Raw genomic sequence first — 70,840 nt, 5'->3', positions numbered from 1 at the left:
AGTCTTCCCAATTCCACGCCGGCTGGGCCGGCTTGGCTTTGGAGCCGCACCAGACGGCGGAGGTCAAGGTCACCGCCAGAGCGGCGGCGGATTTACCGCGCCCGTGCAACCCTAACTCGGCATATTTCTCCACCCCTGATGCTGACTATACATATATAGCATGGAGCCAATAATCATGTGGCATATATTAACGAAAGGACCCAGCCTGCGAGCACGCGCCGCGAGTGGTCCTTCAGGCCCAGTTACGCTCCTCTCACCCTGAGTGTGGCGATAAACCCGAGGTGTTCCCGCGGAGTCAGGTCATCCAGCAGAATGTCGTGCTGAGGGCAGAGGCCGATCATCCCCCACAGGTCGCGGAGGTCACCCGGGTCACTGTCAACAGAGGCGGGGTCAAAGGTCAGGCGGTGACACACAGCTCTGAGGCCTCCTGTTGGAAGCTGCTCGGATAAGCATGCGATGAATGAGCATACTTTGCACTAAATAAGCGACAAACAAATTAACATAACAGCTAGCGTGCGATTAATTTACCATTATTTTCCCAAACACAAAATAAAACAAACATTCATATTAAGTCAAGTCAAAAAGACTAAGATACACTTGCGTCAATTATTGCAGCTAATCTCATGTCTCTTCCACCACACCAGTCACACTATACCCCCCCCCCTCCCCGCCCCTCAGTGATTGTTTAGTGACCCCGCCCCTCCCCCGAGCCACTGACGTGATGTCCAGTCCATAGATGGAAGCCGTGCCGCTGGTGGGCGTCGTCAGGCCGGTCAACATGTTGAAGAATGTTGTCTTGCCGGCCCCGTTGTGCCCCAAGATGGCGGTGATCTGTCCTTCGTACATGTCCAGGCTCAGGTCTGCGGTAAAGGCGGGATTTATCAGTTGAATTATGAGGGAGAGTAGGTTGAACATAGGCGAGGGAAGATAAGACCATGACCGCGTCGATAAAGGCAATGAAACGGATGCTTATTTGCTTAATGTTTCCTCCCATTGGAATATTACGCGTCGCATTTAAATGTGCTCGCAAAGCAATTAGCAACCTATATTATCGTAATTTTGTTTACAGCCATATATTTCAAGGAAGGAGCTTATTCTCATTCACAAACCGTATACTATGGCGTCATTAAGAACACAAAGACATACACACAATAGTCACTCGTGACACGAAACAAAAACGTTCGTCAAATAAACTTTTTCCAGTTTGAAAGCCAGTGAGATTCCACCCCAAACTTGTTGCAGCCCACATCAATCAAACATACCCTCCGCTTCCCTACCATCATCCTTCCTCGCCTCAGTCACCAATCACACTCCCCTCACTCACCATTCACGGCCACCACCTTCTTCTTGTTGTTGGTGAACTCCTTCCGCAGGCCGAACACTCGCAGCGCCAGCTTCTGCTTCACCTCTCCGGAGACGGGCTCGACGTCGGGACTCGAGTCCTGACCGTCCAGCGCCGCGTGGTCGCCGTCCATGTCAGCCAGCAGCTGAGGGCGACCAGGCGGGGTCACGGAGGTCAAAGAGAGGGGTAAAGGAGGTCAAGGGCAGGGCAGAGAGGTCAGAGGAGGGTCAGAGAGGTCAAGGTGGGTCACTGATGTCAAGGGGTTATGAGTGTTTTAGATAGGTCAGGGGTGGGTCACGTGGGTCATGAAAGTAAAAAAAGGTAAAAAAACACGCTTAAAGATAGTGAAAAACAAAATGAAGAAGAAAACTTCATCAAAAACGTCCAGGGCCTCGTTTCATAAAACTCTGCCGTAACTTACACCTTTCCGTAATTCACACCCTTTCAAACTACGGAGCGCAAATAAATCCGTTTCACAAAGCCACAACTGGAATTGTTTACACCTCCGTAACTAAGCACATTTGCGTAGTTACCGTAATTTATCAAGCGTCCTACAAATTACAATTTCATGTCAACACTTATTTTTTTACGAGAATTTATAAAACAATTATGTTGAATTTAAATCTTAAAAATTATGTATGAAAAAACAAAATTGATATTGATGACCATCCTTTATTAAAACAATATATTAAAAACAGCAGAAAGCCAGCTAAGCAGAAGTGCCTGACTACGAAAGTGGCGCGGCGCGGCGAATAAACAAAATTCCGATAGTGGCCACAAAAAGCGACTGGTACAGAAGATTTGCAGTTTCTTTTTCTCATTTTGGCTTTTCTTTCTTCCTCACCGGGCTCAACATTATAAAATATATTAAAAATTAGCTTCGAATCTTCACATTAATTCAAAATCACGCAACATTTTTGTGCGTAGTTTACACCACTGATATCAAGAGCTTGATAAAATATTTGGCGTTGATTACGTCGTTTTATGAAACCCAAACGGCATCAATTGGTCCGGAATCGAGCATTTGCCGTAAATGAAGCTCCGTACTTTCGATGGCGTGAATTACTCCGGTCTCCGGCTTTATGAAACCGAATTGGCATCAAATACGCCAAATCTGGGCCCTGTTCAAGTGCTCTGCGGCCGCCGCGGCTCCCGCGGCCGGGAGGCGGAGCCTAATTTCGGTTAGGTTGAACACCCTCGCGGCTGCGGCCGCTGCGGCCGGCGACGAGAATGGCACGGTTGTTTTGAAAGGAGATACTGATTAAAATCTTGTGTGTAATGGATTTATAATGGCTTTATTACTTCAATTAGTACCTTGTTGTAGCGATTATTCCTTAACAACATAATAAAATCAACGGAAACAAAGAGCGAAATCCGCAATGTTTTGTCTCACGCGCGCAGTTTATGTCGAAGTTTCCTTGCGGTCGCTCCCGAGCGACCGCGGGAGCCGCAGGAAGAGCTACGCATTACCCAGAATGCTGCTCTCGCCTGATTGGCCGCCAGCTAAGCTCCGCCTTTTTGGCCGCGGGAGCCGCGGCGGCCGCAGACACTTGAACAGGGCCCTGGCATAATTGACGGAACGCCGTAAGTAATTCCTTTTATGAAACGAGGCCCTGGTACGCTCATGCACTTATCCTAATATAGCTTGTTGGCTACCAGTGATCAGCTTACCAGTGATTTGTTCGAACCGAACCAGTAAGACTTCTTGAAAATGAAAAACACCGACTCCCGACGGCCGTATTCATCTGAAAAATAGAACAGAAAAATGGCACATGTATAAACATTACCACTTCGAGTCAATTAACAATTGTCCTCCTTAATCACAATGAGTCATCAAAATGAACCTTGGAGCACTGTAATCAAGACAAGAAAGTCCACTTTTTGACTTAATTCATCTATCTGAAATGTTCTTTACAAGATCCTCCAAGGCAGCGTACGGATAGGATATCACCCATCATAACGCTAACTCTACTCACTACAGCGCTAACTCCACTCCTACATCACCAACTCCACTCACTGGGCAGGACGTTGTCCAAGTAGAAGGCCAGGAAGGCGTAGAGCACAATGTCCACGCACAACATGACGATGCAGCCGCCGAACGGCAGCCCGCCGCTGTCGTCCCACATGTTGAAGCTGTGCAGGCCGATCTTCCGATTGTCAAAGTCCACCGCCTGGGGGCGCGATGGCTCCGGTTAGAGAAATGTGGGCGGAATAGTGCCGTGGGCGGATTTATGTTGTTGGCTGATTGACCGCGCGGCGAGGCTGGCGGATTTGTTTTTACCGGATCGGGTGCACCTTTGAGAAAGATTACACAAAAAGTACATCCTAGACAAGGAGAAAGTGAAAGGTTAGCTATCCAACGAATTAAAAATAAACAACAGATAACAGCGAATCATAGGATGTGCCGATGGCGTGCCATTTATCTTCTAGCAGTCGCATATCCCCACTGCGTTCGTCCCCCTCCGACCATCCTCCTTATATTACTCCCCTAAAACCCTCACACCCACTGCAGCAGCCACCTCACATACACCACAGTCATATACGCCCCAGTTTCTCACCCTATCAATGCCCAGTGTAAAGGCCACCGGACTGATGAGAGACATGAGCCAGTACACGCCGTGAGGCATTCCTTCCAGGTAGACTTGGAGCAGGAACAGCAGCGAGACCACGGTCACGGCCAGGTTACCCACACCGCCGGCCACCTGAGAACACGGAGGTCACGAGGTCACGAAAGGTTACCTAAGCCGCCGGTTATCCCATGACGAAGGTCACGAGGTCACGACAGGTTACCCACATCGCCGGTTATCTAAGGGCGGAGGTCAAGAGGTCACGAATGGTTACCTACACCACCGGTTATCTAAGGGCAGAGGTCACAAGGTCATGGCCAAATTACCTAAGCCGCCGGTTATCTAAGGGCGTAGGTCACAAGGTCATGGCCAAGTTACCTAAACCGCCGGTTATCTAAGGGCGTAGGTCACAAGGTCATGGCAGGTTACCTAGAGCGTCGGTTGCCTGAGCGGAGCATGGTCATGGGGGGCACGAGATTACTCGCCCCGCTCGCTACCTATTAGACGAAGGACACAGCTGCTGGCAGCGAGGTGATAAGGACCAGCGAGTGGTGAAGGATGACAGCCAAGCATGGATATATGTCATTTTGGAATGAAATTCACTCCTAAAACAACTAAACAGATCGTAAGAGGAAAACCTATAAAAACGGTGTCGATAGTATGTTGCAAAACAAGGTACACAAACCTCAAACACAATGTAGACACCTTGTAACGCTTATCTGGTAACGGTCTGAGAATTCCCAGCCCAGCCCACACCTTGGCCTTGGTGAAGAACGGAGTGAGCATGAAGCCGAACATGACGAGCGACCAGCCGTACAGCACGTAGACCAGGTAGATGTAGGCGTTGTTTGAGTAGGGGAACACGTTGCTCAGCACCATTATGGCAATGCAGATGCTGGCCACGACGAACACATATACGGCGTACACCACGAACCAGGAGAACCTGACGGGCAGGGTGGGTGGAGCTGTCACACAGGGGCTCGTTTGGGCACTCAAAGATGGAGCAGGCTTTTAGCTAACTTTAAACAGAAACATACTTGGCAATCATATTACTTCATAACAGCAATAACAGTTTCTGCAAAGCCCATACGTCTCCTAACGGCTAACACAACGAACATGATTCAATGTCTTTTTAATATGGACATCACTTTTGGGAATTTTCACATTCAGTGGACAATGTTCAGCAATGAAATAATCAAAAACGTTTGAAAAAATGAATCACAACTAAAAAAAATATGAACAAATCACTGCATTTCCAGGCAAGGAAATACTTATGTAACGGCGCCTATCAGCTCGCCATGCAGTATGCATGGAGTAGCTTTCACTCATCAGCGGACAGCTGACATATATCATAAAACATGACCTCTCAACTACTGTTACTTTCAGGTATTCCTGTCCACTTTCGCACTGGGATTACATCCCGCGTGTCTCACCAATAGACTGAATCTCGGAGACCCATCAGCTTCAGACCGTCCTTGATCTTGGCCTCCTTTTCTCCGACGATCAAAGTCAACAGGTAGGTGATAAATTGAGACAGCGAGATCGCCATATACAGGGGCACGAAAATGCGCAGAAACTCCGAGCTGTCTGAAAGCAGAGACGTCAAACACATATTAGCTGCATCATCAGAGCTGTTATAACAGTACAATGAGATAAGCACTAAGCAGTGGTCGCTGAAAGTAAAAAAGACTTGGCTGCATTATTCCCCGCATTGCTCTAATAGTTCTTCAGTTGAATTCTAACAGTTGAACGTATTTTATCATTTTGTTTCGCTATTGCAGTCAGAGCTATGTAATAATAAAATAAAACCCAGTTTCTGGTGCACACAGTTACGCAATGTATGCAGTTAACTGTTACGAGCGCATTTGCCAGCCCCACTTTTCTTGGTAATTAAAGTGACTCCTCTACTTCCCGTTAAATCGGCATTTATCGTGACAGTGTGCCACGTAACAGGGCTTTCCGATGAGAGATATCGTCAGAGTAAACTCGCTTTGTATGCGTTCGTGCAACTACTAATAGCACGCATAATTTTTTCGTCGACTATGAGCCGGAAATTCAGGTCAGTTAGCTATGGGACATTCTAGGATCAAAGGAAGTCGTCAATGTTTTACGATCGGGCATCGAAAGCCTGGTCGAAATACCGTTTCATCATAGTATTACCCTTTATGGATGCTGAGCGTTCGATATCAGTCATGGCACGCCGCAATGATAAGAATATCGCCGTTTATAATGCATGCATCATGATAAGCGGTATCGCAACAGTCATACAAAATTACCAATTCCCAGGCAAAGCGGTGGCTAGTTGCGCCACTCATTACTTCCCCACAAAATTTAATGGCCGAATCATCTTAATTATTGCTGCGATCGATCCGGCGCAACTAAAATGCGGCACCGGTCTGATAACGGCCGCGGCTCGCTTTGAGACTGCAGTGGCAGGGGGCGACGCGCGGACGACACAGCTCCAGTGGCGCCCACTTCGAACATACTGAGAGACACTTAGCGGCGACGTGGGTCATGGTTCGGAACCTGGGTCTGCCAGCGCTTCCGCAGAGACAGTTCGCCAGATAAGGACCCACCGGCCGTCTGCACAGTGAAGAGGAGCTCTGAACTGCCACAGAGCCGCGGTGAAACGTTCCAGCACGCAGAGGTAAGTGAGAAAACAATGCTAAAATTGTATGAGAGTCGCGTTAGACGTCAAACGACGGGGCCGTGCAAAGTCGTTCCACAAGCTTGGAGCCAGAATGGGGGAGGAAAACTAAAATAAGAGTTTCATGTGATTATTGGAACGTGGAATTATGCTCACTTGTTTGCGTTTAGTTGTTTGTGTCGTTAAATTATTTCAAAGTTAAAAAAAAATCGTGATTGATTAGGTGATGCTCAAAGCTCATATCAATAGCTTTGTAAAAAAGGTATTCAGTGCCCAATTTAGTTTTAGGAAAAGTCAGAAAATTTCAGCATCGTAGCTTCAGCGGTTTCGGAGATATTCCCGAAAAACCTGAGGGGTGGATGAAAACAACCCCCCCCCCCCCTGCCACTAATAGGGTTAATCCGGTCAACGTTCATGACAAATGAGTTGAACATGTTGAACAGGACTGAAGAAGCAAGCCTTTAACATATTCAGTGACGGCATGTACCCACCTGTGGATTCCTCGTGTTTCGGCCCATTCAGCATCGTAAGGTTCGTCACTGGCACCATCTGCTTGGATTGGTCCTGTATCATCAACGGAAGCGTCAGCAATGTAGCGCCAGACATCAGAATAAACCCACGGCACGGCCAGAAAAGTCAATCGGAAATAGACAACGATTTACTGAATTATCTAAGAGCAGTATCGTTCAGAGTAATTGAACAATTTGTGGTTAAGCCTTGGCAAAATAATCGCCTTACAACCCGGACAGGACAAAGGATATGTCCTCGAGCAATTTATGTACTTCGGCAATAGTAAGCCGCAACAATCCTTTCCGAGCGATGAAGAGACATTTGCGATGCTAAGCTCGACATTTCCAATCATAAAGAAAGACTACGGTGGCATAAACGGAAGACACACGGTCCATACTCACCCAAACCTGATTATATGGAACCAAGAGTACATGTAGCTTCTTAGTGTGTATAACCCCCTATTATGCGTAATTATACTTGTGACGATATATTTAAATATATGGCGAACATTGAAATGCTCGGAGCCAACTCCATATTTCGAAGCGCTGTCGATCAAATGTGCTTACGCACACTTATTGCACACGACAACCGAGTTATAGATGCTGAGCGCATCACCATCACAACACATTGCTTTACAATGATTCATCTTCTACGACAAAAACCCAGCCCTTCCATATCCCACGCCATTCTCACCTCCATCATGAGTGCGTCGATGTGACTCTGCAGCTGCAGAAAGCCGCTGTAGAAGTAGTCGTTGGTCGGGCAGGTGGCCGGGTTCTCCAGGCCTTCCTCGGCGCCCTGGCCGCGGCACTGACCCACGCTGGCCCACCTGGCTACACTCAGCATCAGTCTCGGATCGGTGCGGATTGTATACTCGAGGTCCCTCGTGCCCGGCTCTGGGGGTAGCACCAGACCGGCCACTACCTGCTGGGCCGGCAGTGCAGCGCTCAGCTGCTCGAGCTCCGCCTCCGTGGCGTGGTACTCAACAGACGTGTTCAGTCGCGCCGCCAACCGGCGGCCAAACTCCCGCTGGGCCGTCCCGTCAGGGGTGACATGGAGTTGGAGAGTGGGTGCCGCCGAGAGGGGGCCGGTGACCACGGCGGACCCGTGCTCGGAGACGACCGCCTGGTAGGAGGTCTCCGGCTGCACAGCGCGCACAATAGCCAGGATCGCGAAGATGTAGATGGGCATGAACACCTCCTGTGAAAGTGAAAGGGGAGGGTGGTGAGAGGGGAAACTGATGAACCGAGAAAATGATACGGAGGAGAGGTTACAAAAATTTTGTATCGGCAAATGCATTAATTTGGTGTGACAGTTGAGATTACTAGTTTTGAAATTAAATACATTCTGTATGACATAGCCAGCACTTGCTGAAAACATGGAAAGCAATGCGGTTAACTTACTGGCATGAAATAACACAAAAAAACAACACATGCCAGCTTATACCGCTACGCCTATAAAATTAGCAAAGAACATCTTAGATAAATGTTAAGTACGTCATATCTTTGGTGGCAACTGGCAAAGTATTGCTTCTTGGTTTTACGTAGTGCGCAGTGACCTAGCTATGACGGCTAGCACAATGAGTACTGCATTTGAAGTGAGTTGAAGCTGGCTCCCAGCGTTTACTGTCTCGATTCGCGTGCATTACATAGATAATAGCCGCGATAGCTTGCAGCTTAGCCGACTCACAGGAAAATTAAATTGATCTCAACGTTAATCAATTCATACTCAATGGCAACAAAGCGAAATACTACTGGTTAACTCAAGAAAACGAGCAAAAGAATGTTCGGAGGCAAAAAAATAGACAAGGAAAATAGAGTAAAAAAAGAAGAGGGCAACATCGATTTTTTTTTTTTTTGCCTTTCACTCGCACAACTGAAATTATCAACAGGCAGCACAAGCAAGACAAATGACTGCATCAGTTCCCGCAAACCCAAAGGATTTACCATCACTTGAACGCATTAATAAAATTAGCTCGTGCGGCAAATAAGTGAACATTACTTTACGCCACTAAGCCTTCATAGTGGGAATAAGTGACGCATCAATCAGCATAGTATCAATTATCACAATGAAATACGACTGCTGTCGCTGCAAAATGCCGAGGACAGGCTCCACTGTGCCATCAACGGAAACACGCGACATTCACGGAAAGACGATAGCGGGTGAAATTTACATATTTACCACGGAGTAAGTAGTTATTGTTCACAAAATAGCCAACAGGCTAAAAACGGGGGAGAGGGAGTGCTACGCTTGATCTGGGCGGACCTTGTCGCAATCTACCATCTAGTTACACCATTAAATAGGTGTATATGTTACGGGCCAAGTGCGAAGGCTAGTCCGTTTGCGAACGGACTAGTCCATTCGCGAATGGACTAGGCCGTTTGCGAATGGCGGTCCGTTTGCAAACGGACTAGTCCGTTTGCGAATGGCCGGCCATTCGCGAATGGCCTAGGCCGTTTGCGAACGGACGGGTTTGTGGCGTTGCACTTAGCCGCCGGAAGCATGGATCCTCGGATTGGGGTACGATCATTCTTGAAAATATGGTGGTCCGACGCCCCCCCCCCCCTCCCCCCACACACACACTCTTGGCCACGAAAATAGATCAAGAATAAAATAAAATATTTTAAAAACGATTTTGGTGCATTCTCAAAATAAAATTGTCTAAATCCGAGGAGTTTTCAGTATTTGGTGGGGATTACTTTGACTGACCGTCCGACCAGATCCCCTAGTCGAAAATCCGTGGCGACGCCACTGCGTCTATATGTTTAGTTTGTTCTCCGGAGCAGATCTGCGAGCTGGCGCAACTCTGGGTTAAGGTCTCCACACACCTGGTCCATTCGGGATGCGACTTTCCGCTGAACCCTGCACAACGCGGAAATTATAGCAACGTGTTGCCGCTGGCCAGGCTTCGGCCACCGATCTGGATCTGGGGGAGGTCAAATATCCCCGTGACCTTCGAACAGCGGAGAGTCGCGTGGTGTGCGGAGACCATTAGTACCGTGCTCCGGGCTCCCCGCTGATGACCCGACCTGACCTTGGTCGAGTTTGTGGCGCTCGATTCATTCTGCTCTGGTGTGGTGTACCGGGACGGTGCGGCTTGTGTGTGGTGAGTGCGGTGCGGTGAGTGTTCGAAAAACTGTTGTGTTGCATTGCATTTAACAATACGCGCACTGCAGGGGGGGGGTTGCTTTCAACCCCCCTGTGGTTTTTCACAGATCACGAGAAAACGGCGGCGCGCAGCAAAGCCAAATTTTGTATACCTTTTCTCCCATATTCTGCGCACATTATGTGAAAATGCTGACTCCAGATGACCTCTTGCTGGATATTTCGCACTTGGCCTGACTTCGCACTTGGACTGGGAGCATAAACGCCCGTCCATTCGCAAACGGCCTAGGCCAACTGCAATAACGCACATGGACTAGTCCATTCGCAAACGGCCTAGTCCAAGTGCGTTATCGCACTTGGACTAGGCCATTCGCGAATGGACTAGCCTTCGCACTTGGCCCGCAACATATATACGGTAAACTTTTCAATACAACTATCTCCGGTGAAACGGGCGCGTGCAAGATCGGGTGGCAAGTCAGTGGTGTCATTCGCAATGAGCACCGCGGCGCTTAGCGTGGCACCGGGACCAAATCTCACCCATTCATCCATGATTCGGGCGACATTTTTTTTTTTTTGTAATGTCAGGCGAATAGCCGGCAACGCTAGAGCGATATAGTGGCGCTGTATTATTAGGTCGTTCAATAAGTAACGAACAATCGGTCATAACTTCTTTATTTCTTTATTTAACACTTTCAAACTTTCACAGATTATAGATCAAATGTTTCTGAATGTAGCCTTTGACTCAAACCAGTCGCCGCCCGCCTGCACACACTTCTACCAGCGTTCCGGCCAACGCCGGAATTCCGCCCGGAAAAACGCGTTTTCCGTCTTTTTCACCCAGTTCTTGACAGCGCACCTGACTTCAGCGTCGGTCTCGAAGTGTTCACCACGGAGGCCATCCTTCAGGGGACCAGAGGTGAAAATCTGAAGGAGCCAGGTTCGGACTGTAGGGCGGCTGGGGCATGATATTCAGCCCTGTCTCGCGATCTCCTCGCGTGTGGCGTGAGACATGTGCGGACGAGCGTTGTCATGGTGTCATCCTGGTGGGCTTTCTTGAACCTGGGCGGACTATGGACAGCGGGCCGCTACATCACAGTCCTGCAGGAGACTGAGAAAAACAATCCTGAAGAAGAGGCGCGGCTCGGATGTCAACAACATTACCATACACCATGACAACGCCCGACCGCACTTGTCTCACGCCACGCGCGAGGAGAACGCGTGACAGGGCTGAATATCATGCCCCAGCCGCCCTACAGTCCGAACCTGGCTCCTTCAGATTTTCACCTCTGGTCCCCTGAAGGATGGCCTCCGTGGTGAACACTTCGAGACCGACGCTGAAGTCATGTGCGCTGTCATGAACTGGGTGAAAAAGACGGAAAACGCGTTTTCCGGGCGGAATTCCGGCGTTGGCCGGAACGCTGGGAGAAGTGTGTGCAGGCGGGCGGCGGCTGGTTTGAGGCATAGGCTGCATTCAGAAATGTCTGATCTATAATCTGTGAAAGTTTGAAAGTGTTAAATAAAGAAATAAAGAAGTTATGACCGATTGTTCGTTACTTATTGAACGACCTAATATATACCATAACAGGACCAACAGCAAGTGATGTATGCCTGCATTACAGCAACAACTATGTATGCATGCCTGCATTAAGGTTGATGTTCCAAGATTGATAAAAAATAATTAACACTGTAAGGTTAGATGTTTGAAAGTGAAAGCTGAATTATTTCAAAGTTAAACGGAACGAACGTCAACATAGATAATTGATCCATGAACTATGTACTATCGCATAACGGCATCAAAAACAGTCTGTAATGACAAAACAGCATGCGTTATCATCAATGCAATATGCACCTATTCATTCCAACATCAAATACCACGATTCTAGCAAGTACGATTTATACAGCAACGCCGTTCCTCATAGGTTTGGAAGTAGGTTGGAAGTTGGTTAAACTCCTTATCTTGTGGACACAGTGCTAAAAGGAACTCTCCTTCAATCGGGCAGAAGGCGACTCATCCACGTGACGTGCCTAGCTCGGGAATCGAACAGGGATGGCTGTCGTAGAAGGCAATTGACTGAAGTCGCAGACCAACCCTGCATTATTCGGCCGTATCACAAACTACAACGCGCGATTTCCCTTCTCACTCACCACCGCACTATGGGTCCGATTCACGATTTAGCACGCCAAAAATCCCAACTGTTGTTAACTAGCAGCTAATGGGTCAAGCATGAGAGATATAGCATCCCAGATGGGTTTTCGACGATATTTACCATGAAACGTGTGACGTAAGAGGAGACAGGAGTGACGTATTAGTGACGTGATGTTGGACATCGATGCTCTAATGCTGACATGAGGCTCAAAACATGGCAAATGTTTATTTTCAACCGCATCTAATATGATAATAATTTGTTCACTGTTTCTGATAAAAACTCACCCCTGAGACCTCGGTCTCACTCTCACCCCATGACGTCAAGGATCAAGTAAAAAAAAAAAGATGAATATCCATCGCATCGCGTTGCTACAGAAAACCTTGTCCACGTATGGCATATCTTTGTGGCAACTACACATGTATCTCTCGGATAGAAACACGCACGTAGCCAGAATTCTGCCTAGTGTCATACCCCCTCCAAAAATGGAAGACTCCTCGGATTCGGCCCACTATTTTTGGAGGTGTTGCTCAGCTGTTTTTATATTTTTTGCCATCAGGGGGGCACGTCCTCCCCCTTGGCTACGTCCTTAGACAGAAAAGAATTCGTCAAAATTTGCATAGTGTTGTTGCAGTTTCTAGCTCAAGCTGCGCATGCACATCGCGAAAGACCTCAAAGCTGAAATATCCCTGTCCGGTTGCAAGACCCACCAAGATAGCATATCCATGTTGAGAAATTACATAAAAGACATGTTTCATCCCTTATTTCACATGCCCGATCGATGCATCAAAATAGGCGGCTTCTAGGTATTTTACCAATAACGTCAAAGATTGGGTAGGGTCAGGCAAATGTGAAACTAAAAAGGGTTAAATTTGCAATATTTTATATGCGCATAATATCGGTGTCTATCGGATTGCATTTTTCACGAGAAATCCAATGGTGTAATTTGCTTTTGTGTAGGTGCTTCAGAACGGTCATAAATCATTTTTAAAGATTTTTAACCAATACCTTTTGACATTTCGGTGTTATTCAGGTATCAAAAATTGAGCGAACTCTTTTAGATTTTGTGTGGAGGCTACTGAACAATTGTCTTCTAGCATATCAAAACATTTTTTTGATTTTTTTTTAACTATGCGGTTTATTTAATGCTTATATAAAACAAGTTCATTGTTTGGTTTAAATGGTCCAAGGCCAAAATTTTGAAAATCCAACATTTTCATTTGTAAGAACTGCTTATCCCAGGTCTTCGCGCATAATTGTTTGTTTCTGTCGCCAAAACTAAAGTTCTGACCACATTTTCCGAGAACACATTTCATTGATCGGCAGCGGAGAGCCAAGAAATCAGATGAGAAAAAAACCTATATAACTTGCTTCGTCGCGGGTGGTCGCAGCTAGACGACCTCGTTTCTTGTGCGGGAGGTGTTCCTGACTATTGTAATAGCTAAAACTCCGGGGGGCATTGGGGGGCATTTAGTATTGCTCTATGTTTGTAAGTCTGGATGAAATTTCTGTTGTATCTCAGAAGCTACTAATTTAGTACGGTAAAATTAGAGGAAAACGAAACGCAAAAGCAAGAAATCAGTTTTGTTGCATTGTTTAGGCTCCAAAGTATTAGGCTGGACCACCCATTCTTCCCACTTTCTCTTATTAAGTGTAGACTGGCATTATTCGACCACCACGGTTATCGCTATTTTAACCGGAGCTTTGGAGCCTCACCAAACATGTCAGTTTGCGGCGGTATAATGTGTAAATACGATTTCACAGGGCAAAATAACTGCCATAATATAAAAATACGAACATTTTTGCATCGTTTGCACCATATTTTACGTTACTTTGGGAAAGTCACCAAAACCATTTATGGCGTGCTAGCGACCGCATCCGACCCATTGTGCACCGGTCCAGATTCCGGTCTCTAAATGGTGCGCCGTGTCCCGTCTTACCATCCCAATACGCCGTGTCTCATCTAACTCACCACTGGACTTTCCTATCTCACTCAGCACCTCGGTGCGCCATTTCCCGCTTTCCTTACCGATGCGCCGACTCCCCTCTGGCCACATCAGTACGGTGTTTCCCGTCTTCTTGCCAGTGCGCGTTTCCCGTCTCACTCACCACTTAACTATAGTCTGACAAAGCTAAGAAAGAACGGATTTAAAGTGCAGCAGTTATTGATGCACGTACCTCTTTAGATATCCAAAGCGCCTGAGATTATTTCTGTCAAATTTCAGCGCCGGTAGGCTATCTCCAATGTCCAATGCACGTATTTTGGAGGCGCCTTAGCTCCGTTCTTTCTTACTATGGACGTCAAACCCCTTGAGACCCCACTTTTTTGCGATAATTTTTAAATGCGTCAAATCTCGTTGACAATATTCTGGCAACGTGTGTTTCAGAACCTGCCGAAACTTTTATTACTAAGGTATTTTGACCCCAAACGATTATGGAAGGTACTTCTCATTCACTCGTAATGCTAAGGTCAATTCAGGCCCGGGCAGAGGCTTGCGCTCGGCCACACTCGAGCCCCGCCACCAGCGCCATCTGCTCTAAATGCCATCTACCAGCGCCCGCTACCGCTACCAGCTACCGCGCACCATCAAGCCTGAATGGAGCGAGAGACGCGAGTGACCGGTCGCCGGGCAAGGAGCGCCGGAGGGGTAGGGTGGAGCTTAGCGCTGACGTCATTACGTGGCTCCGCCCCATGAGCGCGTAGCCTCTACCCAAACAGCAGATTCGTTCCGTGAAATTTAACATTACGAGTGAATGAGAAGTACCTTTCATAATCGTTCGGCGTTAAAATACCTTAGTAGTAAAAGTTTCGGCAGGTTTTGAAACACACATTGCCAGAATATTGTCAACGAGAGTTGACGCATTTAAAAAGTATCGCAAAAAAAGTGGGGTCTCAAGGGGTCTGACGTCCATAGTAGGTTTGTCAGACTATATAGCGCGCCGTTCCCCGTCTCACTCACTACTGTAGCGTGCCGTTTCCAGTCTCACTACGTGCGCCGTTACCCGTCTAGCTCACCACACTGTGGTGCGCCGTTTCCCGTATACTCACCACACTGTGGTGCGCTGTTTCCCATCTACTCACCACCGTAGTGCGTCGTTTCTGTCTCAGTTTGATGGTGACGTTGCGCCGGACGGTGGCCACCATTTGATCCCACCAGGTGCGCCGCCGGCGGCCGGTCGGAGCGGCCTCCATGGCTGACCGTCCCGGTGCCTCCGCCTCCTCCGCGTCCGAGTCTTGGGAGCACCCCAACAGACCTCGGCTCTCGCTTCCTGGGGAATAGGAACAGAGCAGTGAGATGGGGTACCAAGGCAGATGGGGCATAGATGACAGTCACAAAGCCGATACACGACATCGTGAATCGTCATCGTCTGGACACCACTGACACGATGTCACTGATGCGACACTGACGGTGAGGGTAGCAGCGGTTACGTCACTTTCCGGCTATCCCTTCCCCCGTTTGTCACTTCCCCGGCACCTATCGGACACAGACCAGCTCAAGTTACCCCTCCGTCCTGCCACATCCACATGAATACCCGGCAACGCTGCGCTGCACCACTTCTCGCTCCGCACCGGCTACGATTGCACCGTTCCGTTGTGTCAATACCGAGCTGCCCACATGCTCGGCATTACAAATCGCCAAACCTTTGTTAGCAGAGTGGAACAGGGTAAAACTATGACCCAGCACATTACTAAAAACAAAGCTGGCCCCCAGCGCACATTTCGGTCTAAAACGTAGCTTTGGACTTATCCCTTACCTCTCGATCTCACGACTAACTATTCGACGTCTGTCTCAGCGAATAAAGGGATGCACGTCCGTTCCAGACCGCCACAAACCCCGACACAGCCGCTTACACTGCCGCCGCCACTAGCCTACCCAAGTCGGCCGGCTCCCCTTCACCAGCGTCGCGGGAGCTACGTGGGAGGGCGAGACTGGAAGGGGAAGGGACTCCCGCAAAGGCGGTTGAAACGAAGACTCGATTTGCCCAGCGTGGGGGTAGTTTCAAAAGAGAAAATAATAAATGTACGGGATAGAAGAAAAAGAAGCAAAACCTTCGGCACAGAAGAGCACCATCTACTCAGAGAAAGTGCAGTAGAGATCAAAACGTTATTAGCACATTACACCCTACGGCGCCGTGCGTGTTGCCAACTCACGTGCGCGCCGCAGCGGTATCAGAGTCCGTGCCTGCACGAGCCCCGAGCCTCGACTGGAGAGCGACACGGCGACACGGGGCGATATGAAGGCCGGTGTTATCTCCCCTCCCGCCCATTCTGACGAGTCACCGGGTGCGATAACACATACGTGTCGGGATAACCCAGGGAGTGAGTGGCACGTGGTAACCGTCAATTGCAAGCTGAGGAGCCAGCGATAAAAGCAATTACGACTTTGGGACGAACATATCGCTTTGCAAGATAAAGTTCAATTTAATGGGTTACAATACATACTTTGATGAAGGGTACAAATTACCTAATGCAAAAATTAAAAGAACACACAAGGGCGTAGTTTACTCCTGGCTTTTGATGACCTTGACCATTGACCATGCCATGGATAAGGGAAAGGTCAGGTAAAAGGTCACGGCAGGAGCATTACGGTAGTAACTGTTCCTTCTCATCAGCATTATGTATGCTGGAGTCAATTTTGCTGCTTTCAGTAATCAAAGCCTTATCGTAATGCCTTCAATTTGTGCAATCAATTTTTATTTATGAACCACAAAGGTTCTTAACTAGCATGTGTAACGTGATACGGATAAATATTGTGTGTGGATATGTAAATATCGAAGGAATCGCGTAGCTATAAATATTCGGCATCTTCGACAACCTCTTAACATTTATCGTTGTGACGTTCATTTGATGTGACGATGCATTGACGTCACTGAGTGAGTACACTGTGGTTACACAATTTGAAGATAAGATGACGAATGACGATTGTTTGACATGTGTTGTGTGACGTTTGAAGTAAAGCACTTAGCACACTAAAGTGGATGAATTCATGCAGTTTCTATAAATGGCTTTGAAAATGAGTAACTATCGCGGGCATCATCAGCGATAAGTCGTGAGATGGTTGATAAAACAGATATCAACTATAAGCTTAGTAACCGAATACAGACACTCTCTACTCGAAAATAATGGAGAGGAATGCACGTACTGCTTTTGCATCTTTGGGACAAGTGGAGTTGGATGTGGTTCAGAGCGTTCCTCAGTCCTCACTGGTGACATGAAGATCGTCAGCACTCATTTACGTCGCGACGGTAGACAGAGCCAAACATAAGCATGCAAGTGGAATGAGATAAGCTGAGCGTTGCATTCTAAAATCACAAAGCATTTTAATGCATGACCTCATTGATACTTATTACCTATTTCCTTGACTTTTTCATGCATGTGAAAGTTCAGACCCAGCTCATACAAGGCCAGGTTACCAGGTCATGTCCTGACCCATTTCCTTAACCTCCATGAACATGAAGGTAGCATATGCACACCTTGCTCATCACTCACCAGCAGTTCTGCAGCCCATACCATAGCCCTCTGGCATCATCACAGGGCTCAGCACAGCATCCATGGCCAGACACACTACACAGAGATTGTCTATTGCCCGTTAGGTACAGACCGAGTCCTCGCAATCATCAATGGAGGGGAAACATTGCTGCTGTCTTCCTAAAACAACAATATCAACCACAAATATTTGCACATAACAGCATGCATCCCCCCCCCCGCGCGGTGGGGATGATCAAGGACGGTGTGACCCAGGTTCCGGATGCCAGAGAATTGGGCGTCAACTCTGCGACAATTAAACTTTGGATGGACCGCAAACGATCAGGAGAGACACTCAAGAACAGCACAGTTCGAGGGCGGAAGACTACCTTGAGCCGAGTGGCGAAAATCGAAATTGCAAAGTCGACCTTTAAAAAGCACCATTCAACATCGCTGACAAGAAAACTGAATGAGATGCATGTCCCAGCATCCAAATCGACCCCCCACCAGTATTTGAAGACTAGGTATCTTGAAGCTGAAGCTGCTCAGCTTCAAGATGCAGACTTGGCCTACCGTGGTCCAGAAGTGCAGGCAGCTGGATCTCGCCAAGACCCACAAAAACTGGATCATTCAGGACTGGAGATGCGTCCTTTTCAGTGACAAGGTGCCCTTTGTGGTCTCTAAGCCCCTAACTGCCAGAACGATCGAAATGTGGGCCAACGGCAGCTCTGAGGAGTCCGCTGTCGAGACGGTGAAACGTCTGCTGAAGAATCTCATTTGGAGCATGATGAGCTACAGAGGCGCTCTGAGCTTCACGAGGTGCCTCGGGTACAGACCGTGACTGCTTATTACTATGTCATCGAGGTGCTGAAGAAGACTGATGCCACAAAGATGCTGAGGGAAAAGGTAAACTCTTGACTCTTGACAACCTGAAACGTGACACGCTAGAGTGCAATAGGCCTTGTATGCAACTGAATGGGGACTATGATAACATATAATCCGTGAAATAAATTCGAGCACTTTATAAGTTATTGAGGATAAAACAACCGCGCATCAATTTTGGGGCACCCCTGTATGCATGTATTGAGATCCCCTGGTTCTCCCCCCCCCCCCTTGGACTCCGGAAGCCGGGTGCTGTCAGTGTCGTGGAACCTCGTCCTGGAGTGAGTGAGTGAGTGAGTGAGTGAGTGAGTGAGTGAGTCAGTCAGTCAGTCAGTCAGTGAATGAGTGAGTGAGTGAGTGTAACCTCGCATGTATGGTGAGGAACATAAAAACCATGCCTCTAAAAACTTTATGATCCTGTCATTCCTACATATTACAACCTAGAAGCTTGAGATTCAGCATAGGTATTATTTGGGGAGATCAGTTCCAATAATTGGCAGTTTGCACATCATATTTATATATCTGTGCCTGGGGTTAGGGCAGATTTGTGACTCAAGCATTACAAATCCATGGGTGAAAGCCAATTACTTATTTCACATTACCACAGGGTACATTTCGATGACACACTAGACACTACCACTCGTATACCGTTAGTGCTTTGGTTTTGCACCAAATATTTCGCCCCATGGAACCTCGAAGTCGCTTGGGGCTAGCTTTCTCCCATTCCCGATGAGCTGGCCAAATACGCTGGATTTTGATGAAGAAGCTAGTGGAGCTACTTCTGCGTCTACGGCTGAGTCCGACTCTTCTGCCGGGCCAGACGTGCGTCCTGCGACGCACCCTACGTGATGGGGACCAGCTTCAGGAGGGGCTGTGGCGAAGATAGCGGCGGCGGATGGGTGAAATGCAGTGTTCCAAAATTACAGTTTGGCTTAGGTGCCAAGTCCAGACACAACTTGAACAGTTAGGAGCCCAAAGACCAACCAGGCCAGTCTGCACCTTAGTCTCAATCATCCAAGCATTGTCACAAACGTCAACCCAGATGGCTTGGGGCTGGACTCGCAACCGGTCATCAGGCCAGTCTGGGCAGTCATTAACTCAGGTTTATGGTGCAAATGTAGAGTGAGGCTATTAAAGTTAGCTAAGGTCGTATCATCTTGCACCACTTTTTTCACCTGCACAAAAAATATAATTGTCACCTGGTGTTCTGGAATTTTCGTGCACAGTTATGCCGGATGGTGCGCCAGTTTTGGCGCCATATGTCTGTTATGCTGCACATATAAACTGTAACATATATTTATTTTACATGGGCGTCACCGCCACTAGGGACACTAGGAACATTGTATGTATGTATGTATGTATGTATGTATGTATGTATGTATGTATGTATGTATGTATGTATGTATTGTCCCTAGAAGTTTTGGATTCATCGAAAACTACTAGGGATTGTCCCTAGAAGTTTTTGGAGCTCCCTCTACTGGGGACACGCAAAGAACCCGGGACACGATAATGGCGCAACTTGTTCAGCTCTCCGAACACGTGTGTTTTGCCTTGCGAACGGTCGCGTCAACATCGCCACGGTAAATACCAGTATAACGCCTTTTGGGGCGACTAACGGAGCGAGCGAGAGGGTGGACCTTGCACGTGCGAAATTTCGAGGGGGTACCTCCAACTGACTTGTGCACGGCACCCTACTAACCGGTCTCTAGCGATGTGCCAAATTTGGGCACAATCGGCCCAGCCGTTCTCGAATCTCGAGATCTGGAAGCGGCACCCTGCACGTGCGCACGTGCAAAATGGGTCCCAACTGACTTGTGCACGGCACCCTGCTAACCGGTCCCTAACTGTGTACCGTAAAGTGGGGCTATTTGAGACAGTGGGGCTATTTGAGACAGTATTTAAAATCGCTATAAAATGAAGATCGTTTGATTTTTGTGTGATATTTTTGCTCAGGGAGGTGTGGAATCGAGCAGTAAATCGCCTGAGCAAAAAATTAAGCATAAATTTTAAGTGGTTTTTATTTTATAGCGATTTTAAATACTGTCTCAAATAGCCCCACTGTCTCAAATAAATAAAATAAACCGATTAATAATAAATAAATAAAAAACCGATTGCGCTCAAATTTGGTACCGTAAGGTGGGGCACCTTACGGTACCAAATTTGAGCGCAATCGGTCGAGCCGTTCTCGAGATCTGGAAACGACCCCTGCACGTGCGCACGTGCAGCAGCACCCCAACTCTGGCACATGGATATCCAGTGCCTAGTGGGTGCCTACCTACATGCCAACTTTCAGCGCGATCGGCCAAGTAGTTACCGAGATATTGCAACAATTACAAAACTGACACCTCTTCGTTTTGCACGTGGCACGTGCATAAGGGGTCACCCACATGCATCGGGAATAGTCCAATACTTGGTAGAAGGAATGAAGCTACCCTACAAAAATTACCGCATGTAAATCGGTCAAGTGGTTGCTGAGATATAAGCCTCGCAAAAGCGTCCGCACGGCCGGCCGCTCATACTCAGAAATTTCCGTTAATCTAAGGAAAGTCTCCGCTCGCTTCGCTCGCTCCGTAATAAAGGCCCGCGAGCGGTGTGCCTCCCCACAGATGTGACAGTGCCCTCCGGCCTCCAGGCACGTGCGTGTGTTCGCCGTAAAGCTGGATACGGCAGGCCGGCACTCGTCCGAGAAATTGGTCGAGTTTGTTTCCCAGTCACCCGAAGAGACACCTGAGCCGATTCTGGTGGTGCCCAGCATGATTGGCTTCTGAAGGATCGATGCCGGTCTCTGAGGACCCATACCAGTCTTTAACCTTCCAGGCGGTGGGGGGGGGGCATTTTTTGCCCCCCCCCCCTTTAGTATTTTCGATATATCTCGAGAACCGCTGTGCCGATCGTCACCAAACTTTCAGTACCCTCCCGTGAATAGCTATTGCACATTGTGACCAAAAATTGTTCCAAAGGCTATGATAGGTTGTACGCTAATGACGTCAGAGTGACGTCATTTCTGCCATTTTCGACCCAAAAAAAGCCAAGGTTTCGCGAGAAGAGCTGTCAGGAGAAGAGCCTACAGCTTTAGAGATACAGAAAAATGTTTCGGACATAAAAGGTGTAGAATTTAAAGGGCTACAAAACTGCTATCTCGGATTTTTGATATGTTTGGATTTTGACCCCCAAAAATAAAAAAAATAGATTATTTGAATAAAATAGCCGAAAAATCCAAAAAGTTTTATTGAATTTCAAAAAAACGGAATATACGTGATATTCCCTACCGCTTTCTATCTACATACCAAATTTGAGATCGATACCTCTTTTTAGCAAGTTATAGCGAAAAAACTGTTCAAAATTGATGACGTCAAATTTTCAAGCTCAATTTTTTGACCTTTTTTTGACCTGACCTTGACCTGACCTCCACCAGAAAGTGACCTAAACCGTACCTGATGGTCTTATAACCAACACCATTGAGTTGGAAATGAAAAACTGGCCATAAAACATGCATCGCACAACCTTAGTAAAGTTGGGTTAATGTGGTGACCCTTGGTGACCTTTGGTGACCTGACCTGTGACCTGACCTGGTATGACCAGTGACCTCTAATAGCAACATAGGTACTAGACAACTGACGCCCTATCGCTGATATTCGACAAAATGCATTTTACTCGGTGTTATAGCGCTTTCCCTAGAAGCCCGTGAACGGTGAAACATTTTATCTTTGACCTGACCTGTGACGTATCGGTGACCCCGAGGTCAATGAAATTTGGTTTCCTTCGACAAATTTGACAGGGCTATAGAGTGCCGTTTGAATTTTCCGGATCCGTCCAGTAGTTTCGGAGATACGAGGGGGCAAAAATGCCCCCCCCCCCCCCCCCACCGCGCGGAAGGTGGCCGGGAGGCCCACCGCCTGCCGGGTTAAGAGCCCCACACTGACATCTGAGGCCCCCCACTAGCCTCTGAGAGTCCCAAACTGGTCTCTATGGACCCCAACCAGACACATTGCTCCAACAGACGGTAAATAACTTTTGAAAATACCTATCTCCAATTTTAGTGTTTTCTGAACCAAAATTTTGCGAGGAATCCGATGGTGTGGTCCCTGAAATCTGAAAAATTTCCATTTTGGAGATAGCACCTATTTTTTGAAAAGTAAATATTCGTCATGCACAAAAGTCAAATAAATTGAAAATATAATGAGTGAATATTTATACTAACACTAGAATGTATCGAACATGAATTAGTGATATATTTTAGCTGAGATAATACTATATCTGCGCATACATGTACATGAACTAGTACATTAACCCTCGTCGGCCGAGAAGGGGTGGGGCGGATGCCGCCTCATAGGGTTTTTTCGCGATAGCTCAAAACACGCTGAGGGAAAACAGCTGAAACTTGGCATACCTAATATTTTATTCAAGCTGGATCTTTTGACACCAACTGCGTTTTCAGGTCAGGTCAGGTCACTGACCTATGACGTCATAAATGAACCTCTGCACGGTCCTCAGAAGTTGCAACTTTGCAACGCCCTCAGTGCCAGAGGAACCTTTCACAGGAAGATGAAACTTACAGGACGTAGTATCCTTTAGAGGTCTCACAAATTGTATATCTCAGATTTTTCCCAAATGTCACATGAGGTCATTTCGGTCACGTGACCTCACCATAATAAGTCAATGGAGGGAAATATGAAAACTGTTATTTTGACGCCGGAAATTGTCTAAAAACTGTCCCAAGCACATGAAATCGTGGTTTCATGCACTCTTTGTAAGGTCCGATCATGAAACCACGATTTCATGTGCTTGGGATAGTTTTAGATTATTTCCGGCGCCAAAATAACAGTTTCAATATTTCCCCCATTGACTTATAATGGTGAGGTCACGTGACCGACCTGACCTCATGTGACATTTAGGTTAAATCCGAGATAAACAAGTTGTGAGACCTCAGAAGGATACTACGTCCTGTAACTTTCATCTTCCTGTGAAAGTTCCTCTGGCACTGAGGGCGTTGCAAAGTTGCAACATCTGAGGACTTCGCAGAGGTTTATTTATGACGTCATAGGTCAGTGACCTGACCTGACCTGAAAACGCAGTTGAGGTCAAAAGATCCAGTTTGAATAAAAGATTAGGTATACCAAGTTTCAGCTGTCTAACCTAAGCGAGTTTTAAGCTATCGCGAAAAGCCCTATGAGGCGGCACCCGCCCCACCCCTTCTCGGCCGACGAGGGTTAATGTACAAGTTCATGTACATGTATGCGCAGATATAGTATCATCTCAGCTAAAATAAATCTCTAATTCATGTTCGACACATTCTAGTGATTGTTACAAAAATTAACTCATTATATTTTCAATTTATTTGACTATTATGCCTGACGAATATTTATTTTTTCAAAAAATAGGTGCTATCTCCAAAATGGAAATTTTTCGGATCTCGGGGACCACACCATCGGATTCCTTGCAAAATTTTGGTTCAGAAAACACTAAAATTGGAGATAGCTATCTCCAATTTTAGTGTTTTCTGAACCAAAATTTTGCGAGGAATCCGATGGTGTGGTCCCTGAAATCTGAAAAATTTCCATTTTGGAGATAGCACCTATTTTTTGAAAAGTAAATATTCGTCATGCACAAAAGTCAAATAAATTGAAAATATAATGAGTGAATATTTATACTAACACTAGAATGTATCGAACATGAATTAGTGATATATTTTAGCTGAGATAATACTATATCTGCGCATACATGTACATGAACTAGTACATTAACCCTCGTCGGCCGAGAAGGGGTGGGGCGGATGCCGCCTCATAGGGTTTTTTCGCGATAGCTCAAAACACGCTGAGGGAAAACAGCTGAAACTTGGCATACCTAATATTTTATTCAAGCTGGATCTTTTGACACCAACTGCGTTTTCAGGTCAGGTCAGGTCACTGACCTATGACGTCATAAATGAACCTCTGCACGGTCCTCAGAAGTTGCAACTTTGCAACGCCCTCAGTGCCAGAGGAACCTTTCACAGGAAGATGAAACTTACAGGACGTAGTATCCTTTAGAGGTCTCACAAATTGTATATCTCAGATTTTTCCCAAATGTCACATGAGGTCATTTCGGTCACGTGACCTCACCATAATAAGTCAATGGAGGGAAATATGAAAACTGTTATTTTGACGCCGGAAATTGTCTAAAAACTGTCCCAAGCACATGAAATCGTGGTTTCATGCACTCTTTGTAAGGTCCGATCATGAAACCACGATTTCATGTGCTTGGGATAGTTTTAGATTATTTCCGGCGCCAAAATAACAGTTTCAATATTTCCCCCATTGACTTATAATGGTGAGGTCACGTGACCGACCTGACCTCATGTGACATTTAGGTTAAATCCGAGATAAACAAGTTGTGAGACCTCAGAAGGATACTACGTCCTGTAACTTTCATCTTCCTGTGAAAGTTCCTCTGGCACTGAGGGCGTTGCAAACTTGCAACATCTGAGGACTTCGCAGAGGTTTATTTATGACGTCATAGGTCAGTGACCTGACCTGACCTGAAAACGCAGTTGAGGTCAAAAGATCCAGTTTGAATAAAAGATTAGGTATACCAAGTTTCAGCTGTCTAACCTAAGCGAGTTTTAAGCTATCGCGAAAAGCCCTATGAGGCGGCACCCGCCCCACCCCTTCTCGGCCGACGAGGGTTAATGTACAAGTTCATGTACATGTATGCGCAGATATAGTATCATCTCAGCTAAAATAAATCTCTAATTCATGTTCGACACATTCTAGTGATTGTTACAAAAATTAACTCATTATATTTTCAATTTATTTGACTATTATGCCTGACGAATATTTATTTTTTCAAAAAATAGGTGCTATCTCCAAAATGGAAATTTTTCGGATCTCGGGGACCACACCATCGGATTCCTTGCAAAATTTTGGTCCAGAAAACACTAAAATTGGAGATAGGTATTTTCAAAAGTTATTTACCGTCTTTTGGGGCAATGTGCAGAGTATGAATGAGGTCACTAAACCGGCCACTGCTGGCCCTATCTTGTTCTCTGGGGGCCCAAGACTTACCTTTGGGCGTCACGCACTGGCCTCTGAGGGCCCACACCGGCCTCTGGGCCCCATAGCGGCCTTTGAGGTCGGTATGGTTTAATGGGGCCCCTGCAAGCTAGCACCGGGCCCCACGAGGGTCGACAGGGCCCTTTTGCCAAGTTGCCCCCCCCCCCCCCCAAACGCCAAGTCTGCGACCGTCCCTGTCTGCCAGTCCTTCGTCAAGCTAAACCCGGTCACCGAAACCCTGAGTTACCCGCTCCCTAATATGCAGCGCATATTAGAAGAGTTGGGGCGAAACAGGGGCTTTGTGAGCTACATGGACATGACTAAGAGCTCCTGCCTTTACCAGATGCGGGTGCTGCCCGAGGGCGCCAAGCACGCTGGTTTCATAACACCCTTCGGGGGCTACAAGCCCAAGGTGCTGCTCATGGGTCTAAAGAATAACAGTGCTAGTCTCCAGCGGGTAGTGGACGCCGTGTACGCTCCAGTACTGGTCACGGGAAAGGTGGCCTGCCATCTTGATGATCTGAATTCTGATCTGCTCCACCACGACCGAAACTGAGCACCTATAGAGACGCTGGAGGAGAGGTTCCAGCTGGCTCAGAAGCACGGGGTGAAGTATACAATGAAACCGAGTAAGACCAGGCTTCTCTGTCGGTCAGTGAAATTGCTGGGTCATGTCATTTCTCACGAGGGCATTAGTGTCGATGACAGCAAAACACAGGCAATCGCCCAAATAGCCGAACCGGCCAAAGAGAGAGCTAAGAGCTTTCGTAGGCTTGGCCAGCCTCTACAAGCGTTTCGTACCGGGTTTGGCGGCCCTCTCACGACCCTTACTGAACTTACTGAAGAAGAACGTGCCCTATGTGTTCACCGAGGAGTGTAGGGAGTTTTTTGAGGCGCTGAAACGGTATTTATGCGAGAGTCCGGTGCTCCGGTACCCCGACTTATCGGGTTTACAAACAAACCCATTTCACGTCTACACCGACGCGAGCTGACGAGCACTGTGAGCGGCGCTGCATCAAGAGTTTGAGGATGGCTCTCACCATATAGGTTACGCTAGCCCGGTGTTGACGCCGTCCGAGCTGTCACAACCTATACTGGTAAAAGAGAGCCTGGTTGTCGTCTTTGCTCTTTGAGAAGTTCTTTTACTACTTCGGCATTTCATACTGACCACAGGCAACAGCGCTCTCGGATACCTGCTCCAGGCCACAACGGAACCCAAATGCTTCTCACGACGTGTGAGGGATGCCTTGAGGCTGCTCGTGCTCGATTCCGAGTTCGAGGTGCGGCATCGCCCGGGGCCCGAAATACTGCACGTGGATGGACTGAGCCGTTTGTCTTGGAGGGCAATGAATGAAGGGCAAAGCCAAAAAGTGACCGTGGCCATCGACCTCGACTCGTGCACTCGGTCGGTTTGTACGGTCATTGAGATGGGAATCAAACCGCTGAGTGCCGAGGAGCTGCGAGCAGAGCAGCTCAAGGATGAACAGTTGGAGCCGATTATACGATTTAATGCATACTTATGTGTCACATGCATAGGCAGAAGGATGTGGGCACGCGTTTCATGATCAAAGAATATGCGTACTACCGTGTAGGTAACTTCTTCGTTTTCCAAACTAAACATTAATTATTCTCCCTTGTTTTCAAATTACAGTGGCCGAAATCCAACAAGGAACAAACATTTGGGGGTAGGTGGGTATTGGCGACCAGACTCAAGCAAAGGTTTGTGGCGATGCCCTGGAAAAGTGTCCCTAGAAGTTCTTAAACCGTGGTGACGCCGCTGTTATTTTCCAATCTGGCTAGGCTAGATAAAAATATCAAGTTGAAGCAATCAAGAATTTGATTCACTGTGAATTGGCACACCAGTTGGTAACTTACCTGGGAAATAAGCTAAAATTAGAGCACTCTATTTAATGATCCTGCTTGAGCTCCATGTTGAAGACATAGGTACCCCTCAAAGTGTGATCTTTTTTTTTTTGGCCCTCACGCAGCAAGGTGACACTTCTCTGACCAGTGAATGGTATCAACAGAAAGAGAATTCGTTAAACATCATCATACACCAGAAAAAACAAAATCAAAATGTTTCCCAATCAAAGAAATCAGTCTTATACATAAGCTAAATATTGATCCTATTTTGCCACCACAGCGTTAAACATAACGTAGGTAGATAGAGGATTATCAATAGACAGATGTGACATATTATAGTGCATGTATGGCCTAAACTTTTGAATTCATTTTAAAAAGGGGAAAATACAATAAATTACCCAACGTTTCGCATTTATTGCTTAGTCATGGGTCTTAGAGTGCGATTGTGACACCTTTGAATACATCATGTGAAACTTGCATTGAAAATTGGGTAATTTCTTGCGTTTTTCCCCTTTTTAAAATGAATTCAAAAGTTTAGGCCATACATGCGTCGGTAGATAGGTTGGCATCAGAAAGTCAACACTCACCTAAGATATTGTTCTGCAGTGTTTATGATTTGATAACAGGGCTTTGATCCTTTCCTTCGCTCGCCCAAAGCAACATTATCCATATAATATATACCTATACTGCCGCCTTGGCTATATCCTCGTCGTCGTCGCCCGCCAAGGCCGTATAGTCGCCCGCGAGGCCAGAGTCAATCTGCCCGCTTATGCTGAAGAAGTGTTCATTACAATTTAAAGTTTCTGCTTTTGCAATGAATCCTGACCAATGAACACTGGGCTTCACAAGAGTGTCTTTTTTACTCGGATTCTTTCAGATAATTAGACCTATTTTGATAGAAGTGGGCAGCTATTTCGATAGCTCAGGTTCCTTTTAATGACAAAAATATCATGACTGTAAAGAAAAACATCTGTATATGAAAATCACATTCATCGGAACGCCACTGCTAACAATTGTACCTAGAGAAGAACACAGCAGTATTTGTCACACATGCGCAGATATAGGCATCAAACAAAGAAAAACAGACCACTAAATGAAAAATATTTTTTGTCATACTGTATAAATTTGCCATCCATTCACTTGTGTCAATGAGTCAATATCCGAGCACAATCATCTTCAATGGAGTAATTTCATAACCGAAATCAGCCTATGGGACTATGATAAATCTGAAACACACAATGACAATTCGAAGGCGTGACTGAACATGCGATTTTTATTTCATAATGCATTGCGCTGTGGTCACCTACCATCCTTGATGTCAACGTCCTCATACGACCTTCGCATGGGTCGTTTCCTTCCAGTCAGCGCCGACAGCCGCGGCGCTCCCATCACATGGACGCACAGGCGCTGCTCTCACACTTCTGTCCTCACTTTCCACCGCGAATTTTCCGCATCGATACACGTAGATACGCAAATAACACAGACGATCCTCCCCGCTCTCCCGGCAAGGCGGCCGTGACGTCACCGTACTGACGGCTGCAGCGCGACCCGCGAGCGGCCGGTCCACCGCCAGGCACCCCACTGTTCCGGCCCGGCGGTGCACGCCGTTGAACCTCAGCCGGAACAAAAACCGGCTGAGCGGACAGGCCGTAGCGGTCGACGGGCCACCGCGCCGGTACTCGGGTGGTGCGTCACCCTGCTCGCGGCCCGAGCGGGATGTGGAAGATAAAACCAACTTACTGGTGGGAGATAGGTTAGATCCCGGAGTAATGTAGGCAATGGGTTGAGCTATCTTTCTAAGGGATTGACTTTGCGAGCACAGTAAAACAATAAAGCTGCGATCATGACCGAAACTCCGAAAGTCGGGCCGAAACTTATCGCGTGCATGTCTAACGGCAAGAACTACCTGTGTCGCTGCCCGATGATTGCATTGCCGTCGGCGATTGATATTGATGGTATTATTGGTTCGTTACGTTTCGGGCACGGAATAATGTACTGTTGTATTACGTCGACCTGACCGTCCAGAGGCGTAACTAAACGCAGGCGGCGCATCGCCTGACCGCTCCCGCTCTCGATAAGCAATTATCAGCAACCAAACGATGCAATTGGGTACTTCATCAGGTGCACAGCAAGAAATGTGAAAGTGAAACCTGCAAGCAACTAGATGAGAAAACAGTTATATGATTCCACGTTGGATATTCCATTACGGTACAGCCCTAATAACATGACATTATTCTCCTTGTAAAAACGGACAAACACCACGCTCAAGAGCCAGACGAGGTCGGGCAAAAATCACGGATCACGAACTACCGCACGACCGGTGGTCCCGCAGACGTGGTAAAAACTCGGGCAAAATAACCTCTTACCAGCTACCTGTGGGAGGTTGGGGTGAACGCCGCCATGTGCTCCGTACAGCAGAGGTGCCAGCCCGTGACAATACTGCAAAGCGGTTACAGTTACAACCCTAAATACGGCCTTGGTTACAACGGTGCCGCGATGCGATATTGTTTCTGTTGTATAGCGCAAACGTTTCGCCCCTGCATGTATGTATTGTATGCCCATCACATCAGTGATCTGAAGATTGACTTGACTTCTGACCTAGCAGATAATTAAGGTACATATTTAGACTTAGGACGACAGGCGAATTGTGGATGATCAATTAACGGTTCTCTAGCTTAGGCAAGACAACCGCTCAAGTAGTCCAACGCACTCATCGAATAGCGAGTTACTGAAACATGGCCCTCAGCAAATAACACTAGCTCCGCTTTGAAACGTGAAAACATAATTTCGCTTTGGTCGGACCAGCCCTCGCCGTGTGGCAGTTGCGATACGGTGTGGGCGCTTTCTGTTGTTATTCCAATACCACATTTGTCACCCATGGGGGACGCATCACGCATGGCTTACGAGCGACGAAAACACGACCGGTGGATGAAGGCGATTCTGATGTCTATTCTCCTGTCACGCAACAAGTTTAATACTGTTTCGCCGAATCATTCCACTCCAACTCACTAATAGCTTCATGGGTATTGGGCCTTGGCCGTCTTTAGACTTATGCTTTTCGCGCTTAAAAAGCTCGTTAGAGACAGGAGCATGTCTTTAGCTACGATAAACCCTATATTGATAAGGTCAACAAACGTAATATTTTTTTTCAACCAACAGACATCGTGCATGACTTTGAGTCATCCTATGCAATGTCAGCTTCGATTACAAAGTCAGGGTTTGAGATTATGGTAACTATGACTCCGAGTAGAACTGCTGACTCCAGCCGACTCTGATTCCGCAGCCCCGTCTCTGACACCACACTGGCGTGGGAGACGGAATGGATGCCACTTCATCGAACTACTGCTTATGGCAACGCCCGCCAGAGGCGCTGAGGCCAACCAGCACATATAATTGAAATCCAACCGGACATACAGCACAATGCCACAGAAAAAGGCAACTATAAGCGATTCATATATTATAGGCGATATATGGGATTCAATAAGACTGATAATCAAAAACAATTCGAGAGTTTCTGATTGTAACAGCACCAGCCGTCGTTCTCTAGTGCGTAACTAAGGATGCATCGCATTGGGACAGCCTACAGTTTAAAGATGATTAACTCGTGAACAATACGTATAGAGAACATTGGGACCCATCCCGAACCTAAAAAGCCTACTGCCTACGTTGGCAACCAGTGCACACACACGCGCATACAAGTAGCATGACGTCACCAACTGGTCTAAATTTACTTCGTACGGTCTCGAGAGGATGCTAAGCCCACTACACATACACCAAAGCACGTATCAAAACCACGTCCAACCACGGATAACAAAATAACGTCACTTATCACATGATGAAAGGAGTAACTTTCGACCAAGCGCACATGGGACTTTTGATTGCCAACGATAAACGACTATTGGTCCCGAAGATATTTCTAAGCCAGGTGTTCCAGGTATGCACTAAGTGGCGCCCACAGTAACAAGGACCTTAGGTTCTCTTACAAAAGAAAAAAAAAACAGAGAACCGAGTACACTAGAACATTTCCCCTGCCTCTCCAGTGCGACTTGTATCACAGAAATGCACGCCAGCCACGATGCTATTTTTGAGGGTCGTGCTACCAACGATCTTTCACTACAGCATTAGGATAATAGAGCGACGGGCCAATGTTCGCTGCCATTGCCGTAGCCAGCCACGGGTCTCAGTCCGGGATGCACGTCAGCTTTGAAAAAGTAGTTGCCATGCCACCGGAGCCTTCGCGGGACCCACTACGATCGGCGACCGCAGCGGCAGCGGTTATAACTAGATCACCTCATGAAACGTCCTCCATTCGGCGCCGGGCCAGCAGGAGCTCTGTAACGCATAAATTATGCACATTAATGTTGGATGATCGACTGGATACTGGTTTGTTCTTCGAATATGAAAACTAAAAAAATAGACCCAATAATCATGATTTAAGCTTGTTATATTTTGCCAAATGAGTGAGTCATCACACATTATTTACATATTACATATTTCGCCAAAAGTGAGTCATTACACAATTAATACTGACCCCTGCGACAGATACATACTGAATCAGCTATCGACGGGCTACACTAACCTCTGACAGACACATACTGACTTTCGTGACAGACAAATACTGACCTCTGTGGCAGACGGCGGCCGTCTCCGGGCTGAACAGCAGCTGCAGCCGCTGCCGCTGCTGCTGCTGCTGCTGGCAGCTGCTCAGCTGCACCGTCAGGCTGAGCTGGGCAGCCCAGCTGTCTGGGTCGGACGAGTCGCGAACAGTGGCCACCTCCCACTGCACCTCACTGAAGCCCGGCTCTGTGAGAGGGGTCCGGCGCGAGGTCAGGGCGGAGAAGGGCACGGACCCGCGGCGGACGGTTAGAACAGTGGACCTCACTGAGGGAACTAAGGTGAGGTTTGCCGTGCAGGACGGACTGCCGAATGAGAGAGATCGACTTGTCTGGACGTAAAGCACATAGATTGCTGTAAATTTATGATGAAGAGATATTCAGTCACGAACATTACTTCCTCACCATGTTGTTTGTTATGTCCATGGTGACCTATCAATCTATCAGTGACCTATCAATATAAAAAAGTACATTGTTGATGATCAAGAGACTTCGCTTAACATCGCCTGGCGTTGGATAGCAGAAGTTCAGCGACACTTGCATAAAACTCGCAACAAGTGAGAAGTGAGATTTAGTCGAATGAGCATAGGGGAGATCCGTGTAAGACGCCCAGGGTCGGTAAGAGGCCCCATCGCTTTTTTTACCAAACCAATAATGTTATTTATTTTTTAATGTTCTTGTAAAGCAGAAGCCCTCTTGAAACAACAACTCACGAAACCTGAGGTATCAGGTGCGTCGCAGCGACTTTTGGTAAGCCTGTTTCTGTTTTTGCCCCTTTACTTGCTAGATATATGCATCTTTATCACCCTTATATATCTGAAAAAACAATGACTATCAAATGCAATCTTATCTCATCGAAATTGTCACATGTTAGCTTCAGAATAGACCATGTTCTGGTGCGCTGCAAATGTCTCATAAACCATAAATATTGTGACGTTAAAACACTGCATTTTTTTTAGAGGCCCTCCCTTCGAGGATTATAAAACGCCCCCCCGATAAAAAACGCCCCCGATGCTAAAACGCCTGCACCTGCGGCAGGCGTGGCATTCTTTTTTCAAGGAGTTTGTTTTTGTTTCTTTTTTTCTGTTTCTTTTTCTAGAGGTAATAGGTACAATTTTCGTTGGTCATCAGCGTTTGGTTGTGCTAGTTTTCGCATTGTTCGAGCGCTTTGGAAGTGTTATTGGTTTCGATAACACCGTATTTGCTTAGCTTTTCGAAATAAAAGGCCTTGCAGCTGTGTTCGCAAAACGTCTTTTACAAGTCGACTTGCCTTGTTAAACGCCTGAGGGGGGGGGGGGCGTCTTACCATACCCATAGTGTAAGAGGCCCTTTTGCAACTTTTTCCAAAATGTTAAAGTTTACGGTTTGTGTACCCCCTAGATTCATTTTGAATGCAAATATGTATGGGAAAATGATGCATGCTCACAGCGCATGCACACGTTAGCTCTTAAATATTATCAGTTGTCTAAAAATAGCAACTGAGCTTAAGGGGGGGCCTCCTGCACCACTCTCCCCTACATATCGAAGCATTCCCCAGCCTCGTTAAGGCCACCTATTTGTTGAGTTTGTAGACATTTAAGAGTCAGAGTGCTGAGCATCAGCTGAAATTTGACGTCACCTAACAGCTGCACATGATACTGCACGCTTCATGTCGCTAAGGGAACATATGTGTCTTATATCATAACGACTATATTCAGTATATTCAGCCACTTCTGGAGGGCTGCTCGGCGGGCTGCTGGCGGGGCCGTCGTGACCTGTTGCCAGGTGGTCTTATTTTGCACTTAACTTTCGCGTTAATATTTCATTTTTGTGAGTTTATTTGTGTTTATGATTTGTAGGAAAGGCGCTTTGGTTTAAGCATTTTGCTTTTGCGCCGATCCGCGATTATTTTCTCCGATGTTTCTTGTACTTTGTTACCAAAATTTACTGAACTGAACTGAACTTCTACGTGACACATTTCCCCTATTACCAGCAAAAAGTTGAACAAACTTCGCTGAATACACCTATAATGACGAGTAAAATAAACCTAACAAAAAGTATGAATACACTGAGAAGTTGAATATACTAGTTACACAGAAAAACCGATGCGATACCCAATGCATGTACATAAGCTGTTCTCTTTGAACCTTGTCCATCAATCTAGAACATATTTTTAGGTATCCACTTCGGATTCCAGCTCATTCCATTTTCGCGCGGCCACACTCTTTGCCAAAGAGCATCAGAGTAGATGCGCTGGAGACATGTATCATGGCCATTGCAAAGTTAGCAGCGCATGAGCTGTCTGTCTGCTGATCCTTCGCCGCGAGCAAGCCGAAAAAAAAAACTCTTCATAGACCACTCGTCAGCTGAGTAGTGCCTTTATCCACATGAGCCAGGAAAATACCAAGCTCCACCGGCACATGACCAAGAAAACAAAAACAAATAGGCGTTAACCCTCGCCGGGGGAGGGGAGCGGGTCCCGCCCCATGCGGTTTTTCGCGATAGCTCGGAACACGCCTGCGATAGAGAGCTGAAACTTGGCATACCTGACCTTCGCTTCAAGCCGGATCTAGTGACACCAACTGCATTTTCAGGTCAGGTCATCTCACTCACCTACGACGTCATAATGAACCTCTGCACGGTCCTCAGATACCGCAACTTCGCAACGCCCTTAGTGCCAGAGTTGAGAGCAGCTTTCACAGGGAGATGAAACTTACAGGATCTAGTATCCCCCAGAGGTCTCACAAATTGTATATCTCGGATTTTTCCTTTAGGTCACATGAGGTCAGCTCAGTCATGTGACCTCACCATTTTAAGTCAAAGGGGGAAAATCAGAACGGCTATTTTGGCGCCGGGAACGATCTCAGACTATCACGAGCACACGGAATCGTATTTTCATTCGCTTCTGGCAAGGTCCGACGCTTCATTTTTGCATTGTTGACCTTGCGTAACGTCAGTTATGACGTCACTAGGGTCATAAGTTTTTCGTCAATAACTCCCAATCAAATTGAGCTAGCGAGTCGGAAAAACCGCCAATGGACTCGGGAAGACCTGCAGAATCGAATGATATGCGATATGACCCCGGCCCATTCGACCAGCTTCGTGACCTGGGGGATCCTGGCCTGACCTTGACCCGAGGTCAACATCTGAACTTACCTCACCCAAAACAAAAAGTATACCAATCGACGCGCCTGAGCAAGGCGAACACGATGGTGCCAAAATCGCGGTTCTGTGGCCATTTTTGCGAAGTTATTTACCAAAACCAAACCCGCGCCTTGGTTCACTTGACCTGACCTAGTCAGAGGTCACCAGTTGACCTGAAACCTTAAAGCCGGAAATCATTCGCCGCGTCTCGTAACGGCGCACACGCACGTTTTTTCCACGATGCGCTAGCTCCATCAGGGACGAAGCGGCGAGGGGGTCGTACCCCCCCCCCTCTATATACAAAACCAATCCCCAACCAATCGGTCCGGCGAAGGCTAAACTTCGGTCTCACATGATCTTATGTAACGCCCGTCTGTTTCACTGTACACTTATCGACTAGTGGATGGACGGCGTGACGCACTGGAAAATGGAAATGGCTGACAGCATTACCTATTGAGAAAAAAAACTCCAAAGGACTCAAGATCATGACAAAACCCTATGAATAGGTAAATAAAATGTTAACGTAAAACGTAAAGAACAGGTGAATAAAGCATCTCTTCCACCAACGCATTCGCAATCAGGTTATTTTTGACGTGGTCATTTGAGAGCCCTGGAATGTGTTATACTTCGGTAACAAAATACCGAAATTGGAAAGTGTTAGACGTCGGATGAACGACTGTTCATGCTAAGAGATAAAGGCAGACATATAATGCGAGTTGCGCCACTTCCTATTCTCTCCATGATGTCGCGAGCCAGTCTTAGCTGGTAGGTATGTTTCATCATGCCTCACGTGTCACCTATCTTATGGACAAGCATTTTGGATGTCCTTCCGCATAGATACAATCTGTTCCAGTATTTATTGGCCGTTATGCTGGCTGCAGCGGTCTACCGACCAGACCAGAAGCGCATGCTGAAGAGACCACTAAGGACCTCGGATCGTGCTTAGAAGCTTGAGTGTTTCTTTTGACATCTCGCGGAAACTGCCTACTCACGTCCTCATTTGCGCAAACAGTCACGGCGCACACCGATTTCGTCAGTGACTTTGGTTGACATGTGAACGGTTCCTCATAAGATAATTAAGGACATATGATATGTAAGGACACATAAATGGACTCCGATTTCTGCAAGCCACCCTGAAGAATCATGAGCGAGACAATTACCTGTAGTAACGAAATACACTGACAGGAAAAGGTGGGGGAATGAGAGGCAAGAGGGAACTGTGGGTGCTGGTACAGGGTCAAGGTACAGGGAAAAGTCCATCCTGTCTCTCTGCCTAAAATTCCCGCCCACTAGGAGACAGAGCGCGACCTAAAGATTCGACGCGAGAATACCACATGAAAAGCAAACTAACAATTGACATGACAGGATATCGCCCATCGTTAAAGCCAACAACCCCAGATGCTGGTAACCGTGGATAAGCGGCAAATAAACAGCGATAAGCAGCATTCATGGAAGACTGTGATGAGTTATTACGCTAATGGTCTCCTACCTTTTCCCAAATCAGTATCCATCACTCATCAGACATAAAAGCGGCACGGAACGTACGTCACTGGACCGAGAAGCCCCATTTAGCAGGGACTGAGTGTACCTGTCCGGGCCATGTCCCTATCGTTACTGTGTGACTGAGCTATTAGAGGACCAGACCCCCATCTCAATCAGCTACCGAGAAACGACGAAACCTGAGAACCAGCGCACACCGCTGCGGTTTTCATGCAGCGCGGTGTTCTGTAAGTCGTATACCACGTACCCAAATTAAGGCTTTTTCGTCTAAAAGAACCCACATCGCCCAGCCCCACTGGACGCTACTTTTATCTAGACACGACATACCTACTTACGATGGCCTTTCAGCCGAGGTACACGATCCACGCTTACGATGCCTTTTGATCCTATCACATGTTTCACCCCACCCACCCTAATCCAGTCCAGATTCACTACGAACAGTCGCACCCTAACCCCATCCATCCCACGCGGCCCACCTTTGACGGTGCGCTCCAGCAGTGTGCGCCGCAGAGGGTGGCGCTGCTGGTCGAGCACGCGCCCCAGGCTGGCGGTGTGCTCGCGCGGCAGGCCGAGCTGCTGCAGCTCCTGCTCCAGTTGGTCGGTAGCCACCGAGTGGCGGACGGCCGACTCCAGAATATACTGGAGCACGGCCACGGCTGCCCGCTGCTCCTGCTCCGCTGTACCGAGGGAGGGGGGGGGGGTCAGGGCGGCGGGGCGGGCGCAAAGTTTCAATGAGGAAAGAGTAAACGGTCCAATGGCAGAATAAACTGAACATCGCTATGAAGGCATTATGCTAGCAGCTAGCTGATGTACAATTTTTCATGCAATTTTACCGATAAACTACGCACACAATTAACCCGCGCCCAGCTGGGAGTCCTGGATTTCCACGCCCTGCTGGGGGGGGGGGGGGGGTTTGAACACCCCCCCCCCCTTGTAACTCGGCTCCTGGGCCACGTAGCGTTACGCGGAAGGCGGCGTTCGGAGCGCCAAAAATAATGGCGAACATACTTAGGTAACTTTTTTGGTCAGGTCAAAGGTCAGGTCACCAGAGGTCATTGAAGGCAAAATTTCGCCGATGTTCAGGTCGAATGTGGACAATTTCCAAGAAGCCAACGCATAAATCGGGAACCAATAGAGCGCGAAAAAGCGCATTTGATAGCCCTGAACGCTCTTTCTGATTACTGTTCTCAGATTTGACCTAGCGTCAACGGTTTTGCCTGCAGGGGGCAAAAACTGCCAAAATAACCGATTTTTTCGGAAACAGTTTTCTCCAATAACTTTTGACTCAAGCCTTGCTTTTACCTGCATCGTGTTCCTCTCGTCAAGACGCATCGAATGAACTACAATTTAACCGTGAAATGTCAACTTGAAAATTTGACCTCAGGTCATGGTTATGACCTGACCTGAAAGGGTCATGTTGCATAGCAGTCGATCCGTATCGTCGACCTGAACACATCTAAGGCGTTTTCATCGCTCTAGCATGCCTCTATCAAAAGTTATTCGCGAAAAACTGTTAGTGATACCATTCGTGACCAGAGATGACCTCAGGCGCATGCAAAGGGGTCACGGATACCATTTTCATGTTCAGTGTGCCTAAGTTACTTCTATTTCAGTGTTTGAGTGTTTATAACCACTTTCGTCAAAAAAGGCGCCTTTCAATTTTCTCCCATTGACTTATAATGGTGAGGTCGCAAAATTGACCTGACCTTAGGTCACCAATATCAAAATTCCAAGACAAACATTTTGTACATACTTTTGCTCTTATCAATCGCTGAAAGTTTCAAAGCAATCGGTTACTCGGTGTAGCTATCGCGACATTGAAGCAATTTTATGAGGTGAGGTCACTTGTAGTGACCTAGTGACCTTGGTCTGAAATTTTCACAAAATGTGTAGAATTGATGTATGATAAGATGCTCCAAAAACGCTCCGCGCCGCCGTTTTTTTAGACATGTGCGAAAAACCACAGGGGGATTGGTGTTCAAACGCCCCCTCCCCCAGCAGGGCGCGGGTGAATGGTAGAGATATCATGTTAAGTCCATTGTCAGTTCTTCACTGTTACGTTGCATCTTTCAGCAAGTGCGATCTGGTGGGTGGAAAAGGAATGCTCGTAAGCATAAAACATACTTCTATATAGAAACACACTTACTCAGCTTAGCATCCGTCGAAACCTTCTGGACCTTGCCCATCTAAAAAAGAAGAAAAAAAACAGTTGGGTTAAGCAGCCTACGCGGTGTTCGGTTGGTGATAAGGCCAAGGGAGGGTCGGGGGTGTTCACATCATGTGTAGGTATAGTTGAATTTTTTTCCACTATCACAGTTTGCCCTGGTATAGGTAGACTAGACACGAAAGGATGAGTCCGCTTGAAATTTAGTGAGCAAATTCGACCATCACACCTGTATATTCTAGACAGTTTCTCAATTCCAAATTCAAAGTTTGGTCAACCGTCTGGTTCCAAGGCCGAAACAGCTACGCAAAATACGCATTTTTGTGTGACCAGACTTTGCAAAAGTTGCCGAAAAAATGGCCATAATAGCGAGGCAAATATCAATACCAGCAACATTCACACACCCCACGTAATTGCGAGCCCTTTTAACAGTGTCTGACCAATATATTCAAACAATAAGAATCAGGTGATCACATAACTTCATTCCAGTTATTCGTTACCATTCGTGCATGATGGTAAAAAAAAATATAGGAATGATATAATGATAGTATGTATCGAGTATCGACTTTGTCTTTCAGTGGGCATTCCGTCCCCTATCTTGAAAAAAAAAGAAATAAAAAGACATGTGCGTACTCACATCAAGCTCTTCACCGAGAAGACTCTTCATCACTAAGGAGCACATCGTCCTCAGCTTCAGGGAACTCTGAAATAATGTAAATAATATGTAGAACATGGCGCATACTTCCCGGACAGTCATCCGTTACAGCCTCTCAGGGTTGTCATGGAAAACGGTGCTGTCGCCTCCGCTGCTTCCTCATTCAGCCTAGTAGTTTCATATAAGGCGACCTAAGCTACAGGTACCGGGAAGGCTTACACTTAGAAGTGATTCATTTAACAAACGCTGACTATAGTGACCTCCATTGCAGTGTGAACTAATGAACCGTTGGCGTTTATATGAGGCGTCGTCGTCGTCTCACCATTCTGGAGAGCAGGTTGATACCGGCCAGTACCCAGTCCGGACAGTCCAGCTCGCCGCAAAACTGGAACCTCTGCGAACCACGGCACATGGAAACTTCTCAATTGGAAAAAATGGGCTCAGTTACACACACGACGCATGGATGCTTAGCGCGCCTCAGAAAACGACGACAGACAATATGAATGAAAAATGTCTCAACATGCATCGAAATACTTGATTGATAGGAAATTTAGTACAATACAAAACAAAATAAGAGTGGTCTATGGGCGAGCAAGCCACACGCGTGCCAATTCAATTTGCATGCCACGCGTGCCAATTCAATTTATTTGCAAAGTTTGCAGCACAACGGCATAACGAAAGAAAATGTGCATTGCAGCAATTACCAGAACCAATTGGGTTCTTATCACGGCGTAGTAACAACTATAGCCATAGTCATCGAAACCCTTATATAATCATACAAGGATTGATATTAATAGTGCAACTGCATATACTCGTGTCTCTACCAGCTACAAATAACTACGCATCTCAGCGGCTTCTCGGGCACTCTTGCAAATAATCATAAAAAGAACGCTGTAGCAATCCATCACGCATGGGCGTCTTAAATCGACAATTGTTCATGTTCATCAATGCTGCGCAGCAGCATGGTCGCCGAGCAAAAGCTCTTATCAAAATTCACATTTTCCGGCAGTCGAAGGCATTCTATACCACAGCTCACTCGTTTCACTAAACACACCAGCACCTCCGTTGAAGCGGCAGGCTTCAGCAGACCTGGCGCGCGTGAAACATTGAGATGCCACCAGGCGTGTAACGCCGTTAAGCTCTCGAAGAATGCCGCCGTTCACGTACCATTGCGTCGCGTTGGCGGAGCGGCGGTCAGCGCGGCCGATCCCGGAGATAACCTGCGAACGGAGCACCAGTCAATCGCCGCCGGTCGAACGGAAACCCAGCTCAGCCGCGTTCGGCGCTGTAAATATACCATATCGTCGTCCATCATCCGAGTCGTCCCATACCGCCAGCGGCGTGGCGCAGAAATACAGAGCCATCGCCGCAGAGTAGGGATCGGTCTCAGAGTTGAGCTCACGGAAGGCGATCGAGATGGATCAGAGCTGAATGAGCGGCACGCAAATCATCATGTATCGGCTAATGTAATGTGGATGGCCGCTGCGATGCAACTGCACATCGTAAGTCTCGTAACATCCGGAGCGTCCGATCTTCGAAAATATGGCTAAGTGCATACCTAACAGCCTGAAATGTTAGAAAATATCAGTTGCTACACTAAATAAATTGATTACCATGGCATCAGACCCAATGCCAGACATCAAGCATCAAGACCGATACATTTCAGCACTTCTCACTGGCTATACCTATCTAAATAACTATGAATAGCATACGTGCTCATTTCAACTCAATTCAGAAACAAATCTTTAGCATCCAATCGGTATGGTTCCAAGGCAAAGCGAAACGCTGGTCGGCAGCTGGCGAAGCTCCACCGCACTCCGGCACCTGTCCAGCCGAACGGCACCATTACCCTTTAAATCGGCCGTACCCAGATTAGTTCTAGCACCGATTGGCGACCATTAGCTGCGTGCGTGTGTTTGTGCAGGCACCGCTAACCGCATTACACCGCTGGTAATCTGATCTAACCGGCTGCCGCGCCGCCCCAGTGCCGGTAGATTACAATCGGCCAATGAGGTGGCCATCGGGCCGCCTGCGTGAGCAAGGGTCAACAGGTGGCCAGGGGTGTGCACAGGACGCCAGTGACGGAATGACGGACGGTGGGGGAGTGTCATGGTGACGGTGTGGTCGGCGACCTTCAGTGGGTCAACTCGGGGCAGGGGCGGCGGCAGGAGCCAGTTTTAGGTGAAGTGAGGACGTGACGATAAATGGATCCTGTGCCGGACCCTGCCCGGGGCCAAGACAGTCGCCCCGGGCGAGGTTTGATAAGGCGGGGTAGGAGGAGTCGCGGCGCACTGGAGCCCTGCACGACCTGACTTTTCCCGTGGAGCCTGTCCGGTGCCGCCGCTGCCGGCCGGCATGTCAGCAGTGGTCCCACCGGGCGCCTGAGGCAGGTAGGAGGTCACCGTCCACCGGTCACTCAGGTCACCAAGCACAACATGCGCTGTGGGGTCCAACCGTCCCCAGTTAGAGGTCACGTGTCACCCAGGTCATCCAGGTCACATGGCTCATGGCATAAACGGCGCTGCAATATCGACCTGAGGTATAACACGAAAATCAACAACACATGACCTCTTGTACTCTTCTGACAGCCCTTGTGAATGACATCCACCTCTAAAGGTCCCGTCATTCAAGAATGTTCCCTTTCGCGCCTCAACAACCGTCTTGGTGAGCAACATGTGGTGTTGATCTGCCTGGAGCCGGCGCCGTTCCCATTTCCCATTCCAGTCAGCAGCAAACTTCACTTCCCCTACTGCATGCCAAGAGACCTCAGCGCCCGAAGTTTTCGCCAATTTACGTTCGACAGTACTATTGTAAAGTGAGCGCTGGACACTGGGCACTGAGCGGTCGGCGGTGTTACGGGACTGTCGACGGCGATACGAAGGAGGGCTCACACCACAGGTCAGCCTGCACCAGCGCGGCGCAGAAAGGCCTAAAACCTTGCGCCCTTCCGCCGCACCACAAGCACACTTCATTGCCGGGAAAACATCGGAGAAGTACAATTATAAAAACTAGACCCTCGAAGATGTTACAAATATCAATGAAGCAAACCTTTCTAATCATTACTGCATAAACGAGTTCCAAGCATTTCACTTGAAATGCACCTATGTTAAATCAATTTTTGTTATCATCAAGAGCCAGGACCTTTATGCCCGCGTCTTTGATCGGGCATAAAGTCCTGCCTTATCCAGGCTGACTGTGAGTCCCACCCGATTCCCAAGAGGTGAGGGTATAATCTTAATTTAATATTGCGATTATACCATGTTTTCATTCAAAAGCATTTACGTTTTCCAGGAAGAAAAAAGCAATTACATGCAATAGTTTGCACTTAACAGCAGCGGCTAAAGCAACGTCACGGCTACAAGAGACGAGGAAGGAAGAACGTGCAAATCATGAGAATGCAGCATGAGAGTGTCTGTCTATTTCTTAGTATCCCTTCATTGAATTAGGGAGCACCATGGATCAACGCATCTATATTCAACGAAACCGGCCAGTGCCAAGGCATAGCCTGAATGCGTGATTCCGGAGGGCTACGCCTAAAGTACCTTAGGGTACGCATGATAAAATGGGTCTGTAGGTATAACGGTAGCAAAAGTAAAACACGAAAAAAACTACGTGATCACTGAATGCATGTATTTTAGGCAATACATGTACCATGCTGCGGACTAGTGCATTGCGCTGTCCGCTGTTTGAGACAGCTAATGAGTCGACTGACGTCTGGATGTGTAGGCGATCAGTCATGGACGGAAAGTGATCGGTATATCCAGTAGCTGCTCTTCATGTTTTATCTTTACTGTCGAGTGTCGACGGCACTAGCCATGCAATGACAACAATAACAGAAAGGCGGAAGAGAAATCGTCCACTAATAAGGCATAATTGGTTCAGGCTGAGAAACAAATACTACTAAGCAGAGAAGAAGAAACATATGCTGCGAGAGCAAAGTAATATATCAAACATAATTTACCCCATCAAAAAGCATCAAAGTATTAGGTGTCATCATTGACGAATCCCTCACATGGGAGAACCACGTGTCGCTGGTAGTTCACCGATGTACAGGCATTCTCGTCCCTCTGTATCGTTGTTTGTTTATCGGGGTGTTTGGGCGCGCCGACTGCAAAGGTCAATTTGCGCCCATCCTCTCTGGATCAGTTTAGACGTCTCACGTCACTTCACTACTGAAGCACGTCTGGCCATCATCCAAGCCCACGTATTCAGCCACATCTTGTACTGTCTGCCAGTTTGGGCTAGCCGCTGCATTTCGCAGCCCGTGTATTCACTAGCGCACGACGAACCAAGCACATGTCTCCCGTGCTCAGGTCTCTTGGCTGGGTGAACATTGAGGATGTGATTTCAGAGCGGGACTGTATGTACTCGTGTATATCGTGCGCTTCATGATTCGGACACCCCGATTGTGATGTGCCGATTATTTACTCTGAGACGGGACACCCGCCTCGCCCGGTCCGAGCAGACTGCCCAGAGTAAGACTCGCCGCTCTCCAACGTACTTTACCGCGCGCCTCCACCTCTTGGAGCACACTGTCACTGTCAAAGATTGTGTTGCAGAGCTTTTCGAGCGGGCATTTCAGAACAGACTCAGAAATCAGAATGATGTATGAAAGTGGGCGAAATTAATCACCTGAAAGTTCCGGTTGGGGAGGAGCCTATACATATGTGTCATGACTGAGATCCATGTACCTACAGTTTAAGTTCTCTTAGCTGTGTATGACTCGAACTTCTGAAAAAGCTGAGTTCGCACGGAAGAGGTTAATGAAAATATATATGCATATACAATATAAATACATAAATGCATGGCATACATACGTACATATAAACATGCATACATACATGCAAAAATGGATGGATTGTGGCGGGAGTTTGGTGATTGTAGTAGCAGATAGGCCCGCTGCGCCTGTTTCAGTCGTACCGCGCCCGGCACTATATCACCGTTGATCTGTTTGTGTTCCAGGTGAACAGACGCCGTTGCCAATGCTGACACAGCTGAGCCTGAAGGTGATTCTGTTCAGCATCAGCTTGGGCACCTGCAGCTCGGCCGATGATGCACAGGTAAACAAAACGCATGGTGCGACAGGACGGCAAATGGCCACACGCCTGCCGAGGAGTTAAACGAATTGGGTTTAGCTCGACAAAAAAAGATATGAGTGAGAGTTGGTCCATTCCTTGTTTAACTACATGAACAATAAATGACTTTCAGTATATTCACTGAAATTACAGTGCATTGAGCACATAAATGTGCTTGAAATCTGCTGAATATATGCTGTCCTTTCTGCGGCCATGGTGACGCAGCTAGCCAGCAGTCAGTTCGAGGTCGGTACCCATCAAGTATTATCTATGGGATTCAAAGTTGCATGATTATTTGTGTTGTCACGTACCACGTGACGTCAGTTCACGAGATTAGCACTAAACTACAAAGTACATAGGTACCCATCTATCTAAAAAATGTGTATTTTAACATCAGGTGTAAAGCTGCAAGATAAATAAACAATATCGGTTGACCGTGTTTCAAAGAAACAGTGGCGAAAGGTTAGATGGTGTCTTTCACAATACAGCGCAGGACAAAGCACATTCGGTCCACACTGCCATTAGCATTCGAACACAGCATTAGAGCCGACACTTGGCGGATGCTCTCTTATCACCGAAATCCGGCGGAGATTGTGAATTTTTCAGCAACCGACACTAAACCCACTTTGACTGGTCCTGTCAGGCGTAAGTTTTCAAAAGAGCAATCGCAGCGCCCGTGCCCTGACTGGCAAGTGGCCTTCGCCCCCTGGGAGTTGAAATAACATAAATTACTCGGTGTGCCACCCACGAGCACTTGCAACTTGCGGTGAAATTGTACAGGTGACATTTACAAAGACAGTCGAGACATAAGCTCCATCGTCTGCCTGTTCCGCAGAAAACGCTATAACCTGTCAGACTGCCGGCTGATTTCTAAAAGCCGGTCCGCCACCGATCAGACGTCAGTCAATTATTATCATTCCCTAAAGGCATTGAGTGTAGAGAACATTTCAATTTCATCACGAAGTTTTATGCTTTAGCATTACAATTAAACATTACCGGCCCTATTGAAGAACCGAAAATTAAGTGATTTTATGCAGAACTATCCACGCGCTCCTGAGCTATTCAAACCTCACTTACAAGTTCCAATGATCTTTCCACAATACCGGTACACAATAATCGCGCACGAGTACTACGGCGTCGCTCTTGTAAGCAGAATTAGACAGATGACTATTCCGACCACAATTCATATAATACTTCCGACCATGCCATCGCACTGTCCCTGGCGGCGCTGGCTCCACACCTGTGGGGTCGGTATACGGAGTGAGCACCCGCCCCTGCAGCCCAGCCAACTAATGACACATTCAACTGCATCCATGAATACTCGGATCGCTGAATGCAAATCGCTCCGCATGCATGATTTGTGGCCAATGCTGAGAAAAGTTTTCGCTTCTCAATTAGCGATGTTCATTTCAAGCTGAGCGATTGAAAACTGATGGCTGAAAATAAAGTGCAGGAAAAATAAGTATTTTGCTTTGAAGTCAACTGCTTGTAATATTTGCGGGTAGTGAAATATACACATACGAAATAAAAATAAATAAATCGAAATCAATAGGGCCCTTACAGCTTTTTAAATATCCTAAGATTAAAAATATGTCTGACGTACATTCTTTTAAGCGACTTCAATGGCAATTATCAATTCAACGAAGTGTAATCGAATTCTGCCCTTCGAGCAAACAGGAATTAGCAATTATTACTCGCATTTCGCAAAACATTTTAATTCAAATGATTTTAAAACCAACGATGCACTTCGGCCACGTGAATGTTTGGCCGCCACCAAGAAACAGAAATATTTGAGTTAAATATCTGTTTTGTGCTTAAAGCATAACTCACCTGATAACTTTCGCACTTTTCTATAACACATTCCAGGACCATCCAAAGACTAGAAAGAAAGTGACTAGCAAGTAGCACAGTACCTTGAGTGAGGCCTGGCAAGTGTGCCATCTTGTTCCAAAAGCAGCCACTTTTGACACACCGAGCCTTTCAACCATGCCGACGTTTTGTTCGAAATAGCAACGTTCAATGCCCGTTCTTATATTAGGAACCCCTCCTTTTGTCGCCAGGTTACCGCCGTGCAGCGGTCAGCCGCCGGCCCGGTCGGTTCGACCGTGACCGCTCCTCTGGAGCGGGCACCTCCTCCAGACCCGCTCCCTGGCGACCTGCGCTCGCTGCCGCTGCTACAGCGCCGGCGGCGCCAGGACGTGGTATTCTGGGCGGCGCGCGGGAAGCGGCCCGTGCCCGTCCACTACTGGGACGTGCCGGTGCGCCGCTGGCTGCCAGCACCGGCCGCCGGTATGACCTCGGCCACGGCGCGCCGTTTCTTCGGGCTGCCCCGCAAGAGGCAGCGAGAGTGGGAGGCGCGCATCGACAACGGCAACGGCAGCCGCCGCATGGCGAGAGAGGGCGTGCCGCAGAGGGAGGCGGCCGGGTCGAAACTCGACAGAGACGGGCCAGAGGGCGACGACCGCAGCAAGAAGGAGTTCTGGGCGTCACGGGGCAAGAAGAGAGGAGGCGGCGGCGGCGAAGGAGGCGGCGGAGACTTTTGGGCATCACGAGGGAAGAAAGACAACGGTAACGCCGACTTTTGGGCGACGCGGGGAAGACGCAGCGATCCAGATGAGACGGGCCGTTAACCCACACAGCTCCTGAGCAGGCCCGACCTGGGGTGGGTCCGCACAGGGTCCGCTACCGCAACCCGAGGAAGGTGGAGCGAATGATATCCGGCGGGCGAGGACGGCAGAAGAGGCGCGTGGGAGCGGGGGGGACGTCATTACCAAACAGAACATCAAACGACGCTGCCGAAGATCAAATCGAGCAAGACCATGGCGAAAAACGTCAGAAAAAAGAAAATACTGGTCCCGACAGAAAGTATCAACCCGTTTCTCGTTAGGCTTTAGGTACTCTAGCGAATACTGAGCATCCCAAGGACAAAACGAACACAAGACAGTTCAGGTGGAACGAGTTGAGCTCCCTGGCGGGCCACTGTGGTTGAGGCTGGCCCAGTGACCCGCCCCACACCCCTGCTCCGCTGATCTGTCGAGCCCACGTCCCCGGTCCACGTCGGAAGGCCAAAAAGCAGCCGCACAGTGGTCTGTGAACGCGCGCACGACGAAATATTTGGACGCAACAGTTGGCATGCAGTAATCCTACATTCCAATGAGTTGGGGTTTAGGTCGTATGCATTGCGGAGACCATTGCAACCCAAAGCTCCCGATGCTCCCTTTAAGTCGCAGACGCGCCTACACGATGAGTGTGATTAAGACAATAACGATACCCCTTCGTCCCGTGGTAGGCTGTTGAGTGATAGGCTAAAGTTAATAACAGCTCCCTTGTCCGGTAGGGTGTTATGTGCAAGGTATATGTTTTGAGATATCAATAAAAGCAATGAATATTGCGGGATATGATTATTGCCGGTGGTATTATGACAAAAGAACATAGTTTTATACCCTCCGTCATCTGTTCGCTAAGAACGTTCAAACCTAACTAAAAAGAAAAACACGCTTTTTGGTCAGTGTTGGATATAGGTATACTGTTCTCGGTTTTCTCATACATTAGCCGAGGACAATAAATAACCAATCCATAATAAGAAAAAAAACAAACATGCAAAGCGACCGAGGCGACACAACAACGGAGGGAACTACCGAACAGTCAATAAAGTCTCACTAACGTAAACCCATCGATAGATGGATCGGATAGCTGACATTGCATAACGCGTACATGGAAAGAGGAACAATCAAAAACCGTCGCAAAGCAAGGCTTCAGTTGATCCGAAGATGAACGAATAGATGCAAATGGACGCCATAGGTACATAAGGCCACAGAGCGAGCGACTGCTATCAATGGATTTAGTTGAACAGCTAGCTTATTTGAAGAAAACGCAATCAAGGGCACCAACAACAAGCGCAGTCTGGTCCAGAAGTGACCGGTTCAAGTCGGGATCAGCGGGGAAGGCAGCTTGTTCAGATTAATCACGAAGGCAAACCGCCGAACGTCACTGAAAAACAACACTGCAAATCAATAACATCTCACCAGAAACTATTTCACGACTGTTTCCCCAGGTTCAACAAGTGTTTTACTTAATGTTGGAAAGTGTTAAGCATACGAAGGGAACTAAGTACCTAAATGGCATTGTGCTCGTCCAGTGCATGCGAATGAACCGAACGCAGCTATTCTAACGTTAATTGGTTGCTAAACTCTGTCGTTCGGCATCATGCTAGTCCTCCAGATGCTCAAAAGATGGAAACACTTTAAGGAAAAATTTCCCTGTAACGATCGTCTCTTCAATCATAAGCGATTGTGAAGTGGAATAATTGTGCGCATTGCTCAAAGAGGCGGACTCGAGGAAACCAACCCCCGTCCCCACACACACACCTGAACCGAAAAGTGTCGCTAGCCGTGCAGGAAAGCCCGGGAGGCGATACGAACAACACCCGCCTGCACCTCCCTTGCAGTGAGCTCACCACTGACTATCTGTGTCGAGTGGGTGGGATGGGCTCTCCGCTCCATTGTCGCGGGGTGGAGATGCGGGGGGGGGGGGATAAATCGGCAATACGTCGGCGTCTGTCAGCGACGGTGGCCGCTCAGAGTCGGCGCCGACGGCCCGTTTAAAGGCGCGCCGCCGGCCGGCCAATCCGTCAGACGCCGGTCATCTCCGCTGCACGAGCCGACATGGTGTGCGCCTGACCACAGCACGGGGAGCACCGCGCCACCAACGCCGCCACACGCCGCCCAGACGACCGCAGGTGAGACGCGTGATCGACTCAACTCGGGAATTGAGAAAAACACACACATGCATCATGACAGATCGATCCATCAATCTTCATACACGATCTAAAAATAAAAAAATAAAAACTAAAAAATCAGGAACATGCACCATGACTGTGCACATGTTGCTTAACTTAACACAAGCCGAGCCGATATTTCAAGAGCATATCACCAAAATCATGGTCCCGACACTCGGCAGAAAATCATCGATGGGAGGGGGGGGGGCGAAAAATACTTACAGTTTCAAACTCGCTCCACTTGAGCTTCGGCCCCGCGTATATTTCAGCGGCTTCACTTCTTGAACAGTTTCGGTCCGATCAAAACATCAGCCTAGGTAAAATTAAGCAGCTCAGCAACTAAGTACAGACCGCATTTCTTCAGGACATTTCCTGCAAAAAAAAAAAAAACACAAAAGTAAGAATGTGGCCTTTTCACACTCAATTTCGGAGATGTCCAACAACTTTCGGCACATTTTCGTCAGGACATGGTCATGACACTGCATGCAACTATGCGTAAACGCGAGCGACACAGATCAGATCACGACAAAAATTTCCGTCCAAAGTTTACGCTTTAGTATATTAAAATGTAACAAAACGGAAAAGAATAAAAAGGACGGGAATTAAAACGCATCTTAATTCGGTATAACGCACTGTTCGGCTCCCGGTCTGTTCGGCTCTCAGAGCTTTGTCATTCGAGCCAAACTGGCAGTGCTCCCAGCTCAGTCTTTGAAAAAGTACACGTGACAATGCGAAGACAGATAATCGCGGTGTCACCATTTGATCAAACAAAAAAGAAGTGCATAAACTGTTAAACAGTTCACTTATATGCAGTTATCAGAGAGGTTAGAGACACACACTGATCGATCAGTACATGACCGCCCCTTGTAGTGGTAAGATAAAATATGTATGAATAATGAAAGAACGCTAAAAAAAGCTACGAAGCACCGTACCCTTGAAGTGATGATTCGTAGTGGTAACCTATATAAAGAAGCATCATGGGTATAGCATGAGCTGGACAAACAGGTTAGCTCGCAATTAACGTTTGTCAGAAATTATTATTGAATACCTCTATCTCGTCTTTCAAATCACATCGTTCCGGTGAATATCGTCTCTTGGGTTATCATTCTAGTCGTACAGGCAAATGGCATGACCTTATCATAAGCATTTAAACGGCAACATCAGCCATTAGACGATGAAGTCGAAGCATGCACTCCATAGCTCCAGAGACTAGACGGGAGACGCATGTGGCAAAAAAGTTGCGGGATCGAGATGCATCACATCGACCATGACATCCCCATAAGGGTTCAGTGATCCATTAACGTCGTAGGTGGTCCGCAGCTGGTACACTTCGGTTCGTATCCGTGACTGAACGCCAGACAGGCTAGCTTGCGTGGTAGGTAAACGTCCTGCAGATCATTTGCAGAGCAACAGAGCTGCCCGCTATCGGTGTAGCCAGGACAAACGGCGCTGTCACCGCAAAGCGCTCTCTTCAGTGGTTGCTAACCAACAAGTGCGCCCCAAGAAGCCGAAATGGCATGGAGTCAGTAGAGGTTAAAGCAGTCATTCGCACTGAAAGGGTGAACGAAAAGGATCTTTCCTACATGCAGTCGACTAAAGTTGATGACGATCACGTATCATATTCTCTAAAGTTGAAATGAACATTACAGGCACACGTCCATCAAGTTTTTCTCAAGAGCTTTGGCAGGCGCATGTGTGTGTGTGTGGGGGGGGGGAAGGCGGAAAAACATACATAGTTTATTTACTAAATGAATCGTGGGGCGACTCGGGTCAGCGCACGAGTTGCATAAATTCAGTGCGTTTTGCCAGAGCTCTTTCACAGAAATCACAGAGCTATCATAAGGTCAAACACCGATGGAATAATATTGCATTCAGCGCGTACCAAATGCATGGCATGTGCCGCATGGTGGAATACCAAGAAATAACGTGCAGAAAATATCAACGTCTGGCAAACACATCGCCAATGGTCCACTTAGCTGTGATTAATCCCCGAAAAGACTGACACCAATCAAATCGGAAACATGTAAAAGGTAGTAAGTCAGTTAAAGGTCAATTGGGTTACGCCTCTCCGTCTGATTAGAACAAATAAATGATACATATCTTCGAGAAATATGGGAGGCCTGATGGACAGCGAAGGCACAATGCACAACAAAATGTCGCTCCCTGCTCATCACTATTCAGCTTAAAGGGACCCTCCCACCTTCAAAAAAGTTAATGAATTGGCACGAAAGTGATGTCGCTCGGTTCAGAAAGAGCGAAAACGAATATCTACCAAATTTCATCGAAAAATATTCACCGGTTTTCAAGATATTAGACTTTTACTTTTGTTTACTTTTTGGGATCTCCGCTGTTCCTAGCGACTTTATTTGAAAGTGCGGCATTTGTTGCGCGCAAAGCAACATATACCACCGCGTGCTACCAAACGTTTTAGTAAAAGATTTAAAAATCGTTAGATCTCCGCTGACGTCACAAATTCTAAGGGGGCATACCAATGCACTAGCCCCTTAGAATCCGAAAACTGCAAGTTTGAAATTCCATATCTCCGAATCAAAGCATTTGTCGATGTTGTGAGTGCCCAAACCGGTATTAGCAGGCCATGGCCACCAATTTGGCTATCTCAACTCAAAACTAATTTTAAGGTGGGAGTGTCCCTTTAACGATTCACTATGCTAGTGACAGGTTAAGACTTGATTGCTTGAACGACATTCCAATAATCGTAAAAATAGACCTTTGTACACCGAGTTACACCGTGGGTCATGTCGCAATTCATTCCAAAGTTGCATTTAAATTGTGTAAAATGGAAGCATCACAAAATTAGCAGGTTAAAGTACCAATCGCAGGCGCAGGTACATATACTGTCCGCAAGTGACGTGCATAGTTCATTTTCCGTTCGCGTCCCAGCTGAATCACGCTAGTGCTTCAAGTGTCTTAGTTAAGGGCACAATATTCACTTCAGACCATCCCCAGTTGCTGACTGCAATATATCCAATGTGACGTGTCGCCCCACAGTTTCGGCCGTACATATCCATGCGCTGAGCACACATCGCCGACCATGTGGAGAAGGACGCGATATTCCGCGCTGTGCCAACGCCCACATGGGTGTTCAGACAGCCGTGTTTTCATTTGAGGCACAATCGATGTGTGGTGAGAACCCTTGAGCAGCCGGTTCCGGAAAGGCACGGACCGAATACCGACAGTGCATCACAGGGCGGGAGATTATCGATGCTGAAATCCCATGCCTGCTCTTTCGGACGGTCATTGATGATATGCGGTGAGAAAGTTGAGGGCTGAGCTATATGCAGTTTAGCATTTCAATAAAACTGGTTACAAATGAACCATGCAGTTGCGCAGCGAATGCGAATTTCTTCGAAAATTCTTCGAAACAATGGGTATGAATGATAAGGAAATTGGCATAAATTCTCAACGCAGATGCGACTCAATAAAGACCTGGTGAATCAGCAGGTAAGATCTAAGATCTTTCATTCAACAGGTAGGTACTATATCTCGTAAGGCCCGGTAAACCAACGGTAAACATTGCATGCCCAAATTGGAAGGCATTCACAATGCATGGTCACTGGCCAAAAACGATTCAAGAAAGCAAAAGGTGAAAGAAGCACGTGAGACAACACAAACGTCGATAGCCCGACCCAAGCAGTGTCCCAAAATTATATTTTTGCTTGGGTGTCAGAGGGGAAAATTGCTGACCAAAAAAGGATGAGAGTGAAAAATTGTCGGTCAGGTAAGGCCCAAAAAAGAGTGGGAAAATGATCAAAAACATTAATCTATCTACAATTGTGACAGATGCAAAACAACCATTCACGCAATTGCTCCTTCTCGGTGGAATTGGGTGGAAAATTGGGCTTGAAAACTGGAGGTGAGAGTGGAAAATGATTTTCATTTGGATGTCATTTCCCACCAACATCTACAAATTTTGGAACACTGGACCCAAGACCAGTTAATTGGCATCAGACTGGCGCATAACCATAGGGCTTGTGGAAAATACTAACGACGATAAGCACGTAGCGTTGAATTATGAAGTCGGGAAAATATGAGTTGCTAATATACTTATAAGTGCGCTCCTCTCATAAACTCCTGGCATTCAAGACATTTCTCATCTCACAAGCCTTTCTATAAAACGATCTCACGGCGAAAAATGGACAAAAATTGCGATGGTGAATAAAGCAGAGTAACAAGAAAGCAGGTGGATGAAGCATAAATAAGGTGGCACATCTCCTGGCTTACACGTCAGGAGATAAATCTGAGAGATGGCCAGTTAGGATATCTTCTTGGCGGCGCTCGGCCATTTATTTCAATGGAGCTGTCGGTTTCACCGTCCATGGAAGCGGGTGGTTGGAGTTTCAGCTGACGGACCAGCCGTCATGTGCCCTCGCATACTTCGACGAGCGATTTCGCGACACGTTTGGTCCAGGAGATATAATGCAATACATTGCTTACCTAGCAGCAGCGTGCGAGCGTGGCATTTTAAAAAGAAAGGAACGGAAGAGCTCAATAATGAAGAAACTGAAAAATTGTCCTTGAATTAGCGACATACTAATACCATCACCGGGAGCGCCGTGAGCGTTCACTGCAGGTCCGCAGCGGCCTTTGATTTTGATGTATAGCGGCAATCACACGTCCGGCCGGCAGGGGCTCTCCCGTGTCGCCCACCACTGAGGAGTGCCTCAGGCGCGGCGCTGTCACCGATACTAGGTCGAACGCGATTGATCAAAAGAGCAGATGGAATCCGCAAGCTCTCAGTCGGACAGACAAATTTCCTTTCGCCCACCGATTGTAAGCGCGGAGAATGTAGAATGCCATCGATACAGATGCATTTTCTCGCGATTTCATTCAACACGACAGGTCAAATGGACTCGGTCGGGCGCAGAGGCACCGCTGTCCATTTGCACAGTTCTCACCTCCCTGTCAACAGTAGTGATTTCCAAGTTTCGGAAGTTAATTATATGTTGATAAATAGAGGTGAAAATAAGGAAGAAACATATGTTTATCTGCGCTTCACAAATATTATAACTGAAATAACTGAAGTAAACAACCAAACGAGGCCGTTATACCTACTGCATTACATCCGTAGCTCAGTCAACTTTGTTCAACCACGTCGTTAACCTCAAGAGTCGCCGTCTAAAAGCAGGACATTCAACACAACCACCGCCACTTACTATGTACGTACATCATTACATGCGGCCGGTAATACCTTCGCCATTGTGTGATCCGTCCGACATCTCACACCCCTGTCGTATGTATCCGTGTCCCTGTGTCGCCGTTACCCGTCCCTGGGCCGCCATCTGACCGCCGCCGTGTGCCGGCAGAGATGCTGCTGACGTGGCTGACCTGGTCTGCTCTGCTGGCCGCCGCCGCCGCCGCCGCGGACGCCACACCGGAGGAGCTGCTGCTGCTCGAGTCACAAGATTCGGTGCTGCCGCACCGGCTGCTGCAGCTACTTACCGAGACCGGGCAGCTGCAGCAGCGCCAGCGCCGCCTCCGGCAGTCGGTCGGCTTCAAACCCTGGTCGGGTAAGCGGTCCGGGCCGGTCGGCGTGGTCGCCGACGAGCCGACCAGCGGAGAGCTCACGGACCGGCTCGACGACTGGCAGGACAAGCGGGCCAACTTCAAGCCCTGGACTGGCAAACGCAGCGGCTTCAAGCCGTGGACCGGAAAGAGAAACGTGTTCAAACCGTGGACGGGGAAGCGAGGAAGTTTCAAACCATGGACAGGAAAGCGGGAAAGCTTCAAGCCTTGGACAGGCAAGAGGGAGAGTTTTAAGCCCTGGACAGGCAAACGGGGAAGTTTCAAACCCTGGACGGGCAAGCGAGATGGGCCCGAAACCTGGACGTATAAGCCATCTGAAGTTGACTGCCCTGAAGACGAATCGGTAGAAAAAGACGTGCCTGATAATGATCTTGTCGACATGCTACACGAAGTGGAAGACTATGCCAAGAGGATCGCTGCTCGCAGCAGCGTTCCTTCCAAAGGCCAGGTGCGGCACATAGTTCGACAACGCTTCAAGCCGTGGTCGGGCAAACGTTCCGCGCAAGATGAGGACGGAACGATTAAAACCGACGGCGATATCCAGTTCTGACCAATGATGTGGTGCTTCAGGCAAGGGTTCTCAGGACGCTAGCTAGAGTTCGGTACGACATGGCCAGATGAGTGATGTTTTATCCCATCAGTCATACTAGCACCCAATCAGGCAGAAATGACCAACATTTGGCCAGTGCCAGCCTATGCTTGGGAAAATCAGTCAGGAATTGGGCAAAATGACCCTAAGAATGACAAAAAACAAAACCACTCTATAGAACTGTAGGAAGAATTCAACAAAATACCAAAATCAAAGCTTCAGCATAAAAGCTGCCCGTTGAGCACAAAAGATGGTGCGGCGATAACCACCCTACGCCGTCATCCCCAGGGACAGTGACAACGGAGGCCCAGAGGCTGGACTGGCCTCCAGTCGTCCCCTGCCCAGAGTTCTACATCATAAAAGCGGTGCTGTAGCTACAACAGCAGTGCTGTAGCTAGCTGTACAACGAACAGCCCTGAACCTGGCCAAGTTCACTTGCCACATTACCGTGCTTATTGGAACTGTTTAACAGAAGCACCACCAAAATGAGATTGTTATGTAATGTGTAAAAGGTGCAGTGCTCCAACTGTGAAGTCTGCTGCACTATCATGTAGGCTGAGTACCCTGTCACATGTGGGACTGTATTGTATAATACTTATTGAATGTGAGATAAATGACATAATAAACTAGTAAAATGAAATCAAACTAAATCAGATTGTGACAAACCGCAAACAGGGAAGTGTCCAATGAGGCTTGGCGGATGGTGGATTACAGAATTATGTGCTAATGTGAATGGGAGAATTGACACTATAAGTCAAGTTCTTTTCAAACACAGAATTTGAAACATTTTAAATTCTTTGTGGGTCGGTACCTAAATAAGCAGTTCGCCCATCAGGTGCACAATGTACATGTGTTAAAAAGCTGTGGGTTACAGGTACACAGGTGGTACAGACGGTCGACGGATGGATGCACCACGTGAACAACGCCCCTGGCCAACCAACAGACTGCAAAAGAGGGAAAGTAATCTTAACGAGATCTCTTCAGTGCCGACGCTCTGCCATTATGCAGTGCGGTGTGGTGCAGATTTACTGTGGTCAGAGGGTATATACCGCCTTGGTCCAGACTTCAGAGTTGCACTATCGCACTATCATTGAAATCAATATTGGAGCTGAAGCAAAGATTGCTGAAGCAAGGCCAATGGTGCTTTAGTAAGTAACCAGGTACGAATATGAAATAGACAAGTTTAAGTTTAAGTTTAATATAGTGAGCTATGGTAGACAGGGTCTATTCGGTGCTCACTTCGAGCATTAAACTGGGCCAGACTGGGTAACTTAGGTACTGTGGAGGATAGCGCCGTAGTGGTCCTGAGCTTGTCTAGCCGGTTCTTGAAAGTGTTTGTGTTTTCAGACATTATGATCTCCTGAGACAGCTTGTTCCATGCTGAGACTACTCTGTTTGCAAAGAATTTTGCTCGAGCTTGGGTCCTGGACCTCCGTATCTCAAGTTTGAGCTGGTGACCTCTGGTCGTCCTTCCGTGGTGGCTAGTGAAAAATTGACCTGGGCGTACGTTCAATTTCCCCTTAAGAATCTTAAATGTTTCTATCAAATCTCCTCTTCTGATCCTTTCTTCCATACTTGTCATGTTTAGTACTTTCAAACGTTCTTCATATGGTACTCTTTTCAATCCATGGACTAGTTTAGTGGCCCTCCTTTGTATTTTTTCAAGTGTTTGCATGTCCTTATTCAAATAGGGACCAGCCGCTTGCACACAGTGCTCAAGATGAGGTCTAACATACACCGAAAAAAGGGTTTTGAAGTTCTTCACTGTTAGTTGACCAAAGGTCAGCCTCAGTACCCTGAGGGCAGACATGGCCTTGTTTGCTGACTTAGAACAGTTCAATGAAGGTTTCAGTGTGTTGGTAATGTACACTCCAAGGTCCTTTTCTACAAGAGTTTCCTCAAGCATTTGTGGCCGCCCAGTTACTGTTTTCATTGTGTAAGTGAATCCAGGATTTTGGGAGCCGCAATGCATTACTTTGCATTTTTCCAAATTGAATTGCAACAACCACTCTCCAGACCACTTGGTGAGTATATCCAGGTCAGCTTGCAGCTTTAGAGCATCACTTTGATTACTAACAGGTCCATACAACTTGGTATCGTCTGCGTACATTTTAATCTTGCTTCTGACCAGGCTTGGTAGTTCATTGACATAAATGATGAATAAAACACAAATTCAAACACAAACACAAACACAAATTCAGAAAGGTATAAGGGAAAAAATCTACATTTACCATTCTTCCATAAGCCCAGACAGTTGATTTGACGGGAAAAGTATCCTCGGATTATTTTTCTGCCCCCATGTTTTCGCTCATTGGTTTGAAGATGTTTTTCGGCTCGCTTGTTTTGCGTCCTAAATGTCGCTTTTGCGCAACTAGTAAAAAGCACACCAGAGTCAAATTCGAAAATATGTTCCACACCTTTTTTAAATGGCCCGAACCGCCCGAACAACCCCGCGCTTAGAAACTGTCCAAATGATGACAATCTGGGTGTTTTTGATCACGAATTGTAATATGTTAAAGATGAATCAAATATTATTTGGATTGAGTCACCATAGAATATAGATGAAGCCAAGCGGTCCGACAACTCTCGGGAATTTCAAACGTGTCAATACTGTGAACCAACTGGGGCATTCCACGATAGATCGTACCACTTTTTTCCAATTTGACACCCTCATCTCTCGGAATTTGACGAGAATTGGTCTCAGGGGTAATCAGGGGCTCTGAATCCACCTGTAACAATTTCAGGCTTATCAGATAAGTATTTTTTGAGTTATGGTGTATAACATTTTTTGGATCTTGCTTTGCAGCGCTAAGTTTGGCGGGCTGTAACTCTAAGACGGATTATTCAATTGCCAAATGTTATATAACATTGAACTTGCAATGAAACAGAGATTAATATGTACTTTTGAAATTTCGAAAAATACGCTATTTTGATATATGACATATCGAGTTTTGTTTCATTTGTATTTTTTTGGACTTTGGGACCATTTTTTTTTGAATTTTTATTTCTTTAAAAAATATTTGGCTCATTGTTAAGAAGTATGCGAAAAATTACACTGAAAGAAATTTTTACTCACTTTTCTGAGTAATGACTGAGTTGCCATTTTGTCCAATGGTAAAACTCACTCTAAATCCGCGTACTCAGGTAAAACTCAGGGCGGAACGCAGGTAAAACTCGGGCAAAACTCATTGCAAGTGAGTAGCATGTGAGTAACAAAGTGAGTTGCCATTTTGTCCGATGGTAAAACTCAGATAAAACTCAGCAAGTACTCATGCGTAACTCATGTCCTACTCAGACAACTCAGGCCAAACTCAGGTATTAGTAAGTCATTACTCATGAAAAACTAGGAAGTAACTCACATGTAATTCAGCTGGTACTAATGTATAACTCAGGTGGTAGTACGGCCATAACTCAGGTGGAACTCATCGGTTATTCAGTGAAAACTAGGGCTGTACTCAGGACGTACTCACATCGATAACTCATACGATACTCGGGTGTTACTCAGGCGCCGCCTGAAACGGCTGATCTGATTCGTTTTATATTGGCTCAAGCCAATGTATAGGCTCACCACCCATGATAACAGCTGCCGCATCAGCATTATGCAATATGCATGCATGATGCTGATACAACAGCTACTACCAGGCAGCTAGTCTATATATTGGGATTGGCCAATATATAACGAATCATTGCCCAAAACCAGCATACATATCTGTATTATACCATGCCCGACCAACGTCTAGTCTTGCACTATTCGCCCCAGCCCTTACAAGAAATACATGTTTGTAGAAACGGTCGCATTGCGCTGTATTTCAATTCTGACACACGCCAAACTGCGTCGGGGGGGGGGGGGATCGACTCCACGTCAGCTCAGCTTCACTCTTTTGCCAGCTTCTCGACCTCAGTCTTCGCGGCTACAGGTGGCTGGCGCTCAGCATTGAATGGTGTGTGGAGCACATGGAATTGGATACACACAAACCACAGCGTGTTTCGCACTTAATGCGCCGTTTGTTGACTGAGCACAAAGTGCGCCGTCGCCCACAGCAAAAGACTCCCTTCCAAACCATGGATCCCCACAAGACTTCCGTTCGCTCCACGATGAGGCGGCACCGTTCGTTTTCTTCGGACTTGTTATGATAGGGGTGATCCAAATTTTCGTCACCCGTGTACGCCACCACTGACGCCTTCTCCGCCAAGATGCAGAGGAGGCTCAATGGGCCGTTCCCTGAAAACACAATAAAAAAGTCAGATTTTCTTTTGCCAGTAAGAGAAACGGAAGTTATAGGGCATGCAAGTTGATTGAAATATCAAAAGTTATCAAGTTACTTCAGCTCAAAATTAATGTTAAACCGCGCCGTGCTGGTGCTCTGTTTACCGTGATGTACTGGGGGGAGGGGGTCGTCTTCACGTCCCCTCTTCTAACTCGGCTGTTGGGGTTGGGCCACGTAGCGACACGCAGTAAGCGGCATTCGAAAAAGCATAAAAGATATTTAAGGAAATACTTGGGTAATTTTAAGGTCAAGTCAAGTGCCAGGTCACCAGAGGTCAGGAAAGGCCAAATTTTGCTTATTTCAATATTTTCGAAAAAAAAAACTGGTGCTTAACTCGGAACCAAAAGAGCTGCCCGCGGAAAAATGCAGTCAAAAGCCCTTTCGACGTTTTTTTTTTTTTTTTGCTGGCGTTTGATCTCAGATTTGACCTTAGGTCAACAATTAAGCCTCCAGAGAGCAAAAACTCTAAAAAAGCCGTTTTTACCAACATGTTTTCTGTAATACTTTCCACTCAAGAGTCACAACATTTATTTTGCCGTTAGCATAGTGTTCCTCTCGTCGGGACGAATGAACTATAATTAGACCTTGAAAGGCCGTTTTTAAAACTTGACCTCAGGTTGACCTGACCAGGTCATGTTGCATATCATTCGATCCAAACCGTCAAGCTGAACACATATGAGGTGTTTTATTGCACTAGCAAATATATTTTATACATGCCGTAAGGTTGATACTTGAGACATGGGAGTGGGACAGTATCAAAAACGCTATAAAATGAAATCCGTTCGATATTTTTTTGATATTTTACCTCAAACTGGTGTGAAATCGAGCGGTGAATTCCCTGAGCGAAAATGACAAAAATATCGAACGGTTTCCATGGCACGTTGCGAACGGTGCGATCGTCAGCGACCATTGAAATTTTTCTGATGTTAAGTCATTTGACGTGACCTGACCTTGAACGACCTGGGTCTAAAATTTCTTCATATGCAGAAAAAAATGTATGAGCAGGTGTGCCGAAAATGGTGGCGCTGCGCGCCGCCGTTCTTAGATATTCGCGAAAACCCTGAGGGGGCGGGGGGGGGGCGTAAAACGCCACCCAGCACAGCGCGGGTCAAGGTGGGATGGTCACCTTAACAGACGGGTTTTAGTCTCGCAAAACACTTCCATGGGCGTCCAATTTTAAAATCAGCTTGAAACAATCACATAAAATGTGTTAGGTATACTTAACAGTAATGGAAATAATTATGTCACGTCCAAACGCGTCTCGCCGCGGTATCTAATAATCTAATATGTAAGGAAGGTTGAAAATGCTCGCTGAAATCGAATAGTGTACGAAAATATGTGTGTAGGCATTAAAAAAAAAAACAGTCGGAAAAAAATAATAACAGTCGGAAAAATAATAAGCACAAACGAGACAAAAGAATCTTAAACGGTTCAGCGAGCGGAATTAAGACCATGGGCTCCACCACCGGGGGGGAAGGGTACGGGGGACGTGTCCCCCAATATTTTACATTTTAACATTGTGCCTATGGGTGCTGCATGGAAAGAATCGACTTCAAACAACCTTCGCCCCCCCCCCCCCTAAAAAAACATCGGGTCGTGACGGAGTTCTTGTTTAAAGAAGTAAAAAGGGTCAAATGAACGTTCTTTTAGGATAAGGACAACATTATCCCACAAACATGTGTTTTTAATTTAAATATAACATAACTCACCTCTTCTTTTTCGAACTATGCCGGGTAGGTATCCCTCAGTTTCTCGATCGATCTGCTCCGCCGTTCACGGTTGGCATCGACCTCCTGACCCCGGCGGGGAATGTCTGCTGGTCCATCAGTTCACCTCCCTGTTCTCCGCGGCGCATGCGATTGATAAAAGCTTCATCGACAATCACCGAGCTCTTCACAGATAACTTACCCGTCCCATCCTTCGCTGCACGCCTTCCCCGCTCCTGCACTCTCCTGCACAATGTCACAATAGCCTCAACAATTCAACGTGAACTACGCGAGTCACCGCGCCACAACGGACTGAAGCGCGCGCCGCGGTTTTCGAACGCAACGGCTATAATACTCATCACGCGAACTCACGCATCACGCAGGAAACTCACCCTGCCGCGCATGCGCGCATCTTCAAGCCGGGGGTACCTCACGCACAACTGCACGTGAATTCGCGAGAACTCATGCATTGCGCAGGAAACTAGATTTGCCCAAGCAAAACTCATTTCCGACTCAGTTCGAATTCACGAAACTAAGCACTCAGAACTCACGCATAACGAAGTCACCCTGGTGATGTGAGTTAGATCAGCCAATAAGTGAGCACCACTATCGTATTCACTGAGTTTCTTCATGAGTTATTACTGAGTAATGCCTGGCCTGAGTAAAAAAAATTTTCAGTGTAGGAAGGTGTTCTTTCTATAAATGTATTTATTTTACGTCACGATAACGGTTTCGAATAGTGATTTCGGGAGGGGAGCTTACAAATGGCGTGGTAAAGCTGCCTAGTGACATCACGGGTTACTGAAATTTCAATTCAAGTCTGAGTCATCTGAAAAAAGCGAAAAGAGGGTTCATTCAACCCTCTTTCCTATAAGCGCGAGGGTGAAAAAGGCTGTTTGGTTCTGACATTGTTTTGGACGCCAATGACCATAGCTGTCCGAGATGAAAGTTACAGGACGCATACATGGTGTCCTCCAGAGGTCTCACAACTTGTATATCTGGGAATTTGTCAAGGTTACATGAGGCCAGGTCGGTCACGTGACATCACTGTTATAAATCAATGGGGAAATATAAAAACTGTTATTTTGGCGCCGAGAATGATTTAAAACTATCCCACGTACATGGTATCGTGATTTCATGCACTCCTTGCAAAGTCCAATGCTTTACTTTTGCATTGTTAACCTTGCGTGACGTCATTTATGACGTCACTAGGGTCGTACGAGTTTTTCGTCAACAACTCTCAATCAAATAGAGCTAGAGAGTCGGGAAAGCCACCAATGGACTCGGGAAGACCTTCCGAATCGAATGATATGCCATATGATACACTTTGCCCAGCTTCGTGACCTGAGGGGCTCTGACCTGACCTTGACCCGAGGTCAACTACTTAAGTTGACCTCACCCTAGCAAAAAGTATACCATTCGATGCACCTGAGCTAGGCGAACACAATGATGCCAAAATCGCGGCTCTGCGGCCATTTTTTTGCGAAGTTATTTACTAAAAACCGAACCCGTAACTTCAGTCACATGACCTGAACCTGACCTCAGACGCTACCGGTTAACCTGAGACCTTAAAATCGGGTACCAATCGCTGCGACTTGTAACGGCACACACGCCCGTTTTTTCCGCGAGGCTCTAGCTCTATTAGAAGCGAAACGGCGTGCTGGGGTCGTATCAACCCCTCCGAAACCCATTTTGTTTGCCGGAAAATGAGGAACTTATAGAAAGAACACCTTTCTAATTTTTTGCATGTCGATTTGCAATGACATGAAAATTATTTTGAAAAAATAAAGATGTGAAAAATTTTGGTCCCAAAAGTCATTAGAGGCAAATGAAAAAAGATTAAGGTTTTTGCTCAACAATGAAATTTTTTCTTTGGAATTTTTAAATAGTAATATTAATTTTTGATTAATCGCAACCTTAGTGTTGTTTACTTTTTGTTGGTTGCTTAACCCGTTCTTGAGTTATAGGCCATCAAACTCACCGTTACATACCGAAGTTAAAAAAAATGTAATGCAATATAGCTCAAAAAGTTTTGATCTGAGAAGTCTGATATTTTGCCAGGCGTCTTTGGGGCCTATGATTACCCCTAGGACCGATTTTCATTAAAATCTGAGAGATGAGGGTGACGGGCCTGGTACGATCTATCGTGGAATGCCCCAACTGTGAACTATCCACTATTCAACCAGGTAACGTTAGGTTCTCTTCGTTTATCTTGTTTCCAAGAAATGATGCTATTTCATGCATCAAATTGCGAAAATACAGTGCAACTTGCCAGCTGCAATGTTGGCGTAGTTAAACGTCACTCGTCAGTTGTACGTACGATTGTATCAGACCCTGGTTAGTTACCGTCTAACATAGTGCCCAATTGAAGACCAATGTGCATAATAGTCTCATTGCATTCCGTTTGATCATGTTCAACAGAATCACTGAGCTTTTGGTGACCGCAAACTCGACAAAACAACCTCTTCAAATCCTCACTGCAATAACAACTCTGTTAGCCTGTTGTTTGCGAGTTTGAATAAAAGCAACTAAAAGCACAGCTTTTCACCGTCTGGCAATACTTAATCGTTCGCAAAATTCTTATGAAATCAGTCTTCGATCTCAGCATTTGAACGGCTTTAACGAACGAACATTGACATATTTTATTGACATAAGAGCATTAAAGTCGCTGGTATCAAGCATGGCAGGATTGACGAATGACCTACAATTGTTCGAACCATCACAATCCTTCACTGCTGCAACACTCTACACATAAAAACATCAAATATTCAAGTTTCATGTAGCACTGTAGTCTCCAGGGCATTCACGTCATCTCCCGTAATCCACATCCACCGAATCACTCGCACCTAGGCAGTTCCGCACCCTTATCACACATCGAATCGTGTCAGCCTCGAACGGTCGTTCTCCTGCGCTGGTTGTGTCGGCTCTCAGTCTCCGACGGCCGCGAGACCGCCTCAACTGAACACACAGCTTCGAACCACAGACGATGGCGATGTTTTCGTGCTAAGGGTTGTGGGTAGGCGTTGGTCATCGGTGTCCATACTTCAACCAGAGGCCCGATCACTGATCAATGAACAATCGTGATCACTGATCGATGAACAATGATATGTGTGACATGAGAGCTGCGACAGTCAAACAGAGACTTACGTCATCAATGCAGATAGAGTGACACCAGAACAGAGCCACCCGTTAGCGTTTGGACGGAGACCACCCTCCTTAGATGACCACAGTGCGGTATCTTCGGTGCCTAGCGAACGCAGAAGAACGTAGTGTGCTTCTGTGGTGTCGAGGGGTCACCAGATCACGTGAATCGCAGGCCAAACGAGGGCCGAACCGGGTCAGAATTGATGTCGCTGAGCGTCACAGGTGGCCGCTGAATAAGTCACCGGGTGTCCCGACTGGGCGTCACCTGACAGCTTTATGACGTCACCTGACTGCGACTCGCCGCTACCAGTTGTAGAGTTTGAGTTCTCCCTGAGGCGGCGGTACTCGGCCCGTGCTGACAATACGCTGCAGTTGCTGCTCCAGGCGCACCACGGGGCCGCCACAGCCGGACGGCGTCACCTGGGAAGGTCAGGGGTCACGGGGTCACCGTAGGTCACAGATCACGGGGTCATCGTAGGTCAGAGGTCACGGGGTCATCGTAAGTCAGAGGTCACGGGACTATCGGAGGTCAGGTGTCACCAGTCACAGGGGTTGTGTGGGAGCTAATATGGGTTCCGGTGTTAAGAGATAAAAAAGTCAGAGGTTAGCGTGGTCATCTGAAGAGGTCAAAGGTCATTGCAGGCGTTTGGATATAGGAACAGGACATAACGGGTACCTACATATACAGTCAGGAGGTCAGGGTAGGTAGCCTTAGCGGAGGAGGCTATGTTACTCAGTCTCCTTATATGCCGTAAGGGTACCACACACGGCGCCTCTGCGTATCCCGGCGCCCACTCTGGATCTCGGTAACGCGCCAGCTGGGTACATCGGGCAGCCCGACTCCCAGTGCGCCAATGGCATTAGACGGCTTTAACGACGTCTGCATATTTTCCACACTCGCAATATAGCGTTCCGTGAATCGTGGGCGCGGAATGTGTGGGGGCGAAATAGCGGCTGCGTGGGGTCGGAAAATAAATCAATTTTTTTGACGGAACTTATAAATAAATTCACGGGATAAAAGAATGTCATAAACGTTCATTGTTATGGTCTGGCCTAAGCTCACATACACCATCTGGTCTTCGGAGTAAGGATAGGTGCGCTAGGAAGTCTTTCACACATCAGTCTACGACAGCACATGTGACGAACAACAAATCGTAGCATACGACCTTGCTACATCGTAGCATACGACATTGCTATATCCATCGGCTTCACGAAATAGTATACAAAATACATAACCTCCACTAAAGCAGTCCTCCGTAGATTCACGTGAAGAATGTCTCGCATTTTAACTCAAACCTTCCAACCCTCATACCACCTCATAACCAAACCACATCAAACCACACAAAACTTATCAACGATACCCCAATTTCACCTCCCCACTCGAAAACAGCTCAACAATTCATGCTCGATCCCCACACCGATCTCACCTGCTGAACGCGCGCCAGGTACTGTGTCCGAAGCAGCTTCACCAGTTTGACGAACTGCGTGCCGTAGGCGGCGGACAGCGTGGACCCTCCCACCTCGAGGGCGTCGTACAGGATCGAAGCGGTCACGTCGGCTCGCGGCTCTGTCCAAGGGGGAAGGGGTGTTATAGTGCAGAACACGCAGCGAAGGGTGGGTGTAGCGGTAGGTGAGATCGGGATACAGACCGATGAACGTCGAAATGACTAACAGTGCTCGACTCGTTTGTTGGTATGATCTTCCTGTGCTTCAGATTGAGTTTCGAGTGGTGCTAATCGCTTGCGTCCATGACTGAAGTTTGAACACTGAAGGCGTAAGATAGCCTAAGAAATGATTACCTTTTCGGTGAACATCAGACTGAGGGGTCTGGACCCTGTGACATTTGCTCAGAAAAAAAAATGATGCAAGCAAACAAAACAAACAAGTAGGTGTATACATACCAAGCAATGAACACAATATTTCGAATGTCTGCGTATCAAAGCTATCACTAAAACCAGCTGACCGATGAAAGCACGTTGCTGCTTAATCACGAACAAAGCCGAGCTAAAGCGAAAAAATAAAACAATCAAACATAATGCGTCCATAAGGGTAATAATATGTGGCAACTGGCAATAAGCTACAAACATCGAGTGGCCTCAGAGTCAATCAGCGTTCAGTGCCGCGCGCCAAATCCCTGTCCTGGGGGTCGATCCGGGCCTCCCACCGGGCAGAACCGATTTCTTTCCTCAGGCTCAGGCTGTCTATTCAGCTGTCTTTGCGGACTAGTCGCAGTGCTGTTCATCATGGAAATCGGACCGCCCACCTGAGGCCGCGATCAGGCTTACCGCGGTGACTGTACCGGCAAGAAGCGGTGGCCCCCTGGGCAGTGGGCTCTGAGCAGGATTAGTTCCAGCCAGTAGGCGGACGGGTAAGTGGGGGCGAGGGGACAACGGAAACTAACCCCAAGACCTACCCACGACAGAACCATGTCGGTGGAGAAAAAAGTTGGCCTCAAGCAAGACCTCACTCACAACAGTCATCTTTCATATCCGCCCTGTCCGAATACCACTGCACAGTTGACGATTTGTGTTTAACCACAAGAAAATCAAAACTCACCCAGGTTAACGGTGGCCGCTAGCCAGCGCCACAAATGTTTCACTCCGAGTGGCCGGGCCGGTACCGCGCCGGGGGGCGGGGCGGGCGTGTGCTGCGGCGGCCGAGCGATCAGCAGCGCCACGTAAAGCCGCGCTATGCCCGACATCCGCTTCAGAAACTTGTCCTGTTTCTCCACCACGCCGTCCACGTAGTCGTAGCCGAGTTTCCTATAAAACAGCCCGTGAGAACGTGACTAGTGGGGAGAGGTCCCGACGGGCGGGCGCGGAGGAAGGGCGTCGTCAAGAATAGCGACCGATCGTACGAAAGGTCAAGGCGGAATCATGGTTTATATGAATTTGGTAAGATGATTAGATGTTAGCATTCAATTAGATAGTAACTTATTCGGGAGGTTTAAGATTACATCAAGACGGAATAAATCCACGAATCATCAGCAAGTTCTGGTTTGTGATGTGAAAAACGCGTGGTTGATGGGAAAAGAGCCAGCGATACCACACCATATTCACAATCACAGGTACTACTCTCACAGCCAGTATCATGTGGTAATACTCGGCGATAGTGCTGCGTAGTGTGTGGTACTGACCGGTTCACCATGCGCGGTACCGAGGGGTATAGGTCTCGCGGGTTTTGGCGATAGGTTTTGCCCCGATGAAATTTAGTGAATTTCTGGCTATATCTTCTTCGTCTAAAGCTTTTAAGGGTTGACGATGCAATCGATTTATTCGTACACATGTCTGACACATTATTACCAAAATGTGTCATGTGTCATGCATCCAAGTGTGGAACGATGTAGGTATATTAGTTATGTTCGTTTTTCTTAAGTTTGCCCCTCACTGTAAACGCCTTTTTGAACACAGCACGAGAATTGCTAGCTGAATTACTGAGAAAACTGGTTAGCGCACATTGTATTGCAGATATGAATAATATTTTCAAAAATAAGTTTTGAACACCGACGATTTTACGTTATGTTAAGCGCCGTGCAATTTATTCATTAGTTCAGATATAATTTCTGAGAAGTCGTCTAACCCTGTGGGGCTGTAGGTATTGGCAAATACGAGCTAAGAGTCTGTGAAATAGTAAATAACTTTGATGAAATTGATCGTCTGTGAAATCTGGTCAAATCAATGTGCGCCAACCAGTTTTCTCAGTAATTCAGCTAGTAATTCTCGTGCTATGTTCAAAAAGACGTTTACAGTGAGGGGCAAACTTAAGAAAAACGAACTATAGTGTGTTTACTGAATGTGACGACTGCAAGAGGCCTTAGCAATTTATCACGCACAATATGTATTTAGTTTTTCTCCCTTCCATTCTAATAGCAAACTTAGGCTCTGTGCTTTTACAATTTAACCTTGTGATCATGAAGATGTAGATGTCTTCGAAAGCTTAAGGAATTTAATTTTGTATACATGTTATGTCTGAAACCTTTGCCAATATAATCGGACAATTATCAACATCTCTCAAGAAAACGATCCGAAAATACGAACACACAAATCGGAAGCTCATAAAAGCAGAATTCGCACTACGGTTCAATGAACAATGTCTAAATGTCTGAGCTACTATACGATCCTCTAAAATGGCTTCATCGTACATCGATTAGTTTCTGAGATGTTGCCGGTAAAGTCAAAGGCAGAACCTACCGCTTAAAGGGACTATCCCACCTTTAACATGGGGTTTGAGTTGAGATAGCCAAGTTTGCGGCGAGGTTCAGAAACCACTATCTATCTAGGTTGCAACCCCCGCGGCCTCTTGGTGTTGAAGAAATTCGTTCCCTTCATTTGAAAATGGGCCTTGTACAAGGCCCTATCTTCAACATGGAGCGACCGTTAGTGTGACGTCACCTTGTTTAGTCATTCTGATTTAAATGGGTTTGTTCGTTGAAAAATCGCTTAAAACTTGGTCTGAACTTTGTTGTGGTGCCTACAGAGTAAAAAGAATCAGCTTTATGACAGTAATGTGGCCTGGGGAAGGAGGTAATTTTGGGCTGTGACGTCACATATTTGAAAGTTTGTGTTTGGAATATGGGAAGCCTAAGATGTTTAATGAAAAATAAATGCTAGAACCGTGTTCCTGGTCATCCAATCTATAAAGTCGGGCACAATTTAACTGGTTTTAACAACATTTTAGAAGGTGGGATAGTCCCTTTAAACCCGCATGGAGAGCCGTACATTTTGGTGGGACTGCAGTTATATCGTTAGGGGATCATTGGTTACACACTACAGTATCAGATGGACTCACCGGACGGCACCAGTTGTACTTACTCACTGGGACTACTGCGGTACCAGGACAAGTACTCACCGGTAGTACTGTTCGTTGGTGTCCCCGTCCAACTGCTGCGGGTACATCGGTACCAGGTACGGACAGCGCGCCTGGCAGTGGGCCACTGTCAGCTCGGTCAGCTGCGGGAACTCCAACTGTAGCGCCAGCAGCACCGCGGCCAGCGCGAACGCCGCCTCCGGCTTACTGGACACCACGTCCTCTCCCTGACGCTGAAACACGGGGGGTCAAATAGCAGGTCAGAGAGGAACTGAAACACATACCAGGTCAGAGCAGGGCCTGACAAAATCCGGAGCTGAAACATAGGGTCACGCAGCAGTTCAGTCAGGGTCTCTCTGACGCTGAAACACGGAGGTCAAACACCAGGTCAGAGAGGCGCTGAAACACGGGGGTCACATACCAGATCACGCTGAAACAAGGGGTCACATACCAGGTCAGAGAGGGGCCTCCCTGGTGATCAAACGTAGCGCCACATTCCAGGTCAGAGTGGGTCTCTGTGGCCCTGAAACACGGAGGTCAAACACCTGAGTAGAGAGACGCAGGTAGACACTTCTCTGACCGCGTGCCTTGCGTGGCGATCGTTGGATAAAGAGCGATTGCAGTAAATCTGGTAAAAGGCACTGACAGGACGGTACCAGGAAGATACAACACCTACTATACAGTCGGGCTGGTGCGTGGTAGTGGCCGGGTAGCACTTCAAGAGTTATGACACCCGCTTTAACGACAGTTTGCTACCATTTTGAAAAAGATCCAACAAATAGCCAAATACTTCAGTGAACTTGCGTGTATGGTTTGATTACGAGCGAGCGAGCGCAGCGAGCGAAGCGAAGTCTTTTCAATATAACGGAAAAATCTCAGTATGAGCGGCCCGGCCCGGCCCGGCCTGTAACGCTTTTGAGAGGCTTATATCTCAGCAGCCGCTGGACCGATTGGCCTGCGGTCTTTTTTGCTGGGTAGCCCCATCCCTTCTACCCCGTAATTGACTACTTTTTATACATCTCAGTGACCGTCGTGGCACGTGCCACGTGAAAAGTCAAGGGTGTTAAAGCTGTTTTGCAAAAGTAGTGATTTTGAGAGGCTCATATCTCAGCAGCCGCTTGGGCGATTGTCTTGCGGTAATTTTTGTAGGGTAGCTGCATCCCTTCTTCTAAAGGTCGGATACTCTTGATCTATGTGACTGACCCCCACTGCACGTGCAAAATGCAAAAAGAAGAGGTGCCAAATTTGTTCCCATTTCAGTAACTCGGTAATTACTGGGGCGATTTCGCTGAAACTTGGCATACATGTAGGCACCCAC

At 47.1% G+C, this 70,840-nt stretch overlaps 5 protein-coding genes across 7 annotated transcripts in view; 2 read left to right on the top strand and 3 right to left on the bottom strand.

Annotated features, from left to right (window-relative positions):
• Nucleotides 1–16,541, bottom strand: part of LOC122375195 (phospholipid-transporting ATPase ABCA3-like) — a gene marked incomplete at its 3' end in the record, with an annotated part of 44,312 nt that extends 27,771 nt beyond the window's left edge. Inside the window, exons 1-12 of the mRNA XM_043354446.1 lie at nucleotides 16,469–16,541; nucleotides 15,398–15,585; nucleotides 7,760–8,266; nucleotides 7,048–7,120; nucleotides 5,343–5,496; nucleotides 4,666–4,852; nucleotides 3,901–4,044; nucleotides 3,360–3,513; nucleotides 3,014–3,087; nucleotides 1,325–1,487; nucleotides 719–860; nucleotides 258–372 (exon numbers count right to left, since the gene is read on the bottom strand). Of these exons, the coding sequence (XP_043210381.1) occupies nucleotides 258–372; nucleotides 719–860; nucleotides 1,325–1,487; nucleotides 3,014–3,087; nucleotides 3,360–3,513; nucleotides 3,901–4,044; nucleotides 4,666–4,852; nucleotides 5,343–5,496; nucleotides 7,048–7,120; nucleotides 7,760–8,266; nucleotides 15,398–15,508 (1,824 nt within the window). The remainder of the gene's footprint in view (nucleotides 1–257; nucleotides 373–718; nucleotides 861–1,324; nucleotides 1,488–3,013; nucleotides 3,088–3,359; nucleotides 3,514–3,900; nucleotides 4,045–4,665; nucleotides 4,853–5,342; nucleotides 5,497–7,047; nucleotides 7,121–7,759; nucleotides 8,267–15,397; nucleotides 15,586–16,468) is intronic.
• Nucleotides 16,542–30,997: 14,456 nt separating this feature from the next.
• LOC122375194 (COMM domain-containing protein 4-like) lies at nucleotides 30,998–57,948 on the bottom strand. Of its 3 annotated transcripts, none has more exons than XM_043354442.1 (9): nucleotides 57,830–57,948; nucleotides 49,688–49,837; nucleotides 40,781–40,833; nucleotides 39,936–40,007; nucleotides 39,596–39,661; nucleotides 38,941–38,980; nucleotides 37,271–37,471; nucleotides 32,182–32,361; nucleotides 30,998–31,890 (listed from the first exon to the last, which is right to left on the bottom strand). In XM_043354442.1, the coding sequence occupies exons 3-9, from the start codon at nucleotides 40,781–40,783 to the stop codon at nucleotides 31,850–31,852; spliced, it is 603 nt and encodes a 200-aa protein (XP_043210377.1). In that variant the 5' UTR covers nucleotides 40,784–40,833; nucleotides 49,688–49,837; nucleotides 57,830–57,948; the 3' UTR covers nucleotides 30,998–31,849. The 3 variants fall into 3 exon arrangements, with proteins under 3 accessions (XP_043210377.1, XP_043210380.1, XP_043210378.1); XM_043354445.1 differs by lacking the exon at nucleotides 57,830–57,948 and adding an exon at nucleotides 57,676–57,706; XM_043354443.1 differs by lacking the exon at nucleotides 57,830–57,948 and adding an exon at nucleotides 57,394–57,406.
• Nucleotides 41,909–48,092, top strand: LOC122375193. The gene is made up of 3 exons (XM_043354441.1): nucleotides 41,909–42,003; nucleotides 44,576–44,673; nucleotides 46,749–48,092. The coding sequence occupies exons 2-3, from the start codon at nucleotides 44,596–44,598 to the stop codon at nucleotides 47,316–47,318; spliced, it is 648 nt and encodes a 215-aa protein (XP_043210376.1). The 5' UTR covers nucleotides 41,909–42,003; nucleotides 44,576–44,595; the 3' UTR covers nucleotides 47,319–48,092.
• On the top strand, nucleotides 49,235–56,234 carry LOC122375191. The gene is made up of 2 exons (XM_043354440.1): nucleotides 49,235–49,426; nucleotides 54,790–56,234. Exon 2 carries the CDS (start codon nucleotides 54,792–54,794, stop codon nucleotides 55,557–55,559), a length of 768 nt encoding a protein of 255 aa, XP_043210375.1. The 5' UTR covers nucleotides 49,235–49,426; nucleotides 54,790–54,791; the 3' UTR covers nucleotides 55,560–56,234.
• Nucleotides 57,949–64,195: 6,247 nt separating the features above from the next.
• LOC122375196 (nucleoporin GLE1-like) lies at nucleotides 64,196–69,756 on the bottom strand. The gene is made up of 4 exons (XM_043354447.1): nucleotides 69,565–69,756; nucleotides 67,273–67,478; nucleotides 66,144–66,283; nucleotides 64,196–65,136 (listed from the first exon to the last, which is right to left on the bottom strand). The coding sequence occupies exons 1-4, from the start codon at nucleotides 69,609–69,611 to the stop codon at nucleotides 65,020–65,022; spliced, it is 510 nt and encodes a 169-aa protein (XP_043210382.1). The 5' UTR covers nucleotides 69,612–69,756; the 3' UTR covers nucleotides 64,196–65,019.
• Between the last annotated feature and the right edge of the window lie 1,084 nt (nucleotides 69,757–70,840).

Source organism: Amphibalanus amphitrite, unplaced genomic scaffold (assembly GCF_019059575.1).
Source record: "Amphibalanus amphitrite isolate SeventyFive unplaced genomic scaffold, NRLGWU_Aamphi_draft 001793F_arrow, whole genome shotgun sequence".
Classification (NCBI taxonomy): Eukaryota; Metazoa; Arthropoda; class Thecostraca; order Balanomorpha; family Balanidae; genus Amphibalanus; species Amphibalanus amphitrite.
Note: the sequence above shows the minus strand (reverse complement) of the source record. Positions and strands in the feature narration are given on the sequence as shown.

Excerpts from the sequence above, each read along its gene's own strand:
- LOC122375194 (XM_043354442.1), bottom strand. Across the intron at positions 39,662-39,935 it reads TCAACCTGCTCTCCAGAATG|AGTTCCCTGAAGCTGAGGAC; the intron begins GTGAGACGACGA and ends ACATTATTTCAG. Across the intron at positions 38,981-39,595 it reads TTCTCGGTGAAGAGCTTGAT|ATGGGCAAGGTCCAGAAGGT; the intron begins GTGAGTACGCAC and ends CTTCTTTTTTAG.
- LOC122375193 (XM_043354441.1), top strand. The coding sequence starts at position 44,596 with ATGCTGACACAGCTGAGCCTGAAGGTGATTCTGTTCAGCATCAGCTTG. Across the intron at positions 44,674-46,748 it reads GCTCGGCCGATGATGCACAG|GTTACCGCCGTGCAGCGGTC; the intron begins GTAAACAAAACG and ends TTTTGTCGCCAG.
- LOC122375191 (XM_043354440.1), top strand. The coding sequence starts at position 54,792 with ATGCTGCTGACGTGGCTGACCTGGTCTGCTCTGCTGGCCGCCGCCGCC.
- LOC122375196 (XM_043354447.1), bottom strand. The coding sequence starts at position 69,611 with ATGTACCCGCAGCAGTTGGACGGGGACACCAACGAACAGTACTACCG. Across the intron at positions 66,284-67,272 it reads AGCGGCCACCGTTAACCTGG|AGCCGCGAGCCGACGTGACC; the intron begins GTGAGTTTTGAT and ends CCCCTTGGACAG. Across the intron at positions 65,137-66,143 it reads ACCTGGCGCGCGTTCAGCAG|GTGACGCCGTCCGGCTGTGG; the intron begins GTGAGATCGGTG and ends TGACCTTCCCAG.